Source organism: Rana temporaria, chromosome 1 (genome assembly GCF_905171775.1).
Source record: "Rana temporaria chromosome 1, aRanTem1.1, whole genome shotgun sequence".
NCBI classification, from domain to species: Eukaryota; Metazoa; Chordata; class Amphibia; order Anura; family Ranidae; genus Rana; species Rana temporaria.
The window spans coordinates 101,796,524-101,868,612 of record NC_053489.1 but is presented as its reverse complement, the minus strand read 5'-3'; the positions used below and the strand labels follow the sequence as shown (position 1 = coordinate 101,868,612).

Below are 72,089 nucleotides of genomic sequence, written 5' to 3'. Positions count from 1 at the left end.
ACAGTGCACCGTGATAAAATGCAGCATGTCTGCCTTGTTTCACAAATTGCTGCAGCATTTCAGTGCAAATTGTTTTCTGTGTGTCCTAGCTGTGACTGGCTAGGTAAAACACTGGTCACCACAAATAGTGTGAAGTAGCCCTTACTGGCAGGATCACCAGGAGAAAATAAAGAGAAACAAAGGGCCAGATTCACATACAAATGGACAGGCGCAGCGTATCAGAGATACAATACGCCGCCGTATCTTACCTGGCTTTAAGTCAAATCCTCAACGATTTCACGCCGTGAGTTACGGCGGCGTAGTGTATTTCTGGCGGCGGAATTCAAATCGGCGGGTAGGGGGCGTGATTCATTTAAATGAAGCGCATCCCCGCGCCGAATGAACTGCGCATGCTCCGTTTAGAAATTTCCCGCCGTGCTTTGCGCGAAATGACGTTGCATCGATGTCATTTTTTGAACTTAGACGTGAGTTACGTCCTTTCCTATTCACGGACGACTTACGCAAAAAAAAGAAAAAATTTCAAATTTCGACACGGGAACGACGGTCATACTTAACATGGCAAATCTATCTATACGCCGCAAAATAGCAGCTTTAACTATACGCCGGGAAAAGCCGACTAGCGACGACGTAAGAGAATGCGACGGCCGCGCATACCTTTGTGGATCGACGGAAAAAGCTAATTAGCATACCCGACGCAGAAAACGACGCAAACTCCACCCAGCGGGCGCCAAAGTATTGCACCTACGATCCGAAGGCGTACGAAGCCGTACGCCTGTCAGATCGAAGCCAGGAGCCGTTGTATCTTGGTTTGAGGATTCAAACTAAGGATACGACGTGACAAATTTGAAAGTACGCCGGCGTATCAGTAGATACGCCGGCGTACTCGCTCTTTGAATCTGGCCCAAAAGGCTTAGCAAAAGAAAACAAATGCAGCTGCCAAGTACCTTTAAACTGCAAAATATTAAATTGTTATTGTTTAGCATAGTTATGCTTTGAGTGAACGTACATGGACAACGCCTCGGCTCAACATTAAAGGGGTTGTAAAGGTAAATGTTTTTTCACCTTAATGCATCCTATGCACTAAGGTGAAAAAACATCCGACGGTACCGACCCCCCCCGAGCCCCCGTTTTATTTACCTGACCCCTCGAAAGTCCCGCGCGCGTCCACGTGATCCTCTTCGGTTCCCAGCCTGGCCGTTGATTGGCTAGGCTGGACGGATTGATAGCAGCGCAGCCATTGGCTGGCGCTGCTGTCAATCACAGCGGATGGCGCGGCGTGCCGGAGTGATACAGTCAGCGGCTATGCCCGCCGCTGTATCACGGGAGCGCGCTCGCAAAAGCTTTCCACCATGCTCGCTCGCTCGCATAAAGGTGGAAAGCTTTTACAAGGAGGAGCCGAGACAGCCGCCGAGGGACCCCAGAAGACAGGGTTAGGGGACACTCTGCACAGTGGAGGTAAGTATAACATATTTGTTATTTAAAAAAATAAATAAATCTGCCTTTAGTGTTCCTTTAATGGCATATTCATTAATCCATGTTACAGATGATTTGCAAAAAAAAAAAAGGTAATTGTGTAGGAAATCAGCAGATAGAGGAATTAGCTGCAGTGGAGGAGCGTGTTATAAATAAATCTATGAAGCGGAATATCTGGACTCACAACATTCAGCGCCACTCTCTGACAAGCATTGTTCCCTTCTGCTGAGATTAAACCCCAGCCATTGTTTAAAGATGCAGCATATGCTGTGTGTGTATGCCGAAGAAAGAGCTTGGGAGATTACATATTTATTGTAGTTGGAGGCAAACCGAAGATGGCGTGGCCGGTTTATTTATACAAGTATAATTTACACAGTGATTAATACAAACTTCTCTCCCTCTCTCCACTCCCATTAGAAAGCCTTTGTCTTCTCGGAGAAACTTGGACGATTATGTGGTTTTGTTTTAATGTTACACAAATGACATGATGAGTAATTGCAACCACAGATTTCCCAGGACAACAGAACCTTCCGCTCTGCAGACCATTGTCAAAGTCTCCAATTAACCAGTGCTTGATAGAGGGACCTCGGACAGCGCTTTCTGAGTTCCTAACAATTGTTTCATGTAGTCGTGAAGTATAATATTTCACTTTCTTGACAGTCTTAATCAAATCAATTATATTGCCGCGTACACGAGAAAAGTTTTTCAGCATGTAGAAAAAACGTTGTTTTTCCAACTTCATCATTAAAACGATGTTGCCCACACACCATCGTTTTTTTTTTAAATGCTCTAGCAAAGCGCGGTGACGTACAACACGTACGACGGCACTATAAAGGGGAAGTTCCATTCGCCTTTGGGCTACTTTAGCTGATTCCGTGTTAGTAAAAGACGATTCGCGCTTTTCTGTCTGTTACAGCGTGATGAATGTGCTTACTCCATTATGAACGGTAGTTTTACCAAAACGAGCGCTCCCGTCTCATAACTTGCTTCTGAGCATGCGCAGGTTTTTAACGTCGTTTCAGCCCACACACGATCATTTTTTACAACAACGACATTGTTTAAAACAACGTTAAAAAATGCAGCATGTTCGAAAAAAAATGTGTAGTTTTTCAGAACCTGAAAAATTATGTGAAGCCCACACACCATCATTTTAAATGACATTTTTTAAAAACTACGTTTTTTTCATGCCCGAAAAATTATCGTGTGTACGCAGCATCACTCTTAACATACTAAACACAGAATAAACAAGATTATTTTATGGATAAGCAGACCCTCAAATTAGAAAGCACCTCATCCCATGAAATACATAAATGAATAAAGGGGGGAAATGGGTACCTGAGAACCCTGGGATTATAAGACGGTGCTGATAAAGTGTAAAAGGACACAATAGTTTGAAAAGTAGAAAAGATTTTTTAATAAATTTATACATACAAATAATGAATAAATATTTTGAAAACAAAAGACCAACTGAAGTTTTGAACATAGACAGACTTCAGTGACGTAGCTCAACATGTTTCGCTCGTTTGAGCTTCTTCAGGAGTGTTTAGAACTGACTGCAATGGATCAAAAAAATCATCAATATAAGATAGGTGGTCAACAGAACAGTGTTAGTACATATATGCAAATTTATATGTCACAGCATATTATTGGCTCTTGATAGTTTTGTGATAATTGAATGGGAAATGAATATAAACAATGTAACAATTCGAGATTTGGAGATATTTTGGCAGAAGGGAAGCGCAAAACAACTTACCTCAACATATACGGTTTTAAAATCAATTGCGTCTTATACGAATCATACGAAGAAGCCTGCTGGAAAAATTATGCAATTTCTTTCATAATTCCCTGGGACGGGCAAAAAAAATGTCACTGAGTTAACTGGTCGAGCTTAGGCCAGCCTTTTCAACACAGAGGAACTCTTGATATAGTTCACCGGTCTCGGGGAGCCCCTGCTAAAATTTAGAAATCTACAACTCCTGATACATTAGTGTGACGGTCAGTTGGAAGAATTGTCATTACACTTTTGGTAATTGGAAAGAATTACATTCTTACAAATAGCTGAAAAGATCAATGGTGTCAGTGGGAACTTATATGAGAGGCAGAAATTGCCCAATGCTGAAGGAACCCCTAGCAACCTGTGGAGGAACCCTGGTTGAGAATCACTGCCTTAGGCAATTGACACACACACTGCCCGCTGTGCCTCCCGGGATACGTATGTCATATATCCCAGGAGGCACAGCCTTTCATTCAAGGAAAAGAGGAGGAGGGGTCGAGCCTATTGGTGCATCATCGAAAGGCCCACCTGCTGAAACCGGAAAAGCCAGCGAGCCTCTCAGAGAGAACATGGCGTTGGGGGACAGAGCTGTGACTGGGCATGAGAGGATCTCAATGGGACAAGTGTGGATGCACTGAATGGATGAGTATCTGAAATGTGCAGATACAACCTTCAGGTAAGCAGGGCCAAAAAAAAAATGGGGGAGGGGGTCGGCCGGAGGTCTACTTTAAATAGACACTGTCACCTACCTATACAGGGTAAAGTGACAGCGCTTTCTGATAACCCATTACATCCCACGGGTGCAATGCTTTATAGACTCATAAGAAAAAAAAATGCACACTTTTGACCTGCACAATTATGTGCATGTATCTTTTTTTTTTTTTTATTATTATTAACTTATCATTTAATTACTTCAGCCCCAGAAGAATTTACCCCCTTGCTTACCAGAGCACTTTTTGCGATTTGGCACTGCGTCGCTTTAACTGACAATTGCGTGGTCGTGCGACGTGGCTCCCAAACAAAATTTACGTCCTTTTTTTCCACAAATAGAGCTTTCTTTTGGTGGTATTTGATCAGCTCTGCGGTTTTTATTTTTTGCGATAAACAAAAATAAAGCGACAATTTAAAAAAAAAACTATATTTTTTACTTTTTGCTATAATAAATATCCCCAAAAAATCTATAAAAAAAAATTTCCTCAGTTTGGGCCGATACGTATTCTTCTAAATTTTTTGGGTAAAAAAAAAAAAACGCAATAAGCATATATTGATTGGTTTGCGCAAAAGTTATAGCGTCTACAAAATAGGCTATAGTTTTATATCATTTTTTTTTTTTTTTTACTAGTAATGGCAGTGATCTGCAATTTTTATTGTGACCGTGACATTGCAACGGACACATTTTTGGGACCATTCACATTTATACAGCGATTAGTGCTATAAAACTGCACTGATTACTGTATAAATGTGACTGGCATGGAAGAGGTTAACACTAGGGGGCGCTAAATGGGGTTAAATATGTTCCCTAATGTGTGATTCTAACTGTAGGGGGAGGGGACTCACAAGGGGAGGAGACCGATGTGTGTTCCTCTGTACTGGGAACACACATCGGTCTCCTCACCTGACATCTGTTTACACACACAGATCCACAGTCCTGCCGTGATTGCGGACAATCGCGGATGCCCAGCGGACATCGCGGTCACCGGTCATGCGCACCGGGGCATGCGCGTGCCGCTGGCGCACGTGCACCCCCCAGACGGCCGGGAAGCCCCTGGACGTCATATGACGTCCACCCAGGATGGGAGATCCCATCTGTGGACGTCATATGTCTATGGGCGGTAGGGAAGTGGTTAAAGTGGTTCACGTTAAGGCAGTGCACACAAGCACTGTCAGCTCCACATGCTGTTTTTTTTTAATTCATCTTCTAAATACCTTTTTCCTTCTCCCCAATCAGCGGTCACGTGAATGCCCGTCGCTCTCTCTCTCTCACCGATGTATGTACTGGGGAGGCAGGGGTGGATATCTTCCACTGACATCTGCCGGGCAGTCACGTGACCTTCCGCCCCAGTGTATACATCGGGGGAAGAGAGCAACAGGCAGTCACGTGACCTTCCTCCCCAGTGTATACATCGGGGGAAGAGAGGAACGGGCAGTAACGTGACCACTGATCAGGGAGAAAGAATGAGGTATTTAGAAGATTCATAAAAAAAAAAAAATGGCATGCAGTAATTACATGTTATACTAGCTGTGGGGCTGGCAGTAATTGTAAGGAGTAATGTTTGCACTGCTCAGAGCGGTGCTACAAGGGGAGGGGAGGGGCGGCTCACACAGACTAGCTGGCAGGGAGGGGAGGAGGACACATGAGCAGAGAGGAGGGCTGTGGATGACGGAGGAACATAAACTGACCACGGTGTCAGGGCTCAGCAGCCATGATAAACCGTGGTCAGTTTACAGAGGGGAGGGCAGGAACTGACAGAATAAACCAGGTATTTTATGTGATACCGTGAGCCAGATTACACAGCACAAGCACCATGCTGTATAACATGCTTCTTTAAGGGAACACAATACTTTTTTTTTTTTTTTTAGGGTGACAAATGCTTTAAATCAGCTGCAGATTGTGCCTAAAACTGAGGGTTTACAAGAACTTCAACATGTTAAAGCTCATAAAATATTTTAGTGATTTGGTTCACATGTTCTAAGTTACCTTTCCCCAATTTTTATATGAATGGATCCAAGCTTTTTGACTTTTCTTGTCAAACACCCCTAAAAAATCACACAATAATATATTGTTACCCAAACCTTATCTAACGCAGCCACGCAGCGTTCTACCATAGAAATGGAAAACTACTCCAATAAAGAAGCAAATGGTTTTCAGACAAAACATGTGCTTATCAGATACTATATCACAATATGATCAACTGTTTATAAAATAACAAGCGGAGGACAACATACCGTAATATTTTCATATCTGAAATAGAAAACATGTCTGGCAGTAGAAAAGGTTTTTTGTATCTTATTTTCTATCAGATTATCAAGTTTAGATACATCTGTTATATAGAATTGCTTTGTTTGTTTCTTTATTATTTATAAACCACTCCAGGTGTCATAAAATAGCATGTGTAGAAATAACTTGTTCTTTTCACATTAGGGTACCTATGGAGACACAGAATAATCCATGCACATTATAACTATTTTCCTGTGCATTTAAAGGGATTGCAAAGGTACAATTTCCCCCCCCTAAATAGCTTCCTTTACCTTAGTGCAGTCCTCCTTCACTTACCTCATCCTTCCATTTTGCTTTTAAATGTTCTTATTTCTTCTGAGAAATCCTCACTTCCTGTTCTTCTGTCCAAGGGAGGGGGCGAGCACGACACTCCACACCAGGGAGAAAGGCTTGCATTACTGTGTGTAGTTACAGACAGAAGAACAGGAAGTGAGGATTTCTCAGAAGAAATAAGGACATTTAAAAGCAAAATGGAAGGATGAGGTAAGTGAAGGAGGACTGCACTAAGGTAAAGGAAGCTATTTAGGGAAAAAAAAATTCTTTACAACCCCTTTAGTGTACATTCTCCGAGTCACTCTGTGAGCTTTGTTAGTACTAATGGGTGACATAGTACTGACTTGGTCATTGGTATCTTGCTGGTTAGCACATAGAGTATTAAATTTTTATGTCTTTATGCTGGCATCACATTTCATTTACCCCTTTTTGTATGTTTGTTTGTCGTTTTTGCATGGCACAATGGCACTTTGCTCATTCGCAACTTGGGTAGACCTTGCTTCGATTGTGTAGTATAAGGGATCATTTTTGAGTTGGAGGACTGCCGACCGCTGCATGACTATTTACGTCGGCAGAAAGGAACGGCTGCGAATTTGGACGTACCATATGTGCCGTGAACTTCGTGCGTGTGACTGCGGGTCCCGCGGACTCGATGTTCGCGATCATGTCACGGAGCTGCAGAATAGGGAGATGCCTATGTAAACAAGGCATTTCCCTGTTCTGCCCAGTGACAGGACACTGATCTACTGCTCCATGTCATCGGGAGCAGTGATCTCTGTCTTGTCACTGGTAGCCCAGCGCCCCCACAATTAGAATCACTTCCTAGGACACACTTAAGCCCTTCCTTGCCCCTAGTGTTTAACCCCTTGCCTGCCAGTGTCATTTACATAGTAGTCAGTGCATTTTTATAGCACTGATCGCTGTATAAATGACAATGGTTCCAAAATAGCGTCGCGATAAAAATTGCAGATCGCAGCCATTACTAATAAAAAAAAATTAATACAAAAATGCCATGAAACTATCTCCTATTTTGTAGACGCTATGGCCCGGATTCTCGTACGAGTTACACCGGCGTATCTCCAGATACGCCGTCGTAACTCTGAGGCCGAGCCGTCGTATCTATGCGCCTGATTCTTAGAATCAGTTACACATAGATTTGTATTAGATCCGACCGGCGTAAGTCTCTTACGCCGTCGTATCTTAACTGCATATTTACGCTGGCCGCTAGGGGCGTGTACGCTGATTTACGCCTAGAAATATGTAAATCAGCTAGATATGCCAATTCACGAACGTACGCCCGGCGGACGCAGTACAGATACGCCATTTACGTTAGGTTTTTCCCGGCGTAAAGTTACCCCTGCTATATGAGGCGTAGATGAGGTGTACCAATGTTAAGTATGGACGTTGTTCCCGCATCGAATTTTGAAAATTTTACGTTGTTTGCGTAAGTCGTTCGCGAATAGGGCTGGGCGTCATTTAAGTTCACGTCGAAAGCATTGGTTTCTTGCGGGTTAATTTGGAGCATGCGCACTGGGATACTTTCACGGACGGCGCATGCGCCGTTCGTAAAAAACATCATTTACGTGGGGTCAAATTAAATTTACATAACACATGCCCACATCTACCACATTTGAATTAGGTGGGCTTACGCCGGCCTATTTATGCTACGCCGCCGCAACTTTGGTTTGAGAATACGGCACTTGCCTGTTAAAGGTGCGGAGGCGTAACGTAAAAAGGATACGTTACGCCCGCACAAAGATACGCGCTTCTACGTGAATCCGGGCCTAAAACTTTTTCGCAAACCAGTCAATAAACGCTTATTGTGATTTTTTTTACCAAAAATATGTAGAAGAATACATATGGGCCTAAACTGAGGAAAAAAAATATTTTTTTTATATATTTTTGGGGGATATTTATTATAGCAAAAAGTAAACAATATTGCTTTTTTTCCCAAATTGTTGCTTTTTTTTATAGCGTAAAAAAAAAAAAACGCTGAGGTGATCAAATACCACCAAAAGAAGGCTCTATTTGTGGGGAAAAAGGATGTCAATTTTGTTTGGGTGCAACGTCGCACCTTCGCGCAATTGTCAGTTAAAGCGATGCAGTGCCACATCACAAAAAGTGCTCTGGTCAGGAAGGGGGTAAATTCTTCCGGGGCTGAAGTGGTTAATGTTTGATTTTTCACATGACTCCAGCCCTTGTCGGGTTTTGGCAATGATGAGTACGCTCTAGGGCAAAGTGTGAACCTGATGTTACAACATTGGTCACCTGATGTAGCCCAGATGGAGCCACCCCAGGGGTAGGCCTCCTGTATGTCGCTTACACTTGGCGCCCAACAAGTTAATGGGGAACACATGGAGGAGATGTCACCTGTCCATCAGAAGATGCGCATCCTACCCGTACAGGCAGGTCTCCCAAAGAAAGGGGCCCGTCTGGCTTTGGCTGGGAACAGTACCTCATCAGGAGCCTTGTGCCTCAGGGGATCCTTTCTCTTTGGAAGAGGACATGTGTACATCCTTCGCACTTTTTTTGTGGGTGCTCATTTTTGTATTTATTTTTTATTGCACCTAGTGTTTAGTTTTGAGCGTGACCTTCATCCCGGAGCTTACAAAAAATGAAATTAAATATCTATGCCTAATTAAAGTGTATGCATAGCTAAAACTTTTTTTCTTGTTTTTGGATAGGGTAGGGATGGATATTTTTTGCTGTTTGCATATTGTTGGAGAGATTTTATTAGAAACATGCACTGTTCACAGTATCCACTCAATTCTGACCTATAAAAATAGTTTGTATCACTCGCTGCCCTGGACCAGGCACAAATGTAACAGAGTTTACACTATAGTAGCTTCTTTGCTTAATTTTAATGAAAAGACAGAAGAAACAAAACAGATATAAGCAACAGTAAAATTAAGGGGATTTAGAGATAAAAAATACTTAACTCCACTTTTGTTGACAAAAGAGCAATCCCCTGTGTCCTTGAAATACTGGTTCCTGAATAAGTTGAATATAGAACTTGCAGTCTTCTAATAAGGAAAGTTGCAGTGTCTTCTTCCCTTTAAAAGTAATTAACCCTTAGGGAGTATCTCACCAAAAATATAGGGCCAGATTCACAGCCAGTGGGCGCAACGTAACTTTTCTGATTTAAGTTACACCGCCGCAAATTACACAAGTTAGTGCCCGATCCACAAAGCACTTCAAATGGGGCGAGTCCCATTTAAATTAGGCGCGCTCCCGCGCCGAATGTACTGCGCATGCTCCCGACGCTATTTTCCCGACGTGCTTTGCGCGAAGTTACGTTGCGCCGAGTTTTGTGAATCGCGACGGGTAAAAAAGAGTTGCGGCGGGAAAAATAAAAGATTTGAAAAGAAATCAAAACCGACGCAGGAACGACGGGTATACGTTTGCATGGTAGAGTACCTTTACACTTTTGTAAAGGTACCCTATCTTTGCGACGGCAAGTGCTAATTTGCATACCCGACGCTGGATTACGACGAGAAATGCCCCCAGCGGCGGCCGCGGTACTGCATCCTAAGATCCGACAGTGTAAGTCCATTACACCTGTCGGATCCTAGGACTAGCTATGCGTAACTGATTCTATGAATCAGCCGCATAGTTAGAAACAGAGATACGTCGGCGTATCAGTAGATACGCCGTAGTATCTCTTTTGTGAATCTGGCCCATAATTCCCATTGCGGAGGATGCTCAAAGTTTTATTTGTATCTGTAGACTTCTTGGAAAATCAGTGAGTCAATTTAAACAAAGGAAGCAAAGGACATTTCTGTGGAAGTTCTGTGTATATAAGACCTCCATGTTGCCATTATGCATTGAATTTTACAGAAAAGGACAGCAGAGGCAGACTGAAACTGAAAAGTGGTGTTTGACATAAAATTACAATAGCAATTGTACAAGCTATATTATTATTTTATTTTCTTACAACTTAGGAGTCACCCTTTACCAAATTTAGCCCCGGAGGCTTTGGCTGCCCAATGACCGGGCCATTTTTTGCGATTCAGCACTGCGTCGCTTTAACTGACAATTGCGCAGTCTTGCACCCAAACAAAATAGAGCTTTCTTTTGGTGGTATTTGATCACCTCTGCGGTTTTTATTCTTTGCACAAAAAAAGAGCCTCAATTTTGAAAAAAATCTATATTTTTTACTTTTTGCCATAATAAATATCCCCAATTTATTTATTTATTTTAAATAATTTTTTCCTCAGTTTTTTGGTAAAAAAAGAAGTTATGGCGTCTACAAAATAGGGGACAGAGTTACAGAATTTTTATTAATATTTTTTTTTTACTAGTAAAGGCGGTGATCTGCGATTTTTATCATGATTGTGACATTATGTCAGACACATTGGACACTTTTGATGCTATTTTGGGACCATTGTCATTTATACATCAGTGATCAGTGATCAGTGCTATAAAAATGCTCTGATTTCTGTGTAAATGATAATGGCGAGGAAGGGGTTAACCACTAGGGGGCAAGGAAGGGGTTAAATGTGTCCTAGGTAGTGATTCTAACTGTGTTGGGGCTGGGCTACGAGTGACACAACAGTGGTCACTGCTCCCGATGACAGTGAGCAGTAGATCACTGTTTTGTCACTAGACACATCTCCCCGTTCTGCTGCTCCGTGAAACAATCGCGGGCACCCGGCGGAGATGAAGTCCGCGGGACCCGCGGGCACACTCACCGAGCACGCGGCGGGTGCGCGCGCGTGCTCCCGCATGTGGCAAATTTGAAGGGAGGTACAGGTACATCCCTTTGCACGGCCATGCCATTCTGCCAACGTATATCTACATGCGGCGGTGAGCAAGTGGTTAAGTGACACCCACTTGATCTTTGGTTCAGTGCAGAGTTCGAATAAATCCAATCTGCTATATCAGAGTCATGACTCTAAAAAATTACTCTTAGTATTCCTCATAGTTTTGATGATAAACGAGAGCTCAGAGCAACAGCTTTTTCTTCATCCTCTAGAACCCTCTTCTGCAATTAGCAGACCTCCAGCTGTTGCAAAACTACAAGTCCCATCATGCTTGGGGCTGTCAGAGTCTTGCTATGCCTCATGGGACTTGTAGTTCTGCAACAGCTGGAGGTCCGCTAATTGCATATCCCTGCTCTAGAAGGTGTCCCTGAGTTACCCCAACTCGGTCAAAAGGCCAGAGGGTGTGTTAGAGGGGTGCTGGAGCCTTTTATATTGCTCCAGCAGACACCTCCTAACGCCATCTAGCCTGTCTACTTCTACAGGATAGTCCCATATAACAAGGTTTCACAATCCAAAGACTATCATATTATTTAATGAAATTATGATGTTACTAGATACCAAATCTGATATAGAGCCCACATATGCTTCTCTTAAGATGTCTAATGTGTCTCATTAGCCTTCTGGACCTTGTAAATTAGGCTAATTTACTGTCAAGCTGTTTGGTATCTTCTTGTATATTTGTGTAGCCATATTTTATAAGGGTAACTCCATTTCTGTAAAAGTTATGGAATATGAAGTTGAGAATTTGAGATGTAGAAATCTTTAGCTCTAGGTTAATATAGCTCAGTAAACCTTGTCTGACAGATATGTGCTCCACAAACTATTCTCCAGACTCTTTTTGACCATTCAAAAAAGGGACTCATCAGTAATCCTTACGCCGCGTACACACGGTCGTTTTTTGTGATGAAATAAAACGACGTTTTAAATCATGAAATAAAACAACGTTTTTGAAACTTCATTTTAAAAAACGACGTTGCCTACACACCATCGTTTTTTCAAAATGCTCTAGCAAAGCGCGGTTACATTCAGCACTCTTTTCCATTGAAGCTCGCTTCATAACTTACTTCTGAGCATGCGCGGGTTTAAAAACGTCGTTTTAAATGTCGTTTTAGCTACACACGGTAATTTTTATGACACAAAAAACGACGTTTTGAAAAACGACATAAAAAATTGAAGCATGCTCGAATTTTTTTTTGTCGTTTTTCAGAAGACATAAAATGACGTTTTTTCCCCACACGGTCATTTTAAATGACATTTTTAAAAACGACGTTTTTTTCCATCCCAAAAAACGACCGTCTGTACGCGGCATGAGACAACCCTGGTAAGGATTATGATGCTTCTGCATTTTTTTTAACTTTGTCAGTTGTTTATGAAATGTGAAGCTGGACTGTGGTGTGTGAAATGTGTCGCCATCACTAGATTGCCTACTCTCAACATGAGATTTAAATCTGTAAAAAAAAAAAAATCTGATTTGCTAATTGTGAAGAAAATTAGGGTGGCACTACTCTTTCATTCTCTCCACACTGTTTGCAGTTCATCAGACCTCACTTTTATTGTAGGGTCTATCAGCGCCCTGCAGCGCAAAGCGTTGTGACCCCATTGAAACATTGTTTGTAATACTAAAACCTCGTACACACGATCGGACTTCCATCCAACTTTTCCGTGGATTTTGGGCGTTGGCTGTGAACTTGTTCTGAATACACACGGCACAACCTTTTCAGCCAACATTCACCAAACCACGTGGTTTTTCAGCTCTTTACCGCCACCCTTTGGGCAAATTCTGCTATTGTTGTCTGATGATTAGCGTTGGATCAAGTGTACGAGGCTTTACCTGTTCTATCTACCACTTAAAGTGGAGTTCCACCCTGAAAAAAAATTACAGAAAAATGCTGCAAAGAAATCAAGACCTGCAATGATCCGGATCGGCATCGGGGGGGGGGGGGGCATCATCGAGGGCGCCTAGGACATAAGTGTCCTTATTAAAAGTCAGCAGCTACAGTGTTTGTAGCTGCTGACTTTTAAAAAAATATATCGCAGGTGGAATCCCGCTTTAAGCATTTACAGAAAATATACACATAAAAGAACAATGTGATACCTCCATGCTAAAAAATAATGTGGCTATTCTTTGGACAACCATTAGAACATATTTTGTATATACAGGTGGTTCTCAGAAAATTAGCATATTGTGATAAAGTTCATTATTTTCTGTAATGTACTGATAAACATTAGACTTTCATATATTTTAGATTCATTACACACAACTGAAGTAGTGCAAGCCTTTTTATTGTTTTATTATTGATGATTTTGGCATACAGCTCATGAAAACCCCAAATTCCTATCTCAAAAAATTAGCATATTTCACCCGACCAATAAAAGAAAAGTGTTTTTAATAAAAAAAAGTCAACCTTCAAATAATTATGTTCAGTTATGCACTCAATACTTGGTCGGGAATCCTTTTGCAGAAATGACTGCTTCAATGCGGCGTGGCATGGAGGCAATCAGCCTGTGGCACTGCTGTGGTGTTATGGAGGCCCAGGATGCTTCGGTAGCGGCCTTAAGCTCATCCAGAGTGTTGGGTCTTGCGTCTCTCAACTTTCTCTTCCCAATATCCCACAGATTCTCTATGGGGTTCAGGTCAGGAGAGTTGGCAGGCCAATTGAGCACAGTAATACCATGGTCAGTAAACCATTTACCAGTGGTTTTGGCACTGTGAGCAGGTGCCAGGTCGTGCTGAAAAATTAAATCTTCATCTCCATAAAGCTTTTCAGCAGATGGAAGCATGAAGTGCTCCAAAATCTCCTGATAGCTAGCTGCACTTACCCTGCCCTTGATAAAACACAGTGGACCAACACCAGCAGCTGACATGGCACCCCAGACCATCACTGACTATGGGTACTTCCCAGTCTTCCTCCAGACTCTGGCACCTTGATTACCGAATGACATGCAAAATTTGCTTTCATCTGAAAAAAGTACTTTGGACCACTGAGCAACAGTCCAGTATTGCTTCTCTGTAGCCCAGGTCAGGCGCTTCTGCCGCTGTTTCTGGTTCAAAAGTGGCTTGACCTGGGGAATGCGGCACCTGTAGCCCATTTCCTGCACACGCCTGTACACGGTGGCTCTGGATGTTTCTACTCCAGACTCAGTCCACTGCTTCCGCAGGTCCCCCAAGGTCTGGAATCGGTCCTTCTCCACAATCTTCCTCAGGGTCCGGTCACCTCTTCTCGTTGTGCAGCGTTTTCTGCCACACTTTTTCCTTCCCACAGACTTCCCACTGAGGTGCCTTGATACAGCACTCTGGGAACAGCCTATTCGTTCAGAAATTTCTTTCTGTGTCTTACCCTCTTGCTTGAGGGTGTCCATGATGGCCTTCTGGACAGCAGTCAGGTCGGCAGTCTTACCCATGATTGCGGTTTGGAGTAATGAACCAGGCTGGGAGTTTTTAAAAGCCTCAGGAATCTTTTGCAGGTGTTTAATGTTAATTAGTTGATTCAGATGATTAGGTTAAGAGCTTGTTTAGAGAACCTTTTCATGATATGCTAATTTTTTGAGATAGGAATTTTGGGTTTTCATGAGCTGTATGCCAAAATCATCAATATTAAAACAATAAAAAGGCTTGAACTACTTCAGTTGTGTGCAATGAATCTAAAATATATGAAAGTCTAATGTTTATCAGTACATTACAGAAAATAATGAACTTTATCACAATATGCTAATTTTTTGAGAACCACCTGTATATTGTATGTATGTGTGTATATAGATAATATATACTGTGTAGATATATGGGCACTATGCTAAAGTTAGTGGGGAATGGGAGAGTTTTGTTGCTCCCATTCACAATTTGTTAAATTGCAGGGCTGCTGTCCTTTCAGAACTGTCTTGTAGGTCAGTCTGCGTTTCAAGGGTGCGTTTCCACCTCTGGGCGGCAGTTGTCACTAGAGGGGTTCTGGCGGAGCCACCTTTGCCCAGCAGCCAATTAGAGGAGTTTTTCCCCTCGCTGGGCATGCTGGGGAAGGGTATATCTGGGGCAGACGCCATTGATTCTAGGTCCTTTTCGCGGGGTCCGAGTTCCAGGTGCGGCATCTACCTTCAGGGTGCGCACATCCATGGACCCCGCCACCATGGCCTACCTGGCCGGAGTTGCGCGCCATGCGGAGCTCCATCCTGATGCGGAAAAGGGGCCCCAGCCGCTTGCTGGGTCCCAACTTTTGTTAAGAGGATCCTAAGCTGAGAGCTGTGCGGTGGGGAATCGGCTCAGGGAAAACCCGGAAAGAGGTTATCCAGGAGGCCTGAACGAACCATCGGGGATCTGGTCACCACGACACTGAGGACTCCGCGGACCGTTTTCATCGGACATGTCCGCTCGGAGATTTCGGTCTGATGGTTGTACACACCATCAAACCGAAATCCGCGTGGACAGGATACGCGGTGACGTGGCCGCGCTGTCGCCGCAAAGATGGTGCGGCGTCGTGCGCGACCCTGGAAGGTCAATGCTTCCACGCATGCGTCGAATCACTTAGACGCATGCGAGGGCTTTCGGCCGAGCGGACATGTCCGGTAAGTCGTACAGACGACCGAACATGTCCGACGGACAGGCTTCCAGCGGACATGTTTCTTAGCATGCTAAGAAACATTCGTCCGCTGGAAACCTGTCAGATCCGCCGGAAAATTGTCCGGTCGGCCGTACACACGACCGAACATGTCTGCTGAAACTGGTCCGTGGACCAGTTTCAGCAGACATGTTCGGTCGTGTGTACGAGGCCTGACAGGTATATTGCAGCTGTCAACTGGTGGCTTTAACTGAATTTACTGGGAGGATTCGCTCAATCCAATTATTGCACCCTAAATCGCTAGGCCTGTGGCAGAGGTCCAGAGTCAGGCCTGTGGCAGAGGTCTGTTCCTCCCAGCGATTTACAAGTGACGCTTCGGCTGCCAGGCTTGTGGCGGAAGTCTGTCCGGGGGCACTTTACCCACTCTGGCTAGAGTGGTGACGAACTGATCTTATTATTACTAAGAGCAGGACAGCTCTTTTTCATATCCAAGGCCTGATACTAAAGTTGTTCTCATGCTTCATCAACCTTTCCTGTCTTGCCTTATGTTGATGTTGGCCATGTTGGGACTTGGAATAAAGCATTGAAGAAAATCCAACTGATGACTGGACCTTCGCTCATTGCCTCAACTCACTAGTATCACCCCTAGACACCCTGCAAGGTTACTCAACACGCCGATCCCACAAACAACCAGTGGCTCCTGCGGCGGTAGCGCTATCTATATATATCATTTTTTTTTTTATGTCTCTAGAAGGAACACCGCTCATTTCCATCCAGGCTTCACTCAGACAGGTGTCAGTTCAGCTGAATGAGCCCTAAACAATCAGACACAGAGTGGAAGGCTGCCCTTTGTTAACTGTTTCCACAGCAACTGGCCTACAGAATGAGAAGAACCTCCAAGTCTTATGCCAAGGTTTTGTGTGCACGGAGCTGCTGTGAATCACTCCACCGTGTGGGATGTTTTTGTTGTGTTTTTTTTCCTCCACCACCACCACGGTGGAGCAACAAGCCGAAATTCCCACATCAGTTCACTAAGCATGAGCCCAGAAAGTTCCTTACAGAGTCAGAGGGGCCCACCCGGACTCCTTCTGCTCCTCAGTCTACATACAGCCATTAAAAGAGGCAATGGATCAGACCGGTGCCTTACTCCAGCTGCAATGAATCTAAAAGTAGCATAGAAAAACAACCACAAGCATTACATTTTTTTTTTTTCTGCCGCCGCTCAAATTCTGTAACATGAGGTTAAAACATCACAGAAATCTGATGGAGTTGTTTCAAAAAGTGTGTTAAGCATGCATTTGATGCACAGACCACACTTTCAGATCTTAAGAAGTAAGTCATCCATCTCGGGCTGATGATTAAAGCCTCTTTTCACATCAACCACAGCCGCTTGCCAGAGATGTGAGTTTTGTAAATGACTCAAGTAGTTCTTCCAGGACTTGAAGCGTACAGGCAGAAAGCTCAGCTACAGCACTAGAAGCAACTAGCAAGCACATAAATATTTAAAGTATAACTAAAGGCAAAGCTTTTTTATTTAGTTTTGGATTTAGTTGAGAGGGATTAGAACACCTGTCAGGTTTTTATTTGTCTGTGTCCCCGTTAGGGAGGTTTACCTTCTCTATGTGTCATGTTTACTATTATCACCGAGGGTGAACGTAAAAGAGAAAAAAACTCCACATTTTGGATTGTCACCAGAACAGGAATAAAGGGGAAATCATCCAATGAGCCCACTTTCTTTAACCCATGGTGGTGCGCAGAAACAAAACATCTAATAGCCGGATTCATAGAGAGATATGCTTAAATTAGGCTAAGATACGAGCGGCGTAAGTCTCCTACACCGTCGTATCTTAAAGTGTAATTTTTAGGCTGGCCGCTAGGTGGCGCTTCCGTTGAGTTCGGCGTAGAATATGTAAATGACTAGATACACCGATTCACGAACGTACGTGCGCCCGTCACAGTAAATATACGCCGTTTCCGTTAAGAGATACACCGCGTAAAGATAAAGCTGCCCCCTAGGAGGCGTAGTCAATGTTAAGTATGGCCGTCGTTCCCGCGTCGAAATTTGAAAATGTTACAACGTTTGCGTAAGTCGTCCGTGAATAGGGCTGGACGTAATTTACGTTCACGTCGAAACCAATACGTCCTTGCGGCGTACTTTGGAGCAATGCACACTGGGATATGTACAAGGACGGCGCATGCGCCGGTCGTAAAAAAACCTCAATCACGTCGGGTCACGAGTAATTTACATAAAACACGCCCCCCATCCTCATTTGAATTAGGCGCGCTTACACCGGCCACATTTACGCTACACCGCCGTAAGTTAGGAAGCAAGTACTTTGTGAATGCAGTACTTGCCTCTCTGACTTAAGGCGGCGTAGCGTAAATACGATACGATACACCGCCTTAAAGATGCAGCGCTCTACTTGAATCTGGCCATAAGTGTATAAAAAAAGTGTATGTGAAAAACATACACAAAAAAGTGCTGTCAAGCCTCGTACACATGTACGGGTTTCCCGGCTGACTTTTTACCGCCTGAAAACCGAGAACCTGCTCGGTAACTTTTCCCCCCTACACATGACCTGGTTTCCAGACAGGAAAACTGCGATGAGAGCTTTGGTCGGGAATCCCGGCCGTGTGTAAGCTCCATCGCAGTGTTTCTGTCATGGTCTTACCTCCTTGCAGGCTTCTTATCACTGACATGTGCTGGCAGCCATCTTGCTTCTTGGGGTTCTTATAACTTACCACACCCTGCGGCTCCTCCTTCCCACTGGGAGGAGCTGAATGCTCAGCATATATATATGAGGGCTGCTGCTACATTCCCTTGCTTGGTCCTCCTCGTCTACACTCTCCTGTGATTGTGCTGCTTGATCTTGGTTACCAACCCGGCTTCCACGGACTATCCTTCTGGCTCCTGATCCCCGGCTTCGTTCGGACTATCCTTCTGGTTCCTGATCCCCGGCTTCGTTCGGACTATCCTCCTGGCTCCTGATCCCCGGCTTAGTTTCACCACCTCTCTCTGACCACGGACTCCGGCTTGGCTGACTTCCATTCCTGGCTATCGACCCTGGCTCCGGTGGAAGACTCTGCTGACTGTTTGATCATCCGTTTGGACTTTAACCTTGCTGTTTGGTTTTTAATAAAGCCTTCCTATTTCATTTATCCGTTGTTGTACGTCTGATTCATGCTTCCGTGACAGTTTCCCATAGGAAAACTGCCGGGTTAAAAAACACCCGGAATCAGAGCGGGAAAAAAGAGAGCTGGTTCTCTTTTCTTTCCCGGCAGTTATCCTGTCGGGAAAACTGGGATTGAGCATACACACGGACGGTTTTCCCAGCTAAAAGCTCTTATGGGAGTTTTCCCGACGGGAAAACCGGTCGTGTGTACGATACTTTAGGGATCTCATACAGCAGATGCTCATTTCTGTTCGGCAGTTGCTCATTCTTATGCACATGTGCAGGATCGTGAACATAGAAGCCTAACTAGATGTGCAAGGAATAGAAGGCACCAGCGCATGAGCATTGGCGAATACAAGAGTGCACATGTGTGCACACGTCCACAGAGCGTGGCATCCAGCAGCCTATATATTTTTTATTCATTTTAGAAAAGTATGTTACAAAACAGAGTCTTCGAGCATTCCCCCTACTCAGAAGAAAACATAATATAACAAAACAAAAGAATCCCAACTGTAGTCACAACTCCGGTACCACTTGATCAACAAGGGTAGCATTATCACATGACCAAGGTAGGCAATCAGGAGGTAGAAGGTAGGCACTATCACAGTGAGTAAGCTCATATCAGATTTCTGAAGTACCATGAAGCAAGCTACATGGTATTTCAGAAATCAAGCAAAGGGACCCATTATCACCAAAAGTGTCTGAAGTGCATCTGTTTACCTTCAAGTAGGTCTAAAGGTGTTCTAGGCCAAGTAGCCAGGATTTGAGCCAGTGGGCCTGCATCTTGGTCAGGAAACTGTCATTTTCAGAAATAGGTCGACAATGGCTGCTGCACATTTCTCTTCTAGTTGATTTACGTAAAGTAGAATTCCAGCTAAAGTCTATCTAGTCTTAAAAATGGAATAGTGGGTCAGATCATCACAGAGTGGGGCTGTGCATATGAGGAAATATTAAAGTGCCACGTCCCGATATAGTTGAAAAGAAATTATATATACACATGTGTATAGAGAAGAATACACATGTGCATAGGGAAGATAATGGACTTTAGAGGCGTAGTATAGTTAAAAATATGGATATTTAATATAAAAAATATAAATGTAATAAGTTACAAAACATACATAAGAAAGTGCCATAAATACGGCCTATAATTGCAAACACATAGGCATGACAGGCCACCTACTAACTAGAAATACAGTTACAAAGGTCAACAGAAAATGGAAGACTCGCAACCACTTAATCGTAGAGTTTGAAGACCAGTTGAATTCTCAGAAGGTGGGATGTCACGATGTGTTCTGAACACTGTGTGACATCCCACCTTCTGAGAATTCAACTGGTCTTCAAACTCTACGAAGACCAGTTGAATATCCATATTTTTAACTATACTACACCTCTTAAGTCCATTATCTTCCCTATGCATATGTGTATTCTTCTCTATACACATGTGTATATATAATTTCTTTAGTCTTAAAAATGCTCCCCCTCCTAGCACTTATGCTGAATAACTGCGTACAAAGGTGTACAGTAGATGTGACTAATTAAGAGCCATGTTTCTGTATGCCTTCATATCATTGAACTATTATACTGGACTTCAGTGAATATTGTTGTATAGAAGATTGATTATTGAGATGTATTCATATGCTTTTCAATGGGTATCAAATGTATTCATCTCATCTCTTCTTTGTTTCAATAAAAACAAGCTTAAAAAAAAGATGTACGGTATATTTTCAGCCCAGTCCACATCATCCACCTCCCTTGTGTCAGCCAGCAGCTGCTGCAGAGAAAAGGAAGGACTGCCGTCAATGGCTGCACCATCAGAGCCTATGGGTGACACCATTGCACCCGCAATCTTCACAACCATTGTTGGGCACTTTCTCTATGTCCCTGGCTGCAGCCGCATTGGCTGACACAGAGGATCACGTGACCCTACCAGGGTGGAGCTAGCTGAAAATAAAGTATACACATCCAGAAAGAAGTTACGCTGGCGTATCTATTGATACGCCGCGTAACTTCTAGGATGCTCTGCCGTATCTTTTTTCTGTATTCAGAAAACAAGATACACCGAAATTTGGCGAAGATCCGACTGGCGTAAGTCTCTTACGCCGTCGTATCTTAGTTGCATATTTACGCTGGCCGCTAGGTGGCACTTCTGTCGATTTATGCGAGAAATATGCAAATTAGGTAGATACGCCGATTCAGAAACGTACGTCCGGCGCATTTTTTTACGTCGTTTACGTTAGGCTTTTTCCGGCGTAAAGTTACCCCTGCTATATGAGGCGTATCCTATGTTAGGTATGGACGTCGGGCCAGCGTTGAATTTTCCGTCGATTACGTCGTTTGCGTAAGTCGTTCGCGAATAGGGCTTTGCGTAATTTACATTCACGTCAAAAGCATTGGCTTTTTGCGGGTTAATTTGGAGCATGCGCACTGGGTTACGTTCACGGACAGCGCATGCGCCGTTAGTCAAAAACGTCATTTACGTGGGGTCATGTTTTATTTGCATAAAACACGCCCACCTCTTCACAATTTGAATTAGGCGCGCTTACGCCAGCAGATTAACGCTACCCCGCCATAACTTAGGGCGCAGGTTCTTGGTGAATACAGAACTTGCCTCACTAAGTTACGGCGGCGTGAGATACTGGGATACGCTACGCCCGCACAAAGTTACGGCAGGCTATCTGAATCTAGCCCATCATTTTTACACAGGTAAGGTCAGTCATAGATGGAGAGAATTTATTTCCTGCAACCACGGGTTGACAGGGGAATTCCTCCTAGTGGAGCCATTGTGTTCTCCCGTTTGGGGGGGGGGCTGTCCCTGCCGGGAGGACACAGTGATTATTGTCAATAATCACATGTAAAATCCTGCAGGCTGGTTGTACACAAGTTCATTGATTAATCAACTTGGGTAAATTCATCCTGTCCATGAATGATTCAAACCATCTACAATGAGAATAAGAGGGAGGGGGCTCTAAGACTAGTCAGGCTTTAGCTGGGATCAAGGCAGTCGTGCCAAAACGTTAGCCCCCTTGTACCCTTTTATGTATAAACTATTTACTAAGGATTTGGAGTACCGGCTTCTTCTATTGGAATTAGCTAGAATTCTACTTTAAAGTTTCCAAATCAATATTCACTGCCTCCATTGTATTTCTAAAATGTCTACAATTTAAAAGATTTTTTTTTTTTTGTGCTGCATAGAGTAATACCAAAGGCTAATATATGAAAAACTGTACAGCGCTTTCTTTCAAATCTAACTCATCAACATAAAAATGTGCAAACCCTCTGTGCAGAAAATCACACAATTCCTTGTGATATACAGTGTCATAAAAAACATAATAATAAAAAATATAGATAGTTATATAAAGATGTGCAGATTTTCCTATGTCCAAATCAATTCCCAGAGCCACCATACAAAGTGAAGCAAAAATCGTGAAAACGATAGCTTCATCAAACACCCAGGGCCAGATTCAGGTAGGAGATACGACGGCGTATCTCCAGATACGCCGTCGTATCTCTGAGTGTGAGGCGTCGTATCTTGGCGCCTGATTCAAAGAATCAGATACGCCAGAATTTCTCTAAGATACGACCAGCGTAAGTCTCCTACGCCGTCGTATCTTAACTGCATATTTACGCTGGCCGCTAGGGGCGTGTACGCTGCTTTACGCCTAGAATATGTAAATCAGCTAGATACGCCTATTCACGAAAGTACGGCCGGCCGTCGCAGTACAGATACGCCGTTTACGTAACGCTTTTTCCGGCGTAAAGTTACCCCTGCTATATGAGGCACAGCCAATGTTAAGTATGGACATCGGGACTGCGTCAAATTTTCCGTTGATTACATCGTTTGCGTAAGTCGTTCGCGAATAGGGCTGTGCGTCATTTACGTTCACGTCGAAAGCATTGGCTTTTTGCGGGTTAATTTGGAGCATGCGCACTGGGATACTTTCACGAACGGCGCATGCGCCATTCGGAAAAAGCATCTTTTACGTGGGGTCACAATAAATTAACATAAAACACGCCCACATCTTCCAGATTTGAATTAGGCGGGCTTACGCCGGCCTATTTACGCTACGCCTCCGCAACTTTGCTTTGTGAATACTGCACTTGCCTGTCAAAGTTGCGGAGGCGTAGTGTAAATAGGATACGTTACGCCCGCACACAAATACGCGCTCCCTACGTGAATCTGGCCCCCAGTGTCACATTTAGCTCACGGTGTATGTTGGACCTCTAAACCATAGGAGGTCATGGCCAAGGCCACTGGTACTCCAGGGAACAATGGTACCCCATTCCTGCTAGATCTCAGCACACTCATCAATGCAATATGACCGCAGTACTCAATAGTACATCAAATTGACAAAAGTTTTTTCAGCCAAAAAAAATTATTAAAACAAGTTTAAAAACACTTACACAAAATACGAGATGAAATAGAATATATCTTCTCACTCAGGCACATCAATTCCTGGTCATTTCCTCTCCTACTTGTACTTCTCTGCCTCTTGACGTCTCTCTCCTTTCAGGGTAATGACAGATACACCAGCTCTATCATGATGACTTCAAACATAGGGGACTCAACCTTACGTGTTACGTCCAGAATGGACTTCTTCAGAGACTGGGGAACCCCAATCACCAGTCTATACTTAGGCCCCGTACACACGAGAGGATATATCCGCTGGAATTGATCCGCGGACCGGCTCCAGCGGATAGATCCCCTGGTGTGTACAATCCAGCGGATCTGTTTCCGCGAATTTTTATCCCCTGGGATGGATTTCAAGCGGATAAAAATTTGAAGACATGCTTTAAAATCTATCCGCTTGAATCCATCCCAACGGATTGATCCGCTGGTCTGTACAGACTCACCAGATCAATCCGTCCGAATGGATCCCCCGCATGCGTCGTAATGATTCGACGCATGCGTGGAATTCCTTATATGACCGCGTCGCTCACGTCGCCGTCATCATCGCGGCGACGGCGCGACACGTCATCGCGATGGGATTTCGGCGCGGATTTCGATCCTATGGTGAGTACACTCCATCGGATCCAAATCCGCTGAAATCCTCGAGAGGATTTATCCGCGGAATCCTCTCATGTGTACTAGGCCTTATACCCACCGTCTTGCTACCAAGGTGGCATAAACAAAGCAGCTCCATCTCTCCATTCTTATGGTTTATTTGTGGAGTAAATCACAGTGGTACTAGCAGTTTGTAGACAGTTTGAAGGTATACAGGTACTGGTGGGTTCCTTTTTTTTTTTTTATTCCAAAAGGCTGCTTTTATTTAAAGCAGTACTAAACCCATAACCAAAAATGTAATATGTTGCAGTTTACCAATCATTGGTAATGTTGTGGTGGCGGAATTTGTTTTGTTTTTTACTTTTTTTTTCCCTCTGCGTTCACCTGGAGATCCTGCTAGTAACAAAACTCCTATATAAAGTCGCGTACACACGACTATTTTTCATGTCATGGGAAAAAAACGACGTTTTTCTTGACGTGATTCTTGTCAAGCCTGCCTTGTATACACACGATCGTGAAAAAAAATGCTCAAGCAAAGTGCGGTGACGTACAACACGTACGACGGCACTATAAAGGGGAAGTTCCATTCAATTGGCGACACCCTTTGGGCTGATTATGCAAATTTCCCTTCTCATAACCTGCTTCTGAGCATGCAGGTTTTTTTCCCGCCGTTAAAGCCTACACATGACCGTTTTTCAAGAAAAAATAGAGCATGTTCTAAATTTTTAATGCCTATTTTTCACGTCAAGAAAAATGCTCTGGAGCCCACACACTGTCGTTTTTAATGACCAATTTAAAAAATGGCATTTTTCTCGTCATGAAAAACGGTTGTGTGTACGCGGCATTAGAGTTTCCACTCTCTGGATGAAAGAGCAACAGAGACACCTTTGGAAAGTGACATTGTCAGTCTGGGGGAGAGGTAGTGTTAGATGCACTAGCAGACTTGGATACACCAACAAATCGAAGACAAACTCCACTTTATAAGCAGTTACAGCAGTTTTGTTTCTTTTGGGAAGTTTTTAAATAGATAAATAAAAGCTGAGCAATCTTGTCAGTGGTAAATTGTCTCTCAACGTTTTAACTGCTACATCTGCAGGACAGCCTGTTCTATTGAAAAAACAACAGACTAAAGCTGAATACACATTATACAATTTTCTGTAGATTTTTTCTTTCAGATTTACCAAAACCATATAATATGAGGTCAAACCTTAAGGCCTTGTACACACGACCGTTTTCCTCGACAGAATCCATCAGGAAACTTGGTGGCAGAGCTTTTTTGCCGAGGAAAACGGTCGTGTGTATGTTTTTCATCGAGAAAACTGTTGAGGAACTCGACGAGGAAAAAAGAGAACAAGTTCTCTTTTTCCTCAACAGGAGTCTCAATTTCCTCATTGTGTTCCTCGACGGGCTGGTTTTCGGCGAGAAACACGATCGTGTGTATGCTTAGAAACCCGCGCATGCTCAGAATAAAGTAAGAGACGGGAGCGCACCTTCGGTAAAAGTAGCGTTCGTAATGGAGATAGCACATTCGACAGACTGAAAAGCGCAAATTGTCTCTTACCAAACTTTTACTTAACACGCAGTAACATTAGATTAGCAAAAGCAGCCCCAAGGGTTGTGCCAGTGGAATCGAACTTCCCCTGCCGTTGTATGTGTTGTACGTCATCACATTTGAGATCGAGGAGATTTTGTCTTGACAGTGTGTACGCAAAGAAAGCTTGTCAAGTTTCTCCACAAGCCTGACAAGGAACTCGTCGAGGAAAATTATGTTTCTTTTCCGACAAGTTCCTCGGGCGTGTGTACGAGGCCTAAGAGTTTCAATTTGTATGCAATCAGTCAGGCCCTTGCACTACATGGTTTTAGTAAATCTAAAGTTAATCCGACAACAAAAGTTGTATAGTGTGTATGAGGTCTTACTGGCAGCATCACCAGGTTAACCTCCCTGGCGGTATGATTCTTTCAGAAAAAAGGTGCTGAAAGCGGTACCATTATTTGCAAGGAAATGTGGCGTTTTATACTGTAGGATTGTAATTCTTAGGAATAACTCACTTAAATCTGACCAAACCAGAGTCTTGTAGGCATCCCGGGTGTGAATTTTTTTTAAAAACAAAATTATAAATTATAATATAATAAATAATTATAACAAATAATAATATAATTATAATAAAAATTATTCAATAATGTAATCAACTCAAAATCACTGAAATTTGCTCAGTTGCAGAATTGTTGCTGTCATTATTATTTTTTTTATTATGACGAATTTCCCCACAAATCGCTATCGCTCAATTATGCAAGTGATTATAATTTATTATCGCTGTTTTTTTTATTATATAAAATGACATGTAGGGCACTGGGCAGACCACTAGGGACAAGGGGGGTGTGTATTTTTTACATACAGTACTGTAATCTATAAGATTACAGTATACTGTATGTAATGTGTTTGTTTACGTTTTTGAATTTGGCGCCGTTCTCCGCTCCCGTGCGTCGTAACATTGCAGGGAACGGAGATCGGCGGCACAGGAGGACGCTGTGTGAATCGAACGAGGTCCCGCTCGCTCACACAGTGCGGTGGCATCCAGGGACAAGGTAAGTAAACACTGTCTGTGGATCCAGCGAGGCAAGCCCGAGTCTGACTCGGGGTTACCGATCGCAGCACAGAAATCTAGCCCCGAGTCAGACTCGGGGATACCGCCAGGGGGGTTAATATAAGAAAGCCTTAAAAAAAAAAAAAAACAATGCAGGTAAGCTTCAATATAATAAATGTTTTCTTTTGGGTTTAATAACGCTTTAAAGTGGTTGTAAACCCTTTACAACCACTTTATGCTACAGGTAAGTCTATCATAAGGCTTACCTGTAGCTACCCACCTGCACGGTTTAGGAGATATCCCATGTCTCCTGCATGTGCCAACGTCATTGGCAGATGCGCACTAAAGCAAACTGAAGCAATGGCACGTATGTGCCTTGCTTCAGTCAGTGTGCCGCTACCGGCAGCTCCAACGCACATGCACGGGAGTGACGTCATCATGGCTCCGGCCAATCACAGCACCGAAGCCCGCGATATACGCAAGTCACTCCGGGAGAGATGTCGCTGGCCGGAGGGGGGTATGAGAACCGCTGTGGGGGCTTCCATGTAAGGTAAGTAATTTATAATGAGCTAGTATGCTATGCATACTAGCTCATTATGCCTTTGTCTTGCAGGTTTTTTTTTTTTAATAGGGTTTAAAACCACTGTAAGTATGTGTAGTGATAATGAATACAAACCAGGATAAAATGGTGTCTTTTATATCTGCCTAGAGTTCAGCTTTAACCACTTCCCGACCGCCGCATGTACGATCGGGACCCCCCCCCCCCCCCGCTACATGCGGCGGTCGGATACCCGCGGGGAGCGATCCGGGACGACGGCGCGGCTATTCGTTTATAGCCGCCCCATCGCGATCGCTCCCCGGAGCTGAAGAACGGGGAGAGCCGTATGTAAACACGGCTTCCCCGTGCTTCACTGTGGCGGCTGCATCGATCGAGTGATCCCTTTTATAGGGAGACTCGATTGATGACATCAGACCTACAGCCACACCCCCCTACAGTTGTAAACACACACTAGGTGAACCCTAACTCCTACAGCGCCCCCTGTGGTTAACTCCCAAACTGCAACTGTCATTTTTACAATAAACAATGCAATTTAAATGCATTTTTTGCTGTGAAAATGACAATGGTCCCAAAAATGTGTCAAAATTGTCCGAAGTGTCCGCCATAATGTCGCAGTCACGAAAAAAAAAATCGCTGATCGCCGCCATTAGTAGTTAAAAAAAAAAACTATCCCCTATTTTGTAAATGCTATAAATTTTTCGCAAACTGATCGATAAACGCTTATTGCGATTTTTTTTTCCAAAAATAGGTAGAAGAATACGTATCGGCCTAAACTGAGGACATTTTTTTTTTATATATATGTTTTTGGGGGATATTTATTATAGCAAAAAGTAAAAAATATTGAATTTTTTTTCAAAATTGTCGCTCTATTTTTGTTTATAGCGCAAAAAATAAAAACCGCAGAGGTGATCAAATACCACCAAAAGAAAGCGCTATTTGTGGGGAAAAAAGGACACCAATTTTGTTTGGGAGCCATGCCGCACGACCGCGCAATTGTCTGTTAAAGCGACACAGTCCCGAATCGCAAAAAGTACTCTGGTCTATGGGCAGCAATATGGTCCGGGGGTTAAGTAGTTAATAAAAAACAAATTGTTAAAGTGGAATATATCTAGGCTGTTTTCCTGTGTGTATGGCAACATAACAGTTGAAAACATAAAAGAAGTAGTCAGAAGGAACAGAACAGAATGAAGTATCAGGGGGTAATTAACTACCATAAAGAAAAAAAAAAAGACTTCACAGCATGTATGTTATGTGCACAAGTTGTGTAAAGGATAGATTTGGGCTTTAAACATCACCATCTTGAAGGAGTTTGCTCTTTGTGTTCTGTTTAATTGAATATCTCTTGAGGACAGATTTGAGGACACCGAGGTCACATTATATTGATGCAGATGACAACTATTGTGCCATGGAGCCCATATGTTTTTGGAGCATACAGATCAGTCTAATCTCATATGATAAAAAGTAGAAGTGGATTTCCCTTGATATTAATCTTTTCCCATGGAGTTTCTGTTACCAATCTTCCAGGATAAGGTTATAATAATAAAAGAAAGAGACGAGCCTTTGAAGTTAAATTGGATCCATTTCAGTGTAAATCCCTGGCAATCATGAACCCATCCGATGGAATAGTATAGAGTACAGAACAAGACATGAAAGCCATTTACTATTAACTTAAAAAAAAAGACTTAAGACTCATGGCAAAAATTCAAACAGTGCAACTTTATTTTCTTACCACAAATTCACTTGAGAAAAAGAGAAATGCAACAAGGACAACAAAAACAGAGAAACAAGTAGAAAAAAACAAAAACCTTTGTCTGTCATCGACATACAAAACAAATGGCTTTGGCAAAAGCGCAAAGTTACCATAAATAAATAAATAAATAGTTTTGGATGATGCCATTACCAATTCAACAAGCAGACACTGTACATTAGATTTACAAAAGGACAACACCAAGTACAGAACAAGCTGCAAAAATAACCAAAGATATGTTGTTGTTTTTTTGTTGCTGTTAACTTCCAGGTAAGAACATGTTAACACTGGACATGGGACACTATGTGCAAACAGTTTTTTTTTAAAGAGAAGAGAGTCCAAGGGTGCCGCGGCCTGAGAAAGTGACCTGCCTGGCTTCTTCTTTTACCCCATGTGTAAATAAAGAGCAGGTCTGATTACACAGGCAGCTTCCAATGAAAAGGCCGCTTGCTCTCATTCCTGCTCATCCTGACCTTTACACCGGTTCCCTTACAGATGTATTTTTACCTTTGCAGCATTGCAACTTGAGTTTATAGGAGACAACTGACGTTTCTATACGAACCAGTCTGGAGCTCGGGAAGGGCAAACAGCACCAGAACACAAATACGAAGTTGGTGACATTTTTGGTGATAATTTTTTGTACTGATACTAGCTTTATTAACTAACCCAACACAAATAAGAACATTTCAGTAAAGGCTCAATACCAGAGTAACCAATTAAACTTGAGTAGATGGTCACCAGAATGCGTTAGACTATTTCAGAAGGATTGATATTGAATAAACTTTTTTTTTTCCACTGCCTTACTGAATAAGCTCTTCTATGTGTGAACGCTGCTAAAATCACTCAAAAAAGTTAGTTGTTGAATTTTTCTGCATTTGCAGATTTTTAAGGATTTATTCAGACAGGTGCAGTGGCCAGTACAGTATGCAGAAGGGCCATAACGTAAAGCAATGGACAGCAGCCACTTATAAAAAAAAAAAAAAAACAATGACAAGCGCATGTACAGATCTTCCCGCACAGTCAAGCATTTATGTTCTTAGATTTATGGAGATAGAATTTTACCAGGCTGCTGCTGCTGTATGAACATCTCTGCTTAAACATGGTCCTTCTGCATCCTGACCAGCCCTCTGTGCCCAAGTGAATGAGCCCTTAAAGCAGGGGTCTCAAACTGGTGGCCCCTGCCTGTGGAAGTCATGCTTGTAACCGTCAGCCTTGCAATGCCTCATGGGACTTGTAGTTTCGCAACAGCTGGGGGGCCACCAGTTTGAAAACAATTTTGTTTATTTTTTTTTTTAGTTTTAGCTAGAGTGGTGATGGGTCAGAACCACTGTCAAGTTTTTATTTCAGTCCTGAAACGAGAGTCGCCTTGTCTATCAGTCCTGGTGTTTACTGTCAGAAAGAAGGATATCTAAAGTGTTACAGTTGTTGACAGATCAGGTAAATCTTCCAATATGGACACCTAATCCCTCAGGCCTCGTACACACGACCGAGTTTCTCTGCAAAAACCAGCAAGAAACTTGCTGGGAGATATTTTTTTGCCGAGGAAACAGGTCGTGTGTACATTTTCGTCGAGAAACTCGACGAGCCAAAAAGAGACAAGGAAAACGATGTGTTTTGCACGTCGAGTTTCTCGGTCGTGTGTACGAGGCTTCAGAGCCGGTACACACAGCCGCGGCACTACTTCAGGGGCGACTCTGCAAGTCGTCCTGAGGACGACTTCAGAGGCGACCTGCAAAACGACTTCTGTATAGAAGTCAATGCAGGTCGCCCCGAGCCACCCCCGAAGTCGTACAGGAACCTCTTTCTAAGTCGGAGCGACTTGCATCGCTCCTATTAGAATGGTTCCATTGCATTCAATGGGACGCGACTTGTCAGGCGGCTGAGCCGCCCCAGTGTAAACCAGCTCTAACTGTAATGTTTCTGGGACAGGAAGTGAAGGAAAATCTTCTTTATCAAAACAAAACAGGATCTATAAACTTTGCATATTCTTTCCAAAATAAAGGTTTTGGCTAGAGATGCACTTTAAATAGCCCCCAAAAAAGTTGCCTATCCTCCAAACAAATGCAGAACTTATCACAGTAGATTCCCACATTCTCACTCATTAGTTGTATTCTCTATGTAGGTGCTAGTTGTACAATAGTAAGAACCTGTTCTCCACGACACACTTCATTAAAGTGGAACTACACTTCATCTGGGCACCACAAACCAAAAATGCTATTCAATAAATGTTTCTTTTTCAAAAGCGCTCACCCATCCATCCATGTATCCATGCTTTATTTTTGTTGATAAATCACTTTGAAAAAAGACCCCTTCTAGCTGTGGCCATCTTGAGTAAGCGCAGATTATGCATGTAGCACTTACTTCCTGGAATCGACCTGTCATTAGCTCAGGCATGCAAGCAGGAGAGGGTGTTCTTAGCTGAGAAAGCCCTTCCTTCCCTAATGGAGGCCCTTGGGATGTATTCATGGGTGATCAAGCTGTGGCCCTTCAGCTGTTGCGGAATTATAAGTCCCATCATGCCTCTGCCTTTGGGAGTTGTGCTTGTAACTGTCAGCGGCTTGCAATGCCTCATGGGACTTGTAGTTCTGCAACAGATGGATAGCCAAAGGTTGAGCACCCATGTATTACAGCATTTGATTGGAAACCAGGAAGTAACAAAAAAATGTAAAAACAAAAAAATGAAAACAAGCAAATATGATATACTTTCCTATCCATTTACTAATGCTAGCAGCATAAGGGTTAACAATAGTAGATGTTGACCGAGAGTGTGAAGTTCCACTTTGACAAGCATGGCGAGTGTTACAGGTAGGGCCGAATTCATAATAATGCATACATTGGGTCCGGACATCTTGCCATGAGGCAATGCATTTGTTTGGAGCCCGCTCTAATAATCATTGTCAGGAGTCCTTCATCACGCAGCCGGGCAGTGTTTGTGCCTGGAGAGCGAGATTCAGCGGCAGCAGCTGTGACACACGGCTTGTTAAGGATCTAGAAGGCTGATTGTGAATAGTCGTATTGAATATAGCTGTGAGGGAGAGGCCCAGCCAGGCATCGCATACTTCAATTACGGAAACCAAACACTGCAAAGTCACTCCGCACGGATCGTGTCAGTTCTCCGAATATTTACATTACATAAGGCGAGAGGGGCCAGCCTGAAATATGTTTTCAACGTCTGCAATAATAAGCTACGGTTGGAAATTTCTCTGCGCAATGCTCAATGAGCTGCTTCAATTCTTGAAGGGGTTCTGTTAGGAATGAAAGACATTCATGGTTGTGGTAATGAATGAGCACAGTGAGATATAGTTTAGAGACCATAGAACAGACAACACACTAACACTTAAATTGTACTGCACAAAGTCTGCTATAATACATAGAAAACTAACTTCATGGCTTGCCAAGAAATCAACCATGTCGCATGATGTGGCATCATACACCCGTCACAGTTGTGACATTTTAGAACATACCATGTTTTCTCTCTAAAGTGTATGTAAATAAAAAAAACTTTTTTATTTTGGATAGATTGGGGATGGGATAATCCCTCTGCCACGTATTACTGGTCATCTGTGTCCCTGCTGGGGGATTGTCACCAGATAAATCATCAAAGCTGGACAAAATGTCTGAGCCCAGTTCGCACTGCTGCAACTTATTGTCGCATGACAAGTCGCACCCCATTAATTGCAATGGGACCGTTCTAATCGGTGCGACTCAAGTCGCCCCGACTTAGAAAAAGGACTACTTCTGGAGCGTCTTCAATACAACCTGTGTTGGCTTCTGTTAAAGAAGTCGCATGCAAGCCGCGACGAAGTCACGCACGTATGATGCATTCTAAGTCGTGGCAGTGTGAACCCAGGCTAAGAAGGGAATTCCAATCACTTTGGGGAGATTGCCTCTTCCTGTTGCGTCTCCAGTACAGGAAATCTCGCCAATGACACACAGACAGTTTAGAAAAGCCTGATTTTTATAATTTTATAATGTCCCTACTTTATCCAAAACGTAAAAAAAAAGTTTTGGCTACACATGCATTAAGGGCCCTTGCAAACAGCCATATCTTCCCTTTTATTTAGGAGCTGGGCAATGAGAGATCATTGGGGTGGTACCACATCCCTATTAAGAGATACAATTTTTTGGAAAAGATGATGGGACTTTAAAGGCACCAAAATAATATTTAAACAATTTATTAAAAACTATACATTTTTATTAATAATAGGTAGTTTATTTAAAAACAACAATACATGTTCACAGAGTAAGAAGTGGTTGCACATGTCAGATAGACAATATACCTTATGTGAACATGTATCGTTGTTTTTTAAGAAACTATACCTATTAATGAAATGTATATTTTTTTAAATATTTTTTAATAAGTTGTTTAAATATTATTTTGGTGCCTTTAAAGTCCCATCATCTTTTCCCCAAAAAATTGCCATATCTTCCCATAAACAGCGTACAGGTGCATACAACCTCTGTGTCCAGAGTTGTACACCCATACATGTGTTTATGAAGCTATAGACGTGTACAGCCATTGACCTCTATAGACAGCACTAGGTGGAGCAATAAACCAGAGTTTAGGTTAGATACCTCCATGTGCTTTAAGCCTTGTACACACGATCAGTCCATCCGATGAGAATGGTCTGATGGAGCTGACTGATGGTCCGTCGCGCCTACACACCATCGGTTAAAAAAACGATCGTGTCAGAACGCGGTAACGTAAAACACAACGACGTGCTGAAAAAAACAAAGTTCAATGCTTCAAAGCATGCGTCGACTAGATTCTGAGCATGCGTGGATTTTTAACCGATGGTTGTGCCTACTAACGATCGTTTTTTTCCCATTGGTTAGGAATCCATCGGTTAAATTTAAAGCAAGTTGGCTTTTTTTTAACCGATGGTTAAATAACCTATGGGGCCCACACACGATCGGTTTTGACCAATGAAAACGGTCCATCAGACCGTTGTCCTCTGTTTAACCTATCGTGTGTACGAGGCCTAAGCCCTAATGCGATCAAATAATTAGGTCCTTTGTTATGTTGCAGGACATGTATATCTAGATAATGTCATCTTCTAGACCTACAGATATCAATTTGTACTCGCTATCACGCCAAGTTATCAAAAGGCCAGGGCAGTCTGTTCATGATGAGTACTGTCTTCTACTTAGTGCATTTCACCATCACAGACATCTACATCACAGTGAATGGGTAAATCACAAAAGACAGTTTGCAATGCTGCAAGTAGGTAGCTAAATACACTGCGTTGAAGAAGTATTGTTGCAAGCTCTTAATATATATATTCAGCCAGGCCTTTCACATGTTAATACAACTACAAGCATTGTATCAGCATGCACACAGCAAAGGTCAATAAATAGACACAACTGGGAATGTAATAAGAAAGTCATATATAAATAGGCATTTGAAATGGCAATGGATTGTGGGTAGTAAGACATCCAATGTTTGTTCACAGTTTTTTTTTTTTTTTCCCCCACTTCTGGCTAAATTACAGTTGTGCTTTCGCAATGTTTAACACAGAGAATGCATTAAACTGAGAGATTAGAAGATGCCGATGGCACTGCCCATTGTGCAGTCTAATGTTAAGCAACTGGCTGTTAGAACTCTACAAGACTTGACGTCTTTGCTGCGTGGAGCCCCTAGTGTGCCCTGCAGCTGGTGCCGACATTTCCAAACACCTCGGATTGTGATGATAAAACTCTTCAGTCCAGATGGATTCCAGCTATGTCCTTCTTATTAAATCACCCCAGTGTTCTCAAATGCAGAGCCAGAAAAAGAATGGTGTTAACTTCTAGTGAATAATCAGGATAATACTGATAGTTGTAGAATGCCATGTCTACCCTCTTTGTCCGGATAGACAATAACCCTTCTGCAGCCAGACAGTCCCAGCTGTAAAATGCTTCTGTACAAATGTCGAGCCAAAACTTCTTTCGTGTAGAGCAAAAAGTCTTTTAAGTCATCTTCACGTAAAAGCTGGCTTTTCGAATCTTCACAGCTGAGGTCCTGCACACAAAACAAAAAGAATACAACTGTTATCTTAGTCTTCGGCAATACGGCAGATGCTTAATTCTACTATATACATTAAATTGATCCCACACAATGAAGACACAATTGTATTAGAAGGTACTAAATGAGATTAGCCATCTGTCATTACACAGATTTAACATTACGCCATCTTCTGATAGACTTACTCATCAATATACCGACAGACTTGGCTGCTTGGCATGACAATTGGGAGGTTGTATGTCTGCCAGACAAAGCTGGATACATTCAGGAAACATGGAAAGGTCACATAATAACTATGTCATTACAGCATTGCAACAAGGAACCGAAAACTACAAATGAGGAAAAAATCTGCAAAGGTGCCAATGTAAAGAAATGTTTATTGGACCCAATCAGGAATCCTTGTAAAAGCGTGCATGTTTATGCACAGATAAACCCCAGCCATGGTCTTTTTGTTAACTGGCCCAAAAAATCTAATACTTGACTTCAGAAAAAAAAAATCTTAAGCCTTGTACACACAATCAGGTTTCCATCGGACAAATCCGCGGAATTTTGTCTGAAGGGCGTTGGACGTGAACTTGGTATGCATACAGACGGCAGAACTTTGTCAGCCAACAAACATGAAACTACGTGTTTTTTCCAGCTCTTTAGCGCCACCCTTTGAGGCAACTTCTGCTAATGTTGTGCTATGGTTAGTACTGGTTTGGAGCATGCGTGTTTGTACTTTGGATTTTATTCCAACGGACTTGTGTACGCATGATTGCATAATCCAACAAGACACATTTGTTGTCAGACAGTTTTAAAGCATGCTATAAAACATTTGTTGTCAGAAAATCCGACAACAATTGTCCGATGGAGCATAAAAACGGTCGGATTTTGCGAAAAAACCCTGCCATTGCAAATTTGTTGTCGGAAAATCTGATCATGTGTACGAGGCTTGAGGATGTTTGCTAGGTTTTTGAGAGTGCGACAAGCCATCAGACCTAGCTGGGAAAAGCAATGATCATCACATGTCTTCTAGTTCTATTTATGTGATTATTACCCAGCACTGAAATAAAGCAAGCAATATTCTAAAACATATTTTCCTAATGAATATTCAGCGGCTGATCAGCTATTTGCCAGCACTAGATAGCAAATGAACAACATGAACTATGCAGTTGCCTCCTGCAACACCATGGAAAAATGCTATCCAATAGGGTCAATTTCTGGTTTAGAAAGCAACCAGATGTCTAGGAAACTTGAAGCTTTTAACAAAGAACTATATTTAAAGGAACTTTTGAGCATACTAAATTATCTATCTCTCTCTCTCTGTCTATCTCTCTCTATCTATCTCTGTCTCTCTCTATCTATCTATCTCTGACTCTCTCTATCTATCTCTGACTCTCTCTATCTATCTCTGACTCTCTCTATCTATCTCTGACTCTCTCTATCTATCTCTGTCTCTCTCTATCTATCTCTCTCTGTCTCTCTCTATCTATCTCTCTCTGTCTCTCTCTCCATCTGTCTCTGTCTCTCCATCTGTCTCTCTCTCCATCTGTCTCTGTCTCTCTCTCTCCATCTGTCTCTGTCTCTCTCTCTCTCCATCTGTCTCCATCTCTCTCTGTCTCTCTCTCCATCTCTCTCTGTCTCTCTCTCCATCTCTCTCTCTCTCTGTCTCTCTCTCTGTCTCTCTCTCTATCTCTGTCTCTCTCTTTATCTCTGTCTCTCTCTCTCTCTCTATATATATATATATCTCTCTCTCAATTCAATTCAATTCAAATAAGCTTTATTGGCAGGACCAAATACATGTCCTCTCTATATACTCATACTCATACTCATACATATACTCATACTCTCTATATATCTCTCTCTCTCTCTATCTATCTATCTCTCTATCTATCTCTCTCCCTATCTATCTCTCTCTCTATCTATCTCTCTCTCTATCTATCTCTCTATCTATCTCTGTCTCTTTCTATCTATCTCTGTCTCTTTCTATCTATCTCTGTCTCTTTCTATCTATCTCTCTGTCTCTCTCTCTCTATCTCTGTCTCTCGCTATCTATCTCTATCTCTCGCTATCTATCTCTGTCTCTCTCTCTCTCTCTCTATCTCTGTCTCTCCATCTATCTCGTTCTCTCTCTCTCTCTCTCCATCTATCTCGTTCTCTCTCTCTCTCTCCATCTATCTCGTTCTCTCTCTCTCTCTCTCCATCTATCTCGTTCTCTCTCTCTCTCCATCTATCTCGTTCTCTCTCTCTCTCTCCATCTATCTCGTTCTCTCTCTCTCTCTCCATCTATCTCGTTCTCTCTCTCTCTATCCATCTATCTCGTTGTCTCTCTCTCTATCCATCTATCTCGTTGTCTCTCTCTCCATATGTCTCTGTCTCTCTCTCCATCTGTCATTGTCTCTCTCTGTCTCTCTCTCCATCTCTCTCTCCATCTCTCTCTGTCTCTCTCTCCGTCTCTCTCTCTATCTCTGTCTCTCTGTCTCTCTCTCTATATATATATATATCTCTCTCTCTCTATCTATCTCTCTCTCTCTATCTCTGTCTCTCTATCGCTGTGTCTCTCTCTCGCTATCTCTCACTATCTCTGTCTCCCTATAGAGATTATATATATATATATATATATAGATATATAGATATATAGAGAGAGAGAGAGAGAGAGAGAGAGAGAGAGAGAGAGAGAGACTATATATATATATATATATATATATATATATATATATATATATATATAAAAGAATATAACGGGTTCAGGTTAAAGAGCATAATAATGTATTCCTCTATTTTGTGTGCTCTCGTTCCCTTTACCCAGCCCTTTGGCAGACAATAAAGCATATATTGTGTTAATTTCCTACTTCTTCTAGGGTGTGACTCCCCAAGCTTGATACATTTGGGCAGAAATGTTGAATTGTCTGAACAAGAGTGTCTAGCTGTCCCCTCCCTCTCTCCTTATATAACCTACATCATTCATGGAGTACAGAAAGTAGATGGCACGGGCCCTGCAAATCAACGTTCTGGAAAACTTGTAGTGTCTGGCTCCAGGATTGCAATCTGCCAGCTCTGACATATCCCTGCCAGTGGATGCCTGGAACAGTATTGCGCAGAACTGGAAAGCTACACATTTCTCCGCTGTGATACAGAATGGATCAGTCATAGTGACAGAAAAGAAAACAAGTTACTTCTGATCTATTTTTGTGACATGACAGCCACTAATAATAACACCATTACTTTACCATGTATTAATTTTAGTTATCTGCCAACAACTGCCCTGTGTATGTGTGTTAAAAACATCTATGTAGAGTATAAGCAACATATAATAATGCTGAAAAAGGTTTGTATGGCAACCAAATCTACCAACTCATGGAATGAACACATTCTATTGGCTCTTGCACAATCCAGGTATTTGGACACCAGATTCCACAAAGCAATTTTAGTTAAAGTGGAACTTTACCTGTAACAACTTGATAAAAAATAATGTTCTTTTACAAGGTACATACATTCCACGTTAATAATTATGCTACCAAAATGAGTGTGTGCTGTAAATTGCCTCCAGCATTGCTCCTGTTACTTCTTGCTGGAGGCTCCCATTTTGCTGAAGCCCAGAGCCCCCAGAACAGCAGTAAATCATAAAGTGGAACTAAGCCTGTCAATTTAACAGTTTAAAAAAAACGGTTACATTCCTGGAATGCTGGGATTTCTAACTGTCATATTTGCTTGTGTTGTTCTCAAACTGTCAAACCATCAAATGGCTGGTGTCATAATTGGTCACATGTGCAGCACCATGGCAGTTGCAGATCAAACAGATATTATATAAAAACGCGCTACTCAGTGGTAATATAAACAAGCTTCAAGCTCTAGGTAAAATACACACCAAAATAGCAAATAATAAAGGAAGGAGTGAAAATAATGAAAACCACTTCAAAACATATAAACCATGAACCGTCACAATATTAAACATAATCAGTCCAATGAATTAGCTGTGGTAGTGTGGTATTGTGAACAGTAGGAATGTGCCTTGATGACATCACAACAGACGTGTGCACCTCCACCACACAGAATGCGTGCTTACAAGAAGGCAAGCATATCGAGCTTGCGGCTATCAACCCAGCCAGGGCCTTTATCATAGACAGCTTTAAACAAAGCATTTGCATAAAAAAGAAGCCAGCCGGCTCACAAACACCGGTCCTCACAGGACCGCTACGCAATGCCGTCAGCATGTCACTCCTCCCGACGTACGTTTCGTCACAATCTGATGTCATGGGGCACATGCTCGTTATGCTTACCTTCTGGTAAGCACGCATTCTGTGTGGTGGAGGTGCACACGTCTGTTGTGGTGTCATTTGTGATAGTCTCACTGATTTCAACTATCAAGGCACATTCCCACTGTTCACAATACCACAGTTAATTCAGTGGACTGATTATCTTTAATATTGTGTCATGATTTATATGTTTTGAATTGGTTTTCATTATTTTCACTTAATTTTATTAGCGCAGCGCCTTCTTTTATTATTTGCCGATCAAACAGAAGCAGCTTCTTTGGCTGTTAAGGATAGGAGGGTTTAATTCCATTTCAAGGCGGTCAGCAAATCGGCCTCTTCAAATTCGGCAGTGCCCAAAGATGGAGAGCAACTGAGCATGTGCAGAGCAGGGCAAGACCATGTATTACTGCATTTTAAATAGTATAGGCACTCATCTCTAATGTTTTACATACAGTAGCTGTACCTGCAAAAGGGGCCAGTCTGAAGTAATCTAGCAGGACTTAATTTTGACTAAAGTCCCACTTTAAAAATACAAGATCTGTTGCTGCATGGACTGGTTATGGCGATTAGGCTCCCCTAGAGACTTTTTTGACTAAACCATATTTAACTGGGTTGGGTGGCTGGATAGCCGTTATTACATATGTCTATGATCATGTAAAATCATACAATAGGCTTATACAACCACGGGGCCATAATAGTTCTGCTAGCCCTTGGTTAAGCATTTTGAAAGATTTGCCCTTACGCATGGTAAAATGGAGTGTCTGGATTCCTTAGTCAGCTTTAATGTTTGGACCAGAACAGAGAAAGTTATTGTATAATCATTTACAATCCTAGCTACATAATCACCAGATCTTGTGATCTGTGTACAGTAACCCTATCCCGAATCGTTTAGATTACCAGTTATAACTATGAAGTGATGGGCGGGCATTAATGACGTTACCGGCTCTCCTTTACATATACAGTTACTAAACAGTGACTGAACTGGGACTGCAGGTCAGCATTCCTGGACCTCATACTAAGAGTACAAGTATGAGACCACACCTGTCCCTAGAGGTGAAACCAGAGCAAGCAAAGTTTCCCAGCTCAGCAGCGCACATTCCTCTGTACAGAGGGCAGACATGTGCCAGGGAAATGAGTAACAGAAATGAAGAGTTCTCCAGAACACATGGGACAATAGATAACTACTACGATGCCAGAAGATTGGGAAGTCTCTGCTTTTGTTGACACTATCTACAAGGGATCGAAAATGTGTGGCTGGCTGAAACGCTTAGCATATTTGTGATAATCAGTTGTTTGATGAAACAACAGAGCATGAAGGATAGGGTATGTCACTGTGTAACTTCCCCCAAGTTAGGCACAGTATGCAGTGGGGAGGAGAGCCCTGCAACGCTAATCTCATGTAAAGCCAGTCTGTTCTCGCTCTGCAACCTAACGTTTGTTTGACTTTCTGTCCTAAGGGAAACCCGAGATGAACTAAGCAAGGGAACTGACACTGCTGATCTCTCATGCTGCAAAATACTAGTTGCCTGGCCTTCACGTTGCTTTAATATTTTTTTAAGTCAATGATCCAGAACAGAGAAGGATTTCTGACCTCACTCTGAATTTTCTGATCTGCAAGCCGGGTCCCACAACACCATCTTTACCTCCTACATCATAGGGAGCTGGTTGTCTCCTTCGGGTTCTTGCAGCTGGCCTCCTGATGATGTGTGCCACATAATCAGGGGTCAGCTACAAGGACTAGGAAAAGAGATAATCCCCTGATGACCTGCAGTGGCTCATGCACGGTAGATTACCCCATCCCCTGGGATTTGTGATGAGAGTATCCTGAGGCCTCGTACACACGGGCAAGAACCTCGTAAGAAAAAAAAAACGCTTTCCCCCGACGAGATTCTTGGCAAGAATCTCTTGCCGCCCGAGTGTACACACAGAACTTTCAAAAGAACCGTGGTTCTTTTGAAAGGCAAGAATGCGGTGACGTCATCGCGTACGACGAGCATGTGCTCATCACATTCGTCGCCATCTTGCTTCACCCTACTTATGCTGCGGAAGCTACCGCGCATGCGTCAAAGTAATTTCGAGCATGCGTGGGTTTCCACGACGACAAGTATACAGACTCTCGGGTTTCTCGCCGGGAAACAGGCCGACAAGAATCTCGACGAGAAAATAGAGAGCAGGATCTCTATTTTTCTCGTCGAGATTCTGGACAGATTTCCAGATGAGAAACCTGAAAGCCTTGTACACACGCTCTGTTTACTCGGCAAGAAAGCTCTGCCAGCAGTTTTCTTGCTGGTTCTTGTTGAGAAAACCGTGCGTGTGTACGAGGCTTAAGAGATTGCAAAGGCAATGGAATACACCATTCTCTCCTGGGCAAGAATCCAAGAAGTGCAGAGAGGGTTCCCCTAAAAAAAGATATAAAAAAAAAAAGGTTGGGTAGGAATAAAGTGAAGGAAAGTGGTTGGGGAGGGTAAAGGTCCATTTTAGATAAGCATAGTGCAAACAAATGCTTATGGGGAGCTTATTTAGTAAAACCTACATACGTGATGATTATACAAGTTTCTACATAAAATAACATTCTGTGATACATTAGCTGGCTCCCCTAGAATCCCAAGCTTCATAAGTTCACTGCACAGCCATCTTCCTATCCCTAGCTGCAGCGGGTACTTAATAAAATAAAAAAATTGTCCTTTGGCTGATTTGGCAAATTTGTAAAGCTGACTATACATAGAAACAATCCAGTTTTAGAATCTCCTTTACAGTTTTAAAACATTTCATAGGGCAAGGACACTACTGGATATAGGTTTAAAAGGAGAAGTATGGCCAAAGTTCTTTTGGCTTTACTTCTCCTATGGATTACAGAAGTTTTGTTTATTTTGCACTTCTGTAACCCATTTTCAGCCATCAGCGGGCTAAAGTCTGCTGTCAGTTGACGTCACTTAGCCTGTCCAGACGCTGGATCGATCCCGACTTTATAGTCGGAATCCACCCAGAAGCCTGGACCAGCAGCTAGCTCAGCCTTCTCTTTTAATTGTTCATTCAGGTAGGCCCTTGCACTACAATAGTTGAAGGTAAATGTATAAAATATTGTAGGAACAAAAATTGTCTCTGGACAGCCGCACTCTGAACAAATTGTAGCCTTTATTAAGGACAGCACTACAAGTCACAGCAAAATAAAATAAAACCCCACTGCTGACGCGTTTCGCACTGAAACTAGTGCTTAGTCATAGCTATTAGTAGGTATTTTATAGATTTACCTACAATTTTTGTTCCTGCTTTGCTAAGTACATTGCCTGCACCTGAGTGGTCTGCAGCGGAGGATATTCATCTGGGTTCCCACCTGGAGAAGCTACTCCCTTTTCCCTATAAAATTTTCAGGAAGATTGGGATTATATCTATGGATCACCAGCAGACACTTTCTGATATTTGTCTAAGGGAAAACCTTGTCTAATCACTGTAATGTCTATAGCCCTGTTCACATGGACTGAATATTGGGAGACATCAGCTGTTTTTTATGGAACCGGCCGATGTCTCCCAACATTCAGCCCATGTGTACAGGCCTATATATATTACAGTGATCAGACAAGGTTTTCCAACATGTTTGATAGCTTCTCCCTTAGAGAAATATCAGAAAGTGTCTTCTGGTGATCCATAGATGTCAACCGGTCTGACAGAAGCTGGCAGCTTACCCGGCTTCTGTCAGATGAGCATGCTGGAAAACCAGCAGTTGACCGGCTTCTGTCGGACAAGCATGCTGGAAAACCAGCAGTTGACCGGCTTCTGTCGGACGAGCATGCTGGAAAACCAGCAGTTGACCGGCTTCTGTAGGACGAGCATGCTGGAAAACCCGCAGTTGACCGGCTTCTGTAGGACGAGCATGCTGGAAAACCAGCAGTTGACCGGCTTCTGTAGGACGAGCATGCTGGAAAACCAGCAGTTGACCGGCTTCTGTCGGACAAGCATGCTGGAAAACCAGCAGTTGACCGGCTTCTGTCGGACGAGCATGCTGGAAAACCAGCAGTTGACCGGCTTCTGTCGGACGAGCATGCTGGAAAACCAGCAGGTGACTGGCTTCTGTCGGACCAGCATGCTGGAAAACCAGCAGTTGACCGGCTTCTGTAGGATGAGCATGCTGGAAAACCAGCAGTTGACCGGCTTCTGTAGGACGAGCATGCTGGAAAACCAGCAGTTGACCGGCTTCTGTCGGACAAGCATGCTGGAAAACCAGCAGTTGACCGGCTTCTGTCGGACGAGCATGCTGGAAAACCAGCAGTTGACCGGCTTCTGTCGGACGAGCATGCTGGAAAACCAGCAGGTGACCGGCTTCTGTCGGACGAGCATGCTGGAAAACCAGCAGGTGACTGGCTTCTGTCGGACCAGCATGCTGGAAAACCAGCAGTTGACCGGCTTCTGTCGGATGAGCATGCTGGAAAACCAGCAGTTGACCGGCTTCTGATCAGCTGAGAATGCTGACTGGAATTTTCTGATGGGGGGGGCATCCCCCTGTCAGAACACAACCGCTCAGCGTCTAACACGCTGGGTTGAACAAAAGAACCTATAAGTGAGTACCAGGCTTATGACAGCCTTTAATGTAAGAATTATTAACTCTGAAAAAAGGGTGGAGGTATATTATTTTCTTTGGTAGTACCACATGGAAAAACCTAAACATCTGAAGTTAATAAAGGACCCAAGTGCCAATTTGTTGACTCTCTCAAACTGGGAGCAGAGTGCACATGACATATAAATACAAGTATGTACTATACAGGTGTTTGCAGGGTAAATAGTAGATAGCATGTGGAGAGTGTACACTTGTTCTGCGGGTTAACATAGTCTAAACAGATGTCTGTATTTTGGCTCACTATAAACAAAATTACGGCACAAACTGCATAAGCGGGTCATCAAGGCCCAGTGTCTGGGGCAGATTTAATGAGACTATCACCAAACTATTAATTTTAACAAATTTTGTGCATTTTACATTGTATTAATGTTATCTACTGGTTAAAGCCTCCCGTTTATAGCTATATAAAAGCCCTAAACTACTGCTGGGTGCCACCATTTTGGATGTGACGTCATCAGCAGCCCCAGCACACCAAAAGCTAAAGAAAAATCAGTTGCAATCTTGTATACTAGACTAACGTGAGAGTGAAAGGGAATCCACAGCCTGGGATGAATTGTGGCTTCTTCCCTGCACACAAGGAAGTGATAATGAAAGGGAATCTACAGATTGGCATACATTGTGGCTTCTTCGCTGCACACAAGAAGCAAACCTCAACATAAACTGTACTCGCTGGCATAAAGACACATTCCTGAACTGAAACTTACCATGCCAGTGCGCAGTGCTTTAGGACGGCAGATGTTTCCACGTGCTGACAAATGCCGTGGGGATAAGAGAATAGGGTACTGTCGTTATGCTGTTCCACGCATCAATTGTTGGATCATAACAGTCCAATGTTTTGCACCTCTGAATTCCAAAATACCCTCCAACTACAAACAGTTTATTGCCAGATGCTACTGCATGGCAGCTCATTCTCTTGGCTGTAACATCTCCAGCTTTAGTCCACTGATACGTTTCGCTGTTGAATTTATAAGCTGAACAGGCTGAGAACTCTGTATCTCCACCCATGATGAAGATCTGGGTTCCCAAAACTGCTGCTGCCGTGTAGCGCCAGGGCTGCGGGCAAGTAGCGGGTACACTCCATCTGTTTTCGGAAGGATCATAGCACTGAACCTTAGGCAACTTGTCATGGCTAACACTGGTCCCGCCAAAGGCAAACAATTTCAGCTTTGCACTGACCACAGCTGCATTGCTGGCACCTTCTCGAAGAGGAGCGACCATTGTCCACTTGTTGGTAGCTGGGTCATACTGCTCCACTTGTTTTAAGGACACAGATGGAGAGGCAGGAAGACAGCCTGTGGCTGCAGTGTGTCCCCCTACTACATACAAACTGTGTTTTAGCTCAGCAGAGCCATGGCCAAAGCGTGCAACAAGCATTGGAGCAGCCTTTGACCACTCCTCATGAAGAGTGTCATAAACCCAAACATCTTTGGACACCCCGTTTTCTGAGCCCCTTCCTCCAGTGATATACACTTTGCAACCGATTGCACATGCACTGAATTCTTTTCGGGGACTTGGGATATCTGCCTTGGGTATGATCTCCTTTGCCTTCTGGTCAACGAGGTATAATTTATCACACATAAAAGTCTGTCCTCCCAGAAGAAACAGAGCATGTCCAGTTTTACGAGGCTTAGCACACATGCTGGTCACCACGCCATCATTTTGTAATATTTTTAATTTACACCGAATAGCTTCTTCTACTAGTTCTTTGCTTTTTTTCTGCTTAATGATAAGCTCCTCCATTGCCACATTCTCCATAAGATATATGGCTGGAAGAAGAGCCAACCGTACAGTTTGGAGCAGCTCTGGAAGGTAACAATGTCGCTTATTGAGATCGTAGTTAATCCAGTTCATTGCAGATTCATATACCATTCTTTCATCTTCAGTTTCCAGTTCCTCGTGGCATAAGAGCTGTACCACCAGTTCTTTGGGTAGTTGGAGAAAGTCTTCAGTTTTGCAGATGGTTTGGAAGTTGGTAAGGCACATTCTCCAAGACAGTTCATAAAGCTTTGTGCACTGGTGAGCATCAGAGAGGAGAAGCATGCCTAAGCAGTTGGTATGATGAAGGTTTTTCTCCAAGAATTCTGCACAAGCATCTCTGATGTCCTCAAACTCCAACATATCTCCTGCTTCCAGAAGAGATTCGGCATTTTCTTCATTGATGAGGACTCTGGACGAATATGCATAATCCAATAGAAGCTCTAGAACTTCTGGGTGGATAGCATTGTGAAAGTTTACCTCATTGGCTTGGCTTTCTTTAAGACCACCACTGAACATGGCTTCAAAATAACGACTGCAAGCAGCCAGGACAGCTCGGTGGCAAGGGAAGGACCTGCTTCCCGCCAGCAATAGGACATCTGTGAAGAGGCATTGCTGTCGTAATAGGTTGAGATGAGTGAGTACATTGTCAGCATATGAAGTTTTGTGGAACAGATAGATGTTCATGGAGCCAGTACTGGCTCTGGATTTACGATTCTCATGTATGCTGACTGACATCTTCACTCCTGTAGGGGGAAAAAAAACAACATTGGTATAATTAGTCATTGTGTGAAGGACATTTCTCAACCTCAAAAAAAAAATTCACTTCAGGGCCAATAATATTGATTGGGCCCTGGGCAAAACAATTATTGCGCGCCCCCCCCCCCCATGCAATTTCGCTCTCCACGTGCTCTGAGATATACACAAAATATCAGTTAGACTTAAAATCAGTTTACTGTATCAGATCAGGCAGCGATTGTGATTGGTTGCTAGAGGTTGCAGCATATCATTACCACATACTGACTGGTTGCTAGAGGTTACAGCACACATTACGGCTCACTGATTAGTTGCTAGAGGTTACAGCACATGATTTCTGCTTGTTGGTTGGTTGCTAGAGATTACTGTGCAGTAATACTGCTCACTGATTAGTTGCTAGAGGTTACAGCACCAGATTTCTGCTTGTTGGTTGCTAGAGATTACTGTACAGTAATACTGCTCACTAGGGATGTCCCGATACCAATGATGGGGCATTGCTTGCTCCCATTGATGCCAGGGCATTTTCTACTCACACAGTCCACAGTCCAGCCCCCTTGAAGTCTGAAGGACAGTAAAAAATGTGAGGATCCTGCTCTAAATTATCTAGGCTTGAGGTAATATAAGGAAACTTAGAACCATTTTTCAACTGATGGCAAGCAATGTATTCTTTTTTTGTACTCAGAAGAATAATGGTGTTGATGTTTGAGAAGAGCGAGACAAGAAAAACTGTCTTCTGGTTCCACAGCAACCAACTAGCATCATTGTTCAAGGGTAAATGACAGTTGGAAGGTGATTGGATTTTTTCCTTATAGCATGTTTCTCATACATCAGCTTGATTTCTGAATACTGACATTAACCTTATTGGTTTGTGTAAAGTGTATATCTTTGTGTCTGGTGCTCTTTATTGTTTAGTGGGACAGTAACATCAGAAGGTCACACATGGTTCATGAACATCTGGTTGCAGACTGGGATTTTGGGTGTACCTTTGGCTAACAGTTATTTTATTTAACTAGTAATTTAACTAATCACTTAACTATGTGATTCATAACATAGTTAAAGCGGAAGTAAACCCATCGATTTGATAGTTTCAAAAAACAGTTAAGATTCCCGGCATGCTGGAAATGCTAGCGGTCACATTTGCTTATGCTCTCAACCAAACTGTCAAACCATCCAATGGCTGGTTTCATAACTGATCACATGTGCAGCATCATGGCAGTTGTAGATTAAACAGAGGCCAAGATGGCAGCTTCCTTGGCTGAAAACGATAGGAGGGTTTACTTCCACTTTAAGCAAGCTTGGTGAAGAGCTGTGGAGTAGAATAGCCTTGAGTGAGACCTCTACTGGCTGCAAGTGGTAAACCAGTCAAGAAAATATATTTAAATTGCTATAAATTTCCTTTAAAGACGTACAGTGGAACCTTGGTTAACGAGAAACGCGGTTAACAAGCGTTTTGAAAGACGAGCAACTTTTATTTTTTTATTCTGACTCGGTTTGCGAGTGTTGTCTCGCAAAATGAGCAGGATTCAAGCCAATGGGGTGTGCAGTACCGCATTTGGCCAGGGGTGCGGGGGCGCAAGTGACACTCGGAAATACTCAGTTCCTGAGCCTTTCCTAGTTCAGTCGAGCTGTCCCTGAGTATTTCCATCCCTCTCCAGCGCTCCCCCCACCTCTGGCCACATGCGGTATTGCATGCAATAGAATGTGGAACGAATTATCTTAATTTTCATTGACTTCTATGGGGAAACTCGCTTTGATATGCAAATGCTTTGGATTACAAGCATTCTCCTGGAACAGATTATGCTCGTAATTCAAGGTTCCACTGTATTCCTAAATAATCCTTTTTTAGGTCAGCGCTCACAGGGTCGCTTTAAGGATAAAATGTCCACGTTTTTCAATGAATACGCTTTTGTGTAATCAACATGAACATTGGAACGGCCACTGTTTTTAAACTGACTCATCTTGAAACAAATCATTATGAAGACTAACTGGTATACAGTTTATTATATGGATATCAATGGCCTGAAACACAGAAAGGAATAAGCCGATTATCTACTTAACACTACACTGATCTATTTTTTGCACTTTGTTATAGTTTCTATTTCATGCTTTGTACTTTCCTTTATGCGGTATTTATATAATATATATGTGTGGCTTTTTTCAAATTATCTTTCGCAGCCTTGACAGTCTTGTAAAACGAGTTCAGCCACTTTAGAGAGATCCATGGTAGACCATATATCAGCAGAAGAGCCTGTTTCTTACCCCTGACACCTCCATCTACAACAGTCATATGATCCACTCTACACATGTCAACATGCAAACATCATGATCATAACAAGAAAACATATCTTATGCATGTGATAAAGGAGGTATGCACCCCATACACCTGCACGTGTTGAAAGATGGATTACTGATCTCAGCACGACTCCATGAAAACTGCAGACTGCAATATGGAACACCAAATTTACAGCCAAGTTTTGAACTCTGCCAGGCGAATAGCAGCGCAAAGTCACAAAGTTTGTCAGGAAACACGTGCAGCTCCTACCCCTAAGCACACATCCCTACTTCATTCATTTATATAACTCATGTAATTGTAAACCACCACACTCAACGAAAGGTTTGGACACATCCTTCTCAAGACTCTTTTCTTAACTGTCATTACAAAGGTCAGCCGAGTGATTTACAACTGTTAAACATCCTACTGACAGTACCTCAAAGTGCTCATGTAACACTCTACATGCCAGGAGGAGCTATTTTAAATAGTGGGAAAACTGACCACATATTCTAATTAAGACAAAATGCTTTTAAATATATAAAAAAAATAATAATAATACATTGCACTAAAACCAAAAAGAATGGTATAAAAGTTATAGTAAACCCTATTTTTTATGCAAAGGTAAGTAATGTGGAATTCAGAAGCCAGTATGTCCGTTGCAGGACCAGCTCCATTGACAACTTAGGAAAACTTCAAAATTTAGGTGGCCATTATAGATTTTAGGGGAACATTGGCTACCTGGCTTCTGGAATTGAACATTATCATGCATAGCCCCCCCTCCCCGCGGCTCTGCCAAACTTGTCTGCCCTAAAGGATGCCAGCCTCTATCCCAGCAATTCTTAACCAGGGTTCTGTTACACCCTAGTGTTCCTCCAGAGGTTGCTAAGGGTTCAGATATCTGTAGCAAATTTACCTAACATATGATGGTGCTTGGTTAGTTCTGGGGTCAGTGCCACTTGCCAAAGCCAGCTGCATGACGCCAGTGAACCCTTTAGCTGTGCAAAATAATGTGGAGGTCAGAAGCTAATATGTCTAATTCAGGGGCGGACTGACAACTCATGGAGCCCTCGGGCAATAGGAGATTATGGGGCCCCTGGGCAATAGGAGATTATGGGGCCCCCGGGCAATAGGAGATTATGGGGCCCCCGGGCAATAGGAGATCATGGGGCCCCCCGGGCAATAAGAGATCATGGGGCCCCCTGGGCAATAAGAGATCATGGAGCCCCCTGGGCAATAAGAGATCATGGAGCCCCCTGGGCAATAAGAGATCATGGAGCCCCCTGGGCAATAAGAGATCATGGAGCCCCCTGGGCAATAAGAGATCATGGGGCCCCCTGGGCAATAGGAAATTATGGGGCCACACAGTACTGTATACACACACACATACAGTATACATACACAGTATACACACACACAATATACACACACAGAGAATACACACACACACTGAAGCCTCATACACACGACCGAGGAACTCGACGGGCGAAACACATCGTTTTCCTCGTCGAGTTCCTTGTTAGGCTGTCGAGAAACTCGACAAGGCAAGTTTCTCCATTCCCGTCGAGGAAATAGAGAACTTGCTCTCTTTTTGGCTCGTCGAGTTTCTCGACAGTTTCCTCAACGAAAATGTACACACAACAGGTTTCTTTGGCAAAAAAATATCTCCCAGCAAGTTTCACGAGGCCTGAGAAGGTACTGGAGAGGCGGGGAAGCAATAATCTTGGATTTTTTAGGATGTCGGTAAGGGACATTTCAGGGACAGATGTAAAAAAAAAAAAAAAAAAAAAAAGATTTTTACATACTGTGCCTGGTTTTACTGAGGCTGGCAACCCTGATGGAGCCCCCTAGTGGCATGGGGCCCTCGGGCAGTGCCGAGTGCCCAAATGGTCAGTCCACCCCTGGTCTAACTGCAGGAGCCAGCTTCATTAAGAACATAAGAAAACTTCAAAATTTAGGTGGCAGTCATAGGTTTTAGGGGAGCACTGGCTACCTAACTTCTGGAATTAAAAATTACCATGCATAACCCCCCCCCCCCCCGGCTCACTTTGCCAAACTTATCTACCTTATAAGATGCCAGCCTCTATCCCAGCCATTTTGAACCAGGCTCCTGAGATACCCTAGGGTTCCTCCAGGGGTTACTACGGGATCATCGAGCTGTAGGGCATTCGGGCACTTGTAAGCTCCCAATAAACAGAAAGCCATGGGATGCCAATCACAACCACAGAGGTTAAGATCGAATTTAATGACACATGGTAAGCTGTACAAACAGGAAGTGCTGGGGTTTCCTTCAAATTGCAAATGTGCTTAACTAATCAAATGTGCCATTCCTCCTTTTTAACTGACACCACGCACAGCTGTCTGAAGCAGGCCGCGTTCTACAGATCTTTGGAAAGAACATAAAGAGAATTCATCAACGTCTTATCTCAAAGGAACGAATGCAATGCAGGTCATTTATGAAGATTCCACGCATGACAATTTTTTCCAGTGCATTTTCCAGCTACAAAACAAATCCCTGCCTGCTACATAAGTGCAACTTCCCTCCAGGCTGTCAAGCTATGGTCTCCTGAAGTCAGACTAGTAAAGGTCTGTACTGTATATATAGGTGATCTCATTCCATGACAGAAAAAGAACACCTAACCTTCCCAGTAACATAGAGGAATGTATCTAACAGAGTCAGAATTTATAACCATTGCAGAGGAGGAATGTGCACGAGTATGTGACTTCAAGGCATCTTCTGAAAGGTTGTCAGCGACCTTCAAACAGAACTTATCAAACCTGTACAAGGGGAAAAATAGTCAGCCGCCCACATCATATTAAAGCAAGTCTTTAGGCAGAAAAAATAAAATCATAAACACATTCTCCGGAGGTGATGAGGAAGCGTCCTTTGATATGTAGAGGAACTTGAGTTGACTTGCGCTACAGACTGTTATAGTTTGTTTTCAGACTGCGTTGTGATACAGAATGTACAGCACAACTAATCTCTATAATGCATCTCTGCACATAGACACGAGCTGGCTGTCTAAAAATTAAACACGGAACCACTGTTTTTTTTTTACAGTAAAGTCGGAACGACTGTTCTTAACAACAATGGCAGGATAAACATGCAGGCACAGATTGACCAAGCACCACGGAATTCATCATAGCAGAATAATCATAGGTATGCGCAAAGGGTGTGCCAGGTGTGCCTGGGCACACCCTAATCACCCTGTGCTGCACAGAATCCCCTGTTCTCAGTCTCTATCTCTTTATCTAAAGTGAGACTGTTTAGACCCCTTTATATTTCACCAAAGCCCCCCAATGGGGCTCCAAAAAATTGTACAACAAATTAAAAAAATGATTGTAAAAAAAAGAACAAAATAATACAAATAAACTACTGACACCAATCTCTGCCCTACTGACACCTTCACTGCTCTACGACACCAACCTCTGCCCTATATGTATTTACATACACGCATGTGTGTTTGAGCTTTGGGGTGCACACCCTAATGCAATAGACTGCGCACACCTATGAGAATAATAATGATCAGCTGAGAAAATTTAATGCAAGACATCAACTCTTTGCCCAACGTTAGTTGGCCAAGGGTGACTACAATAGCTGCAGAGAAGCAACAGACGTACAATCGGACAGGGGTTTCTAACATGCCAACAGACATTCAATATTTCCCATCTGGCCATAATTGGTTGGATCTTAGGCCTCGTACACACGATAGGATCGCCAGAGGACAACGGTCTGAAGGACCGTTTTCATCAATCCAAACCGATCGTGTGTAGGCCCCATGAAAAATGAGAACTTGCTTTAAAATTGAACCGATGGACGCCTAACCGATAGGTCAAAACCGATCGTTAGTATGCAAAATCATCGGTTAAAAACCTGCGCATGCTCAGAATCAAGTCGACGCATGCTTGGAAGCATTGAACTTCGTTTTTTTCAGCACATCGTTGTGTTTCACGTCACCGCGTTCTGACACGATCGTTTTTTTAACTGATGGTGTGTACGCACAACGGACCATCAGTCAGCTTCATAGGTTAACCTAGGACAACGGTCCTTCAGACCGTTCTCATCGGATGGACTGATCGTGTGTACGAGGCTTTAGAGTTGATAAATAAACACTGTGCTTTGTCTCTTACTTGTTGCCCCTAATAACTAATCAGAATCATCAGTTCATATTTAAACCAAAAGGGCCAGATCCACAGTGAGAGTACGCCTACTGATACGCCAGCGTACTTTCAAATTTCCCGCGTCGTATCTTTAGTTTGAATCCTCAAACCAAGATACAACGGCATCTGGGTTTGATCCGACAGGCATACGGCTTCGTACACCTCGGGTATGCTAATTAGCTATTTCCGACGATCCATGAACGTACGCGTGGCCGTCACATTCTCTTACGTCGTCTCTAGTCGGCTTTTTCTGGCGTATAGTTAAAGCTGGTATTTTGCGGCGTATAGATAGACTTGCCTTGTTAAGTTTGGCCGTCGTTCCCGCATCGAAATTTGAATTTTTTTTTTTTTTTGTGTAAGTCGTCCGTGAATAGGGATGGACATACTTCACGTCTAAGTTAAAAAAAATGACGTCGTTGCGACGTCATTTAGCGCAATGCACGGCGGGAAATGCGCCCGTGCAGATCTCTGTGGATGTGCCCCAATGTTTATAAATGGCAGTTAGAAACTGAATGGTTGCTATAGGCATCAAAAACTATCACACAACAGCTCCTGTATATATCTGTTCAACTGTACAAGACTCATCAATTCTCAGGGTCAACTAACTTATGCTTGAAGGACTTTTCTATAGATTTTTCTTGGTGCATTTTTTTTTTTCTTTTACAAGATAGGTCATTACTTAAAGTGTATGTAAACCCTTTCCTTGTAAAACAATCCATTCAGTTAAAAAAAAAAATGAAAGGAAAAACATTTGTATATACAACACATTAGAAATAGATTTTTCCCCTTTTTTTATAAGAGATCAGAAGCCTCCATTCTCAGCCGCACAGAGAAGTAAGGGAGGAGAAACAGCAGCACACTGAATGTCCCAGTGATAGGCTGTGCAGGGGAGTTGTGTGAGCAGAGGTCTGATCATTAGAGGAAAGCACACCGAGTTGCCAGCACAGCTGACCACGCTGTGTTCTCGTGCCTAGTGCGGTCCGTTTTTAATAAGAAAGCAGAGGGACTGGCAGGAATACCAGGGATGTCACACAAAGGAAGCAATACAAAGAGAACAGGATATCTTTTCACGCACGCACATCGTACAGCAGGCACATATCAGAAATATAAAATGTTACATTTATATATTCTTTAACCCCCCCCCCCCCAAATTGTTTAGGCTTGGAAATGGCATGAAGAATGTCATAAAACCTGTGCACAGCCAAGCTACATAGGAGGGCTAATTTACACATAAGGGCCCAGATTCAGGTAGATTCGCGCAATATTTGCGTGGGCAAAGAGCAAAAAAAAATTTCTGCGCCCACGCAAATATTGCGCTTTGCCCGCGATTCACGGAGCAATTGCTCCGTAAATTGCGCGGGCGATATGCTAAACAGCCGGGCGTAAGGCTGCCTAATGTAAATGATCCCGCCGGGGGCGGGAATCATTTAAATTAGGCGCGCTCCCGCGCCGAGCAAACAGCGCATGCTCCGTCGGGAAACTTTCCCGACGTGCATTGCGGCAAATGACGTCGCAAGGACGTCATTTGCTTCTAAGTGAACGTGAATGGCGTCCAGCGCCATTCACGGTTCACTTACGTAAACGACGTAAAATTTGAACGTCGCGAGCGGGAAGCGCAGCTATACTTTAGCATTGGTTGCGCCTGCTATTAGCAGGAGCAGCCTTATGCTAAAGTCGCCGTACGGAAACTCCGTACCTTGCGTGCGCAGGGCCCGCGCAACTTTTGTGAATCGGTGGTAGTATGCAATTTGCATACTATACGCCGATCACAATGGCCGCGCCCCCGCAAGAATGCAGCCTGGGATGTGAAGGCATAAGGAGGCTTATGTCTGTCACATCCTAGGCTGCAGTCGGTGTAACAAGGTTCCTGAATCAGGAGCACTCGTTACACCGGAGCAAGTAAGCCCTTGCGCCGCGCAACCTATGGTTGCGCGGGCGCAAGTGCTTCTTGAATCTGGCCCACGATGATTAACCTATCAGCATGTCTTTGGAGTGTGGGAGAAAGCATGCAAATCTATTCAGATAGTGTCCTAGACAATATTTGAACCAAGGACCCCATAGGGGGGTATTTATGAAAGGCTTTCCACTTTGCACTACAAGTGCAAAGTACACTTGGAAGTGCAGTCGCTGCAAAACTGAGGGAAGCTCTGCTGATTTTATTATCCAATCATGTGCAAGCTAAAATGCTGATTTTTTATTTTCCTTGCATGTCCCCCTCGGATGTACAGCGACTGCACTTCCAAGTGCACTTTCAGTGCAATTTCATGTGCACTTGTAGTTTGCACGTATAGTGCAAAGTGGATTTGCCTTTAGTAAATAACCCCCCCATATGTGCTAACCACTAAGCCACTGTGCTACAGTGGGTACACTTATGCCTCGTTTCCACTGAATGGAACGGTTCGGGTCAGTAAATTTGGACCACCAATCAGTGGAATGTATTGCATCTCCTCCCTAATGGAACCGTTCCATTTTCTATGGCCCCACATCTGAAGCAGGACCCAGAATGGTCCGGTACGGTTCGGTTTTATGGCACACTTTCATAATGGAAACACCCAAAATAGCGTACCGTACCGAACCGATCCGTTCAGTGGAAACGAGGCATTATAGAACCAAGAGTGCTTCCATAAGTACTGACCATACACATATGACACTCAGGGGCTGATTTACTAAAACTGTATTGTGCAAAACCTGGTGCAGCTCTGGTGCATAGAAACCAATCACCTTCCAGGTTTTATTGTCAAAGCTTAATTGAACAAGCTGAAGTTAGACCCCATTCACACCTGAGCGTTTTGTCGCCTGAAGCGCGACGCTCCAAAAACGCTAGAGGGGAAAAAATCCATTATTCTCTATGGAGATGGTTCACATCGCCAGTCCAAAACGCGCGAATCGGGCGGTTTGGGCATTTGTATTTCCCATAGAAAGTAATGGAAACGCTCGATTCAAGCGACTAGCGCGACGAGCGTTTGCTACGGGCGTTTTTGTCGCTTTAATCAATAGAACATTTCACCCAGGCAGAAGATAAATAAATAAAATCTACCAACATAGCAACAAGTGATGAAAAGATGATCATTTTTCCTATTGGCTAAAATAAAAACAACAAAGTACAAAAATGTCGGACGACGCTGTATGCAAACACGCAAATACGCATGAATACGAAAAAAACGACCAAACAAGCTACGCTCAGGTGTGAATGCAGCCTTAGAGGCTAATTGGCTACCATGCAGAGCTGCACCAGATTTTGCACTCTCCAGTTTTAGTAAATCAACCCCTCAGTCATATATATAAAGCTGGCATTTAAAGCAGCATGGTAGCCAAGGTGTGTGGACCAAGTCTAATGGCACCAAGCTATCTCTAAATTAGGAGACCACATGTAAGCTTCCAGCTTCATTAATAACATTGAAAGTAATGCAGCAGGACCTTTCCTTTCCACATACATTTCTAATCCTAATTCCCAACCTATAATATGCATACATCAATAGCATACGGGTACAGATGATCACCAACCCCTGGCATATAGTGTGCATTTCTTAGACAAAAGCCATGAGGACTGCACCCCCTTAGCCAGCATAGTCTATGCACTTGTATAGGAGCCACTCCTCCGAGCCTAAGCCCATGGTGGGAACACGCTTTTAGCCTAACACAACATGACAGCTGAATATGCAGCACGTGCAAGACGTATTAGATGTATCTAAACCCGTGTCTAAGAATTGACTTCACAATAAGCTCCAGCACACTTGGGTCCGCACTTCCCATTTACACTGAGCTCACTAAAATATTGACAAACGACTTTCTTACAGAGTAACTATTATATATTGTTTAGTAAATAAAGACACAATCTTGCAAAGAATAAACAAAAATCTGACATAACATGAAATGACAGGTAGGGTGGTCCTGTTCTCAAGAGCTTACACTTTAAAAACGTATGCACATTTATTAGCTATACTTTGCATATTGGCTGTGTGCCACATAATAAGACACGTTTCTTTAATATAAGGCAAAGATCAATGTGTTAAAAAGGACAGTAACCCCCAATGATCAATCAACAATAATCTTTCCTTGTCCTGACTATATCCTAAATAATCATGGGTAGTGCCCACCGCCGTTCCCTGTATGTACTAAATCAATATATTGGTAAAAGTTCCCATTTTTTTATATAATCAGTATAAAAAAGGGGTGTTTTGAAAAACATCTTAGCTTCATTTGTTATATCAAACCAAACTTGGTTGAGAAACCTGAAACAAAGGCTGGCACTAGTAGGGAGCTGGCTGGTACTGGGAGTCTGGGATGGCAGTGTTGGGCAGGGACTATGCTCTCTAGGAGCGGAGGGAGGCACACAGTACTGGAAAGCTGAGCCTGGGAACAATAATAGGCACTCAGGCTGAACGTACAGCAGTTCTCATTCAAATGTCGCTCCTCCCAATACTGGGAACACACAGCAATGGACAATCCTAAATCGCATCGCTGGTACCATAACAATTACAAAGCCAGCCGTGGTTTAGGGTTTACAGTGCCAGGGACTGTCACCCAGAGAGCCCTCTCCGGACTCATCACCATGCAATATTATTATTATTAGTAGTATTATTATTATATGCAGCACCTAATGTTACAAAGCAAACTACATTGTTCTATTAGAACTTCTTTCCTCTATTGTGCTGGCAGAAAGTCTGGCATGCTGCATTTCGGGTGCACTGATGTTGGCATTCAAGTCCATCAGATGGAATCCTAAATTCAGTTATAATCAGTTCATGCAGTTCTTAGTGAAATCTTATATTATTAGGAGGTTCATGCAGTTCTTGTGTGTATCCAATAATAGTGATAGCTTCTAATTGTAGGGGGTGACATTAAAGGATCCTAACCACATGGCAAAGCTACAAGACTTTGGGGTACCTACCAATGCCATCACACGCAGCCACCCCTATCACATGGCAGTATTGCAAGACTTTAGGGTCCCTATCACTGCCCTCATACACATGGCAATGCTACACATTAGAGTGCCAACTGCTGCCATCCTTGACACATGGAAATGCCACAAGAAACTAGGGCTTCTACCTCTTGTCCTGCTTATCACATAGCGATGCTATAAGACTTTAGTCTATGACTTCCATCGTGCAGATGGTCATCCTTCGCATATGACAAAGCCACCAGAAAATACCCATCATTGCCATCCTTATCACATGGCAATGTCACCAGACATAAGGGTACATATCATAGCCATCTATACAACATGGCAATGCCAAGACATTAGGCTACTTTCCACTGCCAGCTAAATAACATGACAATGCTGCCAGACATTGAGGTACCTACTTCTGCCATCTTCATCAAATGGCAATGCCACCATACATAAGGGTATCTACGTTTTCCACCTATACCACATGGAAATGCTTCAAGACATCAGGCTACCTACCACTGCCAACCTTATCACATGTCAATGCTACAAGTCTTTAGGGCTGCTACCAGTGTTATCATACACATGGTCATCCTCATTACATGCCAGTGATATAAGACATTAGGACACCCACCACTGACATCCTATGAGCCAAAGGGTACCTAGCATTGCCACCCTTAATACACAGCAATTCTACAAGACATTAGGCTACTTATCTGACATGAAAATGCTACTAGACATTGCGCTACCTACCAATGCCTTTCTTATCACATGGCAATGCTACCAGACATTGGGCTACCTACCAATGCCTTTCTTATCACATGGCAATGCTACAAGACATTGAGATACCTACCACTGCCATCCTTATCACATGGCAATGCTACCATACATTAGGATACCTACCAATGCCTTTCTTATCACATGCCAAGGCTACAAGCCTTTAGGGTTCCTATCAGTGTTATCATAAACATTGGTCACCCTCCAGCACATGCCAATGCTTCAAGATGTTGGGTTACCTACCACTGCCATCCTTATCACATGCCAATGCTAGATTTCAGGGTGTCTACCACTGTCACCAAGCACATGGTAATCCTCATCACATGCCAGTGCTACGAGAAATTAGAGTACCCACCAATGCCAACTTTATCACATTGCCATGCTACAAGACTTCAGGGTACCTATCAATGATATCATACAGATGGTCATCCTAACTACATGCCAATGCTACAAGACATTAGGGCACCTACCACAGCCATATCTCATGGTGATGCTACCAGACACTGGGGTACCTACCTATGCCATCCTTATCACATGGCAATGCTACCCGATACTGGGGGTACCTACTACCTCTGCCATCCTTATCACATGGCAATGCTACCAGACACTGGGGTACCTACCTCTGCCATCCTTATCACATGGCAATGCTACCAGATACTGGGGTACCTACTACCTCTGCCATCCTTATCACATGGCAATGCTACAAGGCTTCAGGGTACTTACCACTGGCATCATACACGTGGTTATCTTTATTACATGCCAAAGCTAAAGGACAATAGAGTACCTTCCACTGCCAGCTATATCACATGGCAATGCTACCAGATACAGGAGTACCTACCACTGCCACCCTTATCACATGGCAATGCTACAAGACCTTAGGGTACCTACCAATGACATCCTACACCTGGTCATCCTTATTACATGCCAGTGCTATAAGATATTAGGGTTAGGTGCCTACCACTGCCACCTTCGTCACACTGCAATGCTATAAGACATCAGGGTATATACATGGCATTGATATCACTGAGCCCCCCCAGGCTGATACCACCACTGCCATCCTTATCACATGGCAATGCTATCAGACTTTAGAGTACCTACCAATAACATCCTCCACATGGTGATCCCCATCACATGCCAGTGCTAAAAGATATTAGGGTTCGGTACCTACCACTGCCATCCTTGTCACATGGCAATGCTACAAGACTTTAGGGGTCCTACCCCTGCCACCTTCTAATACTCCGAGTTCTTTGCTAAAGTTCCCTTCTCTGATGTCCCTGTATAGTGATAGGAGTCTCTGCTCATCCCTTGTGACATCTGATCCCTACACTCCGATCCATGCTGCAGCTTCTATCAGTGGCCAGGCACACGGGGCTCCCAGGACAGCACTCACCTCCAGCTCACAGGGGATCATGTCAGTGTGCGAAGTCCCGATGGTGGCTCCAGGCTCGCGGTGCTCCGGGGCTCTCTGTACTCCGGTGAGTGGCTGAGCGGTGTGTCGGGTCTCCGTACAGAACACATGGGATGGGGGAGGCGGAGGAGAGGGGGGCGCTGTGTGTGCTCTCTGTGTGTCTCAGAGACTCAACCTCTCTGCAGCCAGACTTCATTCACTGCGAGGTGTGATAGGAGGAGGAGGAGGAGGGGCGTGTCCAATACTACTAGAGGAGGAGGAGCTGGCACTATGCAAATCCAACCTCAACACAATGCCATGCAGCCTGCAACATCCCATCGTCACATTGTTACTATTCACGATCCCGGGTGGCAGTGAATAGTAACACTTCATAACTTGTTATCAGAGTCTACAGATCAGTGTTTTCACCCATCATTCACCCATCATTCACCCATCATTTACCCAACATTAACGCATCATTTACACAACATTCACGCATCATTTACACAACATTCACCCATCAATCAGTGGCGACTGGTGCTCAAAATCTTTGGGGGGGGGGGCGCAAACGAAAAAAAAATTGCAGCCTCACTGTGCCCATCAAACGCAGCCACTGTGCCATCAATTCGCACCACTGTGCCATGCCATTAAACGCAGCCACTGTGCCATGCCATCAAACGCAGCCACTGTGCCATCAATTGTCACCACTGTGCCATGCCATCAAACGCAGCCACTGTGCCCTGCCATCAAACACAGCCACTGTGCCATCAATTGTCACCACTGTGCCCTTTAATTGTCACCGCTGTGCCCTTTAATTGTCACCGCTGTGCCCTTTAATTGTCACCGCTGTGCCCTTTAATTGTCCCCACTGTGCCTTTTGTCCCCACTGTGCCCATTGATGTCACTGACTGTGCCCTTCGGCTTCGTCACCGCTGTGCCCTGTAGAGTGCCACTTCCCCCCCGCCCGGCACTTACCTTTACTGGAGTCAGCCATCCACGTCCCTCGATGTCTTCTACCGCCCTCGATGACTGACAGGCGTCTCAGCCAATCAGGTTACCTGTAGCCAGAATCGGCCAACCTGATTGGCTGAGACGCCTGTCAGTCTTATCCAAGGAGCGCATCCCTAGTGCGTTCCTTGTATAAGCTTCTGGGACCCGAGGGCTGTACTCGGAAAGCCTATCAGAGCCGTTGGCTCTGATAGGCACTTCCGTACAGCCAACCAGCTGCCGTTATTCAGATGGCCGGACATTAACGCGGACCATCTGAATAGAAGAGCGGCAGCGGCGATAATAACATAGATTCGTGCAATGCATGAATCTATGTTATTAGACTCAGTGGCGGTGAGAGCCAGAGGGGGCGGCGCTCCAGCACTCTCTATGGACGGACCGCCACTGCCCATCATTCACCCAACATTCACCCATCATGTCTGTGAGCTCCCATTCACACTTCACATTTTGCACGTTTTTCTTGGGACAAATGCACTAAAGAAGCTCCTGTATATTCTCTGTATTTTCTCAGGCACAGAGATTGGCATTTTTATTTATTTTTTACCACGTTTGTCGTGCGACTAAAACGTGCTTTGTTGGCCATGTTTGGGGTGCGTTATTAATGGCACCACAAGCACGACGTGCGTTCTCACACACGCATGGAAAACGCACATTTCTGCACACATTCCAGGCAGACGTAGGACCCATACACACGTTCTAAAAATCATACGACAGATCGTCTGTTTTTTTTGCACGCTAGTCGCACATGGAAAATGGAGAGGTTACTAAAGTGATGAAAATTCTCGCTGAATAAAAATGTGAAAGTGAAGTCATGTGTTGTAATGTATTTCTATTAGATGATAACTGTATTGATTAAAACGAAAATTGTACGAGAACATTTTTCGTGTTTGTCCAATCGGATAATATCTGTACTAACGATCCGATTATTTTTTATATATCAAACATGTTATACTTTACCTGCTCTGGGCAAGTGGATCGCTCTTCAGGGAGCAATTGACTTGCTTCTGTTTTGAACCCTGAGAAACCCGCACCACCAACCACATGCATTAAACACAGTTGGAGGGTGGGCTGTGACGTAGCCCCAACCAATAAAATAAGTTGCATTCTGCAGAAGTACCGCCCCAAAGCGCTACAGGGGGGCAGATCCACAAAGAAGTTACGCTGGCATATCTATTGATACGCCGCGTAACTTCTAGTTTGCTCCGGCGTATCTTTGTTTTGTTATCCACAAAACAAGATACGCCTGAAGCTGGGCTAGATCCGACTGGCGTACGTCTTAGTACGCCGTCGGATCTAAGGTGCCTATTTACGCTGGGCGCTAGGTGACGTTTCCGTCGATTTCCGCATCAGGTATGCAAATTAGCTAGATACGGCGATCCACAAACGTACGTCCGGCCGGCGCATTTTTTTACATCGTTTCCGTAAGGCTTTTTTCAGCGTATAGTTACCCCTGCTATATGAGGCGTATCCTATGTTAAGTATGGACGTCGTTCCCGCGTGGAATTTTTAATTTTTTACGTCGTTTGCGTAAGTCGTTCACAAATAGGGCTTTGCATAGAATGACGTTCAAGTCGTAAGCATTGGCTTGTTGCGGGTTAATTTCGAGCATGCGCACTGGGATACCCCCACGGACGGCGCATGCGCTATTAAAAAAAAATACGTCATTTACGTTGGGTCAAGACGTATTTACATAAAACACGCCCCCATCACATCCATTTGAATTGCGCGCCCTTACGCTGCCAAAGTTACACTACGCCGCCGTAACTTACGGCGCAAATTCTTTGAGGATAAGGAAAATACGCTGTAAGTTACAGCGGCGTAATGTATGAGAGATACGCTACGTCGGACGCAACAATGCGCCAGGCTACGTGGATCTGGCCCAGGGTGTATCATTTTTGGTGTGGCTGCGGCTTGTATACCACCCCCTCCGGCTGCTGTGAAGAAGTAATAAGGAACAGGAAAATCGCAACCCAGCTGCCTATTTTTATGTGTAAGCTGGAATAATCAGAAATACTCTCTTATTATTGTGGCTGATCTCATTTGATGGAAGGTACAAGAGATTGTCTGCAATCTGGGGGTGCAATGTTCATATCTGCAGCCATACATAGTGCCTGTGATCATAGCAAAGGAGACATACAGAAAGCCCATAATATTCTGCAGAATGGTGTCCTGTGCAGGCAGAGAGCACACAGGCGGGTACAAGGAGCAGCTCCTTTAAATGCACATTTTCCTGATCAACACTATTTAGTACCATAGCTTTAAATGACCTCCAATTGATTATCAAATTATAGCCTACTGGGAGCGATCTTCTGCCTGGGCAATTATCCCCCGCTGAATTGCTGTAAAGGATATAAGTCATTTCATTTTCAGGAGCTTACTAAATGTCTTCCAATATCTCTCTGAGCAAGTTATTGCAAAATATGAAAATATACAAAAATATAAATAAATGATATTTTAAATATAGATACATATAGATATATTTTTTATATAATTTATTTTAAACACACACATTATACATATATATATATATATATATATATATATATATATATATATATATATATATATATATATATATATATATATATATATATATATATATATATACACACATACACATACACACACACACATATATATATATATATATACACATTTTTTTTCTAATTTCTTTTTTTTTATATTTGTACTTTTTTCCTCCCTAACATACATTCTACAGTGGACAATCACAACAAAAACCCTAAAGCAATGGTGGATTTGTAGCAGCGCTATGTTGCCATCTAGTGGTGGCTCTTAAAACAAAACGGGTTGATGTATGAAGGAACTTGCCAGGACATAGATCCACACTGTCAAAGATTCCCTAGAAATGAAAGACACCCCAGTCCTCTAAGGCTGCATTCACACCTAAGCAACAAAACGCCCGACGCGGGACGCTTCTGCCGCTAGAGGGGAGAATTCCCATTGCTGTCTATGGAGATGGTTCACATCTCATAGACGCGCAACGCCTGTCGCCTGAAAAAAAGTCCCGGACCCTTTTTTTCACGCGACAGGCGCGTTTTCCCATAGACAGCAATGGGAATACTTTTAGGAAAAAAAAAAATTGAAACATTTGTACTCGCGGCAAATCTGCCGCTACACGCGAACGCGGCTGTCGCTTAGGTGTGAATGCAGCCTAAGGATCTCACATTTTCCAACCTTTATGACACCTTTTTAGCACAGAATTTTTAGGCAAGGGGCATACCCTTGCCACACGGAGCCTAATAAATTAAAATGTAGGGATGATGACTTAGGACCTGTTCACACAGATGCATTTCAGTAATGCACAATTTTATTTATTACTAAGGATGAGCTCCGGCGTGTTCGCACAGTCCACGTGCAGAGCCCGCCAGGAAGTCGGCGCCGATCTGCGTTAATCACAGGTAGGGAGACATTGTCCTGATGCACGGCTGCAGAGATCGGGAAATGTCTCCCCGCCTGTGATTAGCGCGGCGCCGACTTCCTGGCGGGCTCTGCACGTGGACTGTGCGAACACGCCGGAGCTCATCCTTATTTATTACAGGTGCTTATATAGCGCCATCAATTTACGCAGCATTTTACATACAAATTATTATTATTATTATTTAGGTACTTATACGGCGCTTTACATATACATCGTACATTCACATCGGTCCTTACCCTCAAGGAGCTTACAATCTAAGGTCCCCAGCTCACATTCATATACTAGGGCCAATTTTATAGACAGAAACCAATTAACCTATCATTTACATCAGGCTGTCCTTAAGGAGCTTACAATGTAAGGTCCCTAATGCCCCATACACACGATCAGAAAATTGTATGAAAAAGACAGATTTTGGAGCAATCGTACGATAATCTGATCAGATCATTATCGTAATCGTACGATAATCTGATCAAAGTTTTGAGAGCCAATCAGGACAGTTCATCCGATATTATTTGATCGGACATGCAACATTTTTTTTTTTCCGTACAATGCTAGATCAGGCGATTTCCTTTAATCAGTACAGTTGTCATTCGAATATGCAATACAAATACACTATAACACGTGACATCACTTCCGAATTTTTATTCCGTCTTACGAGAATTTTCGTGACTTTAGTAAACTATTCAGGTTTGATCTGAGATTAGCATGCAAAAAAAAAAAAAAATGGACGATCATTCCTCCGATAATCTCATTGTGTGTTCCAGGCATAACTCACATTCATACTGGAACCAATTTAGACAGGAGCCAATTAGCCTATCAGCATGTCTTTGGGGCATGGGAGGAAACCCACACAGGCTCAGGGAGAACATACTGGCCCGGATTCAGATACATTGGAGTATCTATCGGCGGGGCGTAACGTATCTCAGATACGTTACGCCACCATAAATTAGGGCGCAAGTTCCGTATTCAGAAAGAACTTGCGCCCTAAGTTACGGCGGCGGTCTGGCGTAAGCCCGCCTAATTCAAATCTGGATGATGTTGGCGTGTTTTATATATATTTCATGTGACCCCACATATTTTACGTTTTTTTACAAACGGCGCATGCGCCGTTCGTGAAAGAATCCCAGTGCGCATGCTCGAAATTATGCCGCAAATCGTCATTGCTTTAGACGTGAACGTAACTTACGTACAGCCCTATTTGCGAACGACTTACGCAAACGACGTAACATTTTCAAAATTTGACGCGGGAACGACGTCCATACTTAACATAGGATACCCCTCATATAGGGGTAACTTTACGCCGGAAAAAGCCTAACGTAAACAACGTAAAAAAATGCGCCTGGCGGACGTACGTTTCTGAATCGGCGTATCTACCTAATTTGCATATTCGACGCGGAAATCTACGGAAGCGCCACCTAGCGGCCAGCGGAAATATGCAGCCTAAGATACGCCGGCCGTATCTTAGTAAAATTCTGGCGTATCTTGCTTTCTGAATACAGAAAGAAGATACGCCGGCGCTTCGTAGCACTTACACGGCGTATCAAAAGATACGCCGGCGTAAAGGCTATCTGAATCCGGGGCGTAAACTCCAGTATTGTGGTTCAGATTTGGACAGGCAACCTTAGTGCTGCTAGGTGAAGTGCTAACCACTTAGCCATTGTGCACATTGCAGCAACACACGTGGACACATGCGACTAAGTGCATGCATTGTTGTGCCATTTGGCGCATTTTAGCACACCACAACTTATACATGTGGCGTATCTTTGTGGTATGGCTAAGGTGACCAGATTTTTTTAATTAAATTTTAGTTTACGTATTTATTTATTTTTTTACTTTTTGGCGGCAATCAGCGACTCATAGCGGGACTGCGATATTGTGGTGGACAAATCGGACACTAAACAGGTACAATTTATGTAGGAGGATTTATTTCATCTCTGTGTATCAGCTGAGACCAGTCACTTCACTGAGTGTATGTATGTAAGGGTTTACAACCACTTTAACATTCTGAATCAGAATCTATTAAAGGGGTTGTAAAGGTTCGTTTTTTATTTTCTAAATAGGTTCCTTTAAGCTAGTGCATTGTTGGTACACTTATCTTTTCCTTTGATTTCCCTTCTAAATGTTTTTTTTTCTTTGTTTTCTTTGTCTGAATTTCTCACTTCCTGTTCCTCCTCAGTAAGCTGTTCAGTAAGCTGTTCAGTAAGCTGTTCTGGCTGACTAGCCCCCAGCCAGAACGGCTCGGATGATGGTGTGACGTTTACTGAGGAGACACAGGAAGTGAGAAAATCAGACAAAGAAAAAAAACATTTAGAAGAAAAATCGAAGGAAAAGGTAAGTGAACCAACAATGCACTAGCTTAAAGGAACCTATTTAGAAAATAAAAAACGAACCTTTACAATCCCTTTTTTAAGTGGTTTTTTTTTTATTTAAAGGGGTGTTCCAGGCATTTTTCATGTTTATTAAAAGTCAGCAGCTACAAAAAGTGTAGCTGCTGGCTTTTAATAAACATGCACTCACCTGCTCCACGTTCCAGCATCGCACCGGCCGGAGCTCCGCTCCTCTCCCCCCCTCTCCGGCCGGCGTCCTCATTGCTACTGTGGGCACCCGGCAGTGACAGCTTTCGGCTTCACGGCCAGGCACTCACTGCGCATGCGCGAGCGGCGCTGCGTTGTCTGATTGGAAAGGCGATCGCCTACAGGGAGGGGCCACCAAAAGGCGATATGACGTATCGCCTTGGCGGAAGGAGTAAGTGGAGTGTCCCACTCCTCCTGAAGCCCCCACTCCCCCCCCCAACAAAAATTGCATGCCAAATGTGGCATGTAAGGGGGCGAGGAGTGGATTAAGCGGAAGTTCCACTTTTGGGTGAAACTCCGCTTTAAGGGCCAATTCGCACTATATGCGGTGACAGACGTTTTACCGCAGTGGCACACAGGAAACAATTGTTTCCTATGTGTCCCATTCACACCGCAATGCAGCCTAGCGCTGCAGCATGCTGCGATAAAATACAGACATGCTCTATTTTATTGCAGTGTACCGAATCACGACGATTTAGAAAAAAAGCAATATTTTGTACTTTTTGCTATAGTAAATATCCCAAATTTGTAAAAAAAAAATGCAATTTTTTTTCTCACATCGGACACTTTTGACACATTTTTGGGACCATTGTCATTTTTGCAGTGATCAGTGCTATAAAAATCAACTAATTACTGTAAACATGACACTGGCAGTGAATGGGGTTAACCACTAGGGGGCGCTAAAGGGCTTAAGTGTGTCCTAGGGAGTGATTCTAACTGTTAGGGGGAGGAGCTACCAATGACACGTCAGCAATCACTGTTCCCGATCACAGGGAACAGTAGATCCCTGACGTGTCACTAGGCAGAACAGGTGAATGCCTTGTTTACAAAGGCATCCCCCTGTTCTGCCTGACCGCAACCGCGGGCCGCCCGGAAACATCGAGTTCCCGGGACCCGCGGGCACACTCACGAGTCACACGCGCGCCCGCTGGGCTGCAAATTTAAAGGGACGTACAGTGTAGACTGTGCCATTGTGTAGACGTAAATGTGCGTGCGCTGGTTGGCAAGTGGTTAAAATTTTATGCCGCCAGACTCAGTGGAGGGAGATTTCTGCAGCACATTTGGCAATTACAGAATCACAGTATATATAAAATAATATGCAAAGTGGTTGGAAGGAAGCTTCAGAATGGCAAAGATATTTTTATTACAAATTATGTGCGCAGACAGCAGTTCCTCTTTAAGGCTGCATTCACACTGTAACGCCACGTATGCGGCGTATTTTGCCGCGATTTGTGTAACTTTTTTTTTTCCCCACAAATCATTTCCATTGCTGTCTATGGCCGAACGCCAATGCCGCCTGAAAAAAAGGTCCGGGACTTGTTTTCAGGCAGCAGGCGTACGGCGTTTCGGCGTTCGGCGTGAGATGTGAACCATCTCATAGACAGCAATGGAAATTCGCCCCTCCAGCGTATCGAGCGTCGGGCGTTTTGTTGCCTAGGTGTGAATGGAGCTAAATGAAGAATTGGATATTAGCGCTTGTCCTCTAAGGCCCCATTTACACCTCCACGACAAAACGCCCGACGCCGGACGCTCGTGCCGCTGGAGGGGAAAATTCCCATTGCTGTCTATGAGATGGTTCACATTTCATAGACGCCGTACGCCTGCCGCCTGAAAAAAAGTCCCAGACCCTTTTTTTCAGGCGGCATTGGCGTTCGGCCATACAAAGCAATGGGAAGACTTTTGTTAAAAAAAAAAAAAAAGTTACACACTCGCAGCAAAATACGCCGCGTACGCGGCGTATCTTGTCGCGGAGGTGTGAATGCAGCCTAACAGTGTCCCTCTCTGGTGTCCATATCATCATTTCAGTATTACATATGCTTTAGAATCCATTCAATTGTATTATCATATTTTTAGAATTCTTTTGTTGTCGATACATTTTTAATCCACATTGCTACTTTATTCAACTCCATCCACAAACATTTGCTACTTGTATCAAATAGGTTCTTGTATACAAGTTTCAGCACTCCATCTCCCCCCGGTGGTCTTTTGCAACATTGCATTTCTGTACATACTATAATTCTTATAACTTTTCTATTTTTAATAATCAATTTTTTTACCCCATAATTTTTAGCCTTTATGCATTTATGGATTTGGAATGCCCTCACACCAAATGTAAATATATTTTTATATATGTTTTATATGGCATTGTAGTGCAGAGTGCCACCACTTCCCTGCCACAGTGGTGCCAGTTGTACTGTCCTTCCAGCATTCAGCCTGGTTCCAGGTCAGACTTTCTTTGTGAACACATCTCCACTGCTGGCCAATGGGAGCTGCTCTGATCCCATCTGCTCTTCAATCTTTAGATGAGCTGACTTTCTTCCATTGTGAAATGATGTGCTTATATTAAAATATGTGCTTTATGAAGACACCAGACTCTGTTGCTGCCCAAGTTGCCCTGTCCTGCACTTATTCTGCGCCCTCCTCTGCTTAGTTGGTGCAGAAGGGGCTTCTTTTGGGCTACTTTTCCCCTTTAAAGACTACAAAGAGGTACCAAGAACTGCCATCATTACCTTCTGCCCATAGGTGTGTGCAGCCTGTGGCATTAGTGTGTGCACCTGAAAGCTCAAAAACATGGTACCGATCTTGCACGTTCATTCAGAAAGGGAAGGGACCGGTAAATGACATTACCCCTTCCCCCACTCATCCTGAAATATCATCTATGTGTGCCCACTGCAGTAGCCAATGGCAGAGGAGGGAAGCCAGCCATGCTGTGGGAGGGGACACTGGGCAGCACGGGGGAATCTGCGCTGCAGGGAGTGATTAGGGTGTGCCTGGGCACACCTGGCACCCTGTGCGCACGCCTATGCTTCTGCCATGTATTTCTGCAGCAGAGTGCCATTTACTCATCTGTTCAGATCCAGCTGCAGGTCACTTTAACCACTTGCTTACTAGGCACTTAAACCCCCCTACTTCCCAGACCAATTTTCAGCATTCAGTGCTCTCACTCTTTGAATGACAATTGCGTGGTCATACAACAGGGTACCCAAATTACATTTTTATCATTTTTTTTTCACAAATAGAGCTCGATATGTAGGAACCCTTACCGGTGGACCCAAAGCTGTATCCTGGCCTAGGCCGACAAGGCCCATGCCTAGGGCAGCACTTTGCAGGGGGGCAGCACGGAAAGAGTTCCCGCCGGCTTGCCCTACACTAGCAGTCTTATTGGGTGGACTTGGCTGAGAGGCAAATTAGTCTGGCGCCCCATAAAGTGGCCTTACTGCTTCTGGTATGTGGGTGGCCGGCATTCCGCAACTGGGGGGGGGGGGGCTGCTTCTAATTTTGACTGTTCTATCATCCTGGACCACTAACCTTCCTCACTGTGCTATATGTTTTCTGCTGCACCATTGGCATGGTTACAGTTGGCCCAGATTCTCAAAGGGCTTACGACGGCGCAGCGCCATGTTTTCCGTCGTAAGTCCTAATCAGTTACGCATAGATATCCATTCGATCCGACAGGCGTAAGGCTCTTACACCGTCGGATCGTAACTGCAATATTTTTTTTCCCCGCTAGGTGGCGTTTCCGTAGATTTCCGTGTCGAGTATGCAAATTAGCTAGATACGCGAATTCCCGAACGTACGCGCGGCCGACGCAGTAAAGTTACGACAGTTGCCCCTGCTATATGAGGCGCAGCCAATGTTAAGTATGGCCGTCGTTCCCGCGTCGAAAATTTATAAAATGACGTTGTTTGCGTAAGTCGTCCGTGAATGCTGCTGGACGTAATTTACGTCCGCGTCAAAACCAATGACGTCCTTGCGACGTCATTGGGAGCAATGCACGCCGGGAAATTTTAGGGACGGCGCGGGGACGCGCTTCATTTAAATGAAACACGCCCCCTACCTGCCGAATTTGAATTCCGCCGGGTGATTTACGCTACGCCGCCGCAACTTTACAGGCAAGTGCTTTGTGAATAAAGCACTTGCCTGAAAAACTTGCGGCGGCGTAACGTAAATCAGATAAGTTACGCCCGCCCATTTTTACGCCGGTCTACGAGAATCTGGCCCTGTATATCTTCTTAGTCCTCTCCATAAAATTATCAGAAATTTGTGCAAACTATTTAACACTTAAAATGAAAACTATAGGCAACACTTTTTTTTCCATTTTGGATAGAGTAAAGGAGGGTTATAGCCCCTGTCTGTTTATTTTTTACCATCCCTGTCCAATTGCAGAGATTTCCCTTCACTTCCTGCCCCATAGCCAAACAGGAAGTGAGAGGAAATCTATGCAAATTAAGGGAATCCATTGCCTCCCAGGCCCTCAGAACTAGTGTCCCCACTCGAAAATTTCAGGGCGGGTCTTAATCAGAACGGGGTGCGGTCTTGACAGGAAGGGGTGGGTCATATTTAAAATAGGGGGTGCACGAGTTTAGTCAGGCCTAGGGCAGCACAAAACCTAAATACACTACTGGGTGAACCCCCTAAAAATACTCCAATTGTGTAGTATCGTTAAAAAGTGTATCTTTTATTGCTAGAAAAAAAGAGCGGTTGTACCTGCATAAAACATAAAAAACACAGCCAGCAAGCTATACTGAAAAACACCTGGAGTCACGTGGGGCGTAATGACTTCAGCGCATAGCACCGCCCTACATAGATGACGTCTTCTTGGGGCCCCGGAACACAGCGTTTTTAAGTATAGCTTGCTGGCTGTGTTTTTTATGTTTTATGCGGGTACAACCGCTCGTTTTTCTAGCAATAAAGGCTACACTTTTTAACGATACTACACTATTGGAGTTTTTTCCCCCTTTGCACTGGGTAAGGGTTCCCACATATCGAGTGCAAATCTTTTGATTTGAGGAACTCCCCCCCCCTCCTCCTCTCTTTCTTGGTGAAGGTGGAAGGAATGTAAATTCTATTACCTTATTGGACTTATCATTTTTCACATTATTGTCAGCAGTCTCGATTTTCTTGTCATGCACCGGGCGTTGACAACCCACACTACGCCACTGCTGCTGGAGGCACCTGATGCAAGGATGGACTCTGCTGGGGGCACCTGATGCAAGGACAGACTCTGCTGTGGGCACCTGATGCAAGGACGGACTCTGCTGGTGGCACCTGATGCAAGGACAAAGTCTGCTGGGGGCACTTGATGCAAGGACGGACACTGCTGGGGGCACCTGATGCAAGGATGGACTCTGCTGGAGGCATCTGATGCAAGGATGGACTCTGCTGGAGGCATCTGATGCAAGGATGGACTCTGCTGGAGGCATCTGATGCAAGGACGGACTCTGCTGGAGGCATCTGATGCAAGGATGGACTCTGCTGGGGGCACCTGATGCAAGGGTGGAATCTGCTGGGCGCACCTGATGCAAGGACAGACTCTGCTGGTGAGGCACC

General features: G+C 43.6%; 1 protein-coding gene across 1 annotated transcript; it reads right to left on the bottom strand.

Moving 5' to 3' along the window:
• Nucleotides 1-34,149: 34,149 nt before the first annotated feature.
• Nucleotides 34,150-59,958, bottom strand: ENC1 (ectodermal-neural cortex 1). Its single transcript, XM_040341439.1, has 3 exons — nucleotides 59,742-59,958; nucleotides 44,453-46,249; nucleotides 34,150-34,895 (listed from the first exon to the last, which is right to left on the bottom strand). The coding sequence occupies exon 2, from the start codon at nucleotides 46,239-46,241 to the stop codon at nucleotides 44,472-44,474; it is 1,770 nt and encodes a 589-aa protein (XP_040197373.1). The 5' UTR covers nucleotides 46,242-46,249; nucleotides 59,742-59,958; the 3' UTR covers nucleotides 34,150-34,895; nucleotides 44,453-44,471.
• Between the last annotated feature and the right edge of the window lie 12,131 nt (nucleotides 59,959-72,089).

Excerpts from the sequence above, each read along its gene's own strand:
- ENC1 (XM_040341439.1), bottom strand. The coding sequence starts at position 46,241 with ATGTCAGTCAGCATACATGAGAATCGTAAATCCAGAGCCAGTACTGGC.